This window comes from Haliotis cracherodii, unplaced genomic scaffold (assembly GCF_022045235.1).
Source record: "Haliotis cracherodii isolate W230 unplaced genomic scaffold, xgHalCrac1.p SCAF_10, whole genome shotgun sequence".
Taxonomy (NCBI): Eukaryota; Metazoa; Mollusca; class Gastropoda; order Lepetellida; family Haliotidae; genus Haliotis; species Haliotis cracherodii.
In genome coordinates, this window is record NW_027266265.1 from 15,143,969 (window position 1) to 15,216,057 (window position 72,089).

A 72,089-nucleotide genomic window follows, 5' to 3' on the forward strand; every position below is an offset into this window, starting at 1 on the left:
GTGCAGGCGGTGGGAATCTGTATCATCAATACATTTGTGGTTGATACAAATGACTGTCGTGCTGGTACATGCGTGTTGCTATTGGTGTTTGAATGTTTGAGACATATACGAGGCCTGTCCACACATGAACACAGGTACACCCACGTGACCGTGTGTGACGCCTACCCGGTACAGGGGTGGGTTAACAGGGCATACAAGAGGGAACTGAATTCTGTCTGTCTTCTTACAATAAAACGATACGATATAGGCTGTGATAGCGTTACCGAAGGGAATGAGTGTGTATCAATGTTACATATAGTTCAACTTTTATATTACCGCTGGTGACTCGTTTAGAAATGTGAGCATCCCCATCCAGACCCATTGTTTTTCCGCTACCCATGATTGTTGTCGCAAGAGGAGGCTAACGGGATCGGGCGGTCAGGCCTCGCTAACTAGGTTGATACTTGTAATCGTATCCCAATTGCACATATGGGTTCTCATGATGTCAATCATTGGACTGTCTTGTCCAGAATCGACAGACCGCCGTCATATAGCTGGGGGTATTTCTGAGTGCGGACATAAAGACCAAACAAACAAACAAATATGTACAGACTTTGGATTGTTGGTAATAAGCTGGTTATGAGTTCTGAACTCTCAATTGTAGGGATTGGTTTGTTGTTTTACGCCGCACTGAGCAATATTCCAGTTATATGACGGCGGTCTGTAAATAATCGAGTCGACGAGACAATCCAGTGATTTACATCTTGAACATCGATCCACGCAATTGAGGTCGATGACATACATCAACCAAGTCAGCGAGCCTGACCACCCGATCCCGTTAGGCGCCTTTTACGACAAGCATAATCGCCTTTTACGACAAGCATGGGTTGCTGAAGCCCTATTCTACCCCGGGTCTTATTGTAGGGATGGAGCTGGGACGTAATATGTCGTCCAATGAATAAATATTCGTGAATAATTACGTTATTCATGAGTATTGTTGCCTTGTCTTTGCATGTGTTTGTGACGGGTGCTACTGAATGATTCGCTCACATTTTAGCCTTCATCTGATTAAAGTCACTATTCCAGAGACAAATGGACTTTTTGCTGAGATTTCATACGATTATAGAAAGGGTTAACACAGAGATTGAATTAATAGACAGTTTCGGAAAATGTACGAACGGAAATATTTGTACAACACACTATTCAGCATTAAACATTCAGTGGTGACGTGATAGAGGAACAATGGCAATCCTATAGACTGTTGATCCAAATGTTGTACAAGAGAAAGACGTTTCAAATGATTTTGTGTTATAATGCACGATTTGAAGGAAATAGTTCACCTTGACCTACCTAAACTACCCAGAACACAAATGTTTCTTTTGTGTATATCAATAAGTGGCATGCTAATTGATACTGATTCCGAGGTGTTCTCAAACAATAACTTAATCATGAAACTTAAAACTCTTTAATCAATTAAAGGATATAGGATTTTATAGAAGTTCAAGTCTTCGTGGTTTTTTTCATGTCAATGACGTCGACGTCAACACCATTTGATAAGAGTAGCTAAATTATTTTGATACCCGTCGATGAGGTAACGCCGCAGTTTTGCTACTTCAGTTGTGCGCTATCAACCAAGTGTCAAAGCTTCTCCGCCGCCATCATATATACTCAACGACAAAATGAAACTATACAGAAGAAGAAGAAGAAGAAAAGTATTTTATTATAGTGCCACCTGGTGTTTAAAGACAATAAACAACATTACACGTATACATACGTATGATATATAAAAACATCAGCCGACCCATGAAGGATCTATGAGGCAATTAAAATCATTAAATTATCCATTATATAAATTGGCAAAAATAATACACGAACATAATCGAAAGTACACACACACACACACACGCACGCACGCACGCACGCACGCACGCACGCACGCACACACATAAATGTTACACACATTTCATTTTCAATCACACATGGCAGTTCACCACATTCACTCAATATCACGTGCGCATACATCACATACAAACACTGCCCACATACTCATCCATCAATCAAAAAAACATACACATTACATCCATCACTGCCCGGCACGTTGTCGCCGGAGAAACATTGACGTCACTGTTGCGGCCAGAGGTTTACACAAGCTGACACACTGCATAAGGAAGCGAAGTTGATCAACAGGGTGGAAACTCAGAAACTGTGAATTGGCAATGCAGGCTTTCCTCCATAGGTCGTAGCGGATATCAGAGAAAAGGGTACAGTTGATCAGGAAATGGGTCTCGTCTTCAACTTGATGTTCATCACAGAACTGACATATACGGTCATTAAGTGGGGTTATCGGTCGCCGGAATCTGCCGAGCTCAATTTCTAAAGATAAAGTCGTACATCTCAATTTTGCAAGAACACTACGCTGTTGTCTGTTCAGAATATTCCGGACATAAGACTCGACGTGCGCGGATGCCTTGAATAGCCTGTAGGTCCGCAGTTTGTTCCCATTGGCTAATCCCCTGTCATTCCATAGATCCATCCACCAAGAGTCAGCGTCGGCGGCAATGATACGGTCCTTAAGAACTTTGTAATCATTTTCAGCAATATTATACATGTCCAGATTACTTGAATCAAACCTTTTCAACAAAGACACAGCAGAATTTACCCATGATTTCCGGAGGCGTTTAGACCAGTTCACTATGACAGTAATCTTTCGATCAGATTCAAGAGATATTATTTTCTTCCACAGTCGTAATGTTTCTAAGTTTTGAAGAGTTATCGACGAAAGCCAGCCCATCTCGCCACGAACAGATAGGTTGGGAGTTTTATTTCCGACGCCCTAGAAAAATCTGCAGGCGCGGTGTAAAACATTATTAATGCATCTAAATTCTCTTAAACCCCAGATCGCAGAGCCGTAAGATAAAATTGGTTGCACCAAATTACTGTACAAGTGTTGAAGACATCATACGCCATGCCTCCGACGCTTTGAATTTACAAATGAGAACTCCCAAAGCTCTATTGGCCGACTTCGCAAGTTCCTTAGCACAATACTTTAGATCTAAGAGTTCTTGAAACCACAATCCCAAATATTTATAAGCGTGGGCAAAGCTGATCTTTTCCGTGCCAATAACAAACGACGCGCTCGACTTTTCCACACCTGTTGGTCGGAAGTAAACCACCTTCGTCTTGTCGATGTTTATCAGCAGACGCCACTTAGAGCATCATAGATCATAGATACATCATGGAAAATCGACTCTAATCTGTTCCATTGGAAACGTATATGAAATATACAAATTGTAGGAATACCATGTTTCACCAAAATGGTAAGTTTTCAGTTCGTCTGTGACACTTACAGTCCATACGACATACCATCGTGCACGTGCATTGTCCTCGTGTTTTCCATGACAGTTTCAGCCCATGAAACACCAGATAAAACACACCAATGAAAAAGCCAAAGTTGTATGCTTTTGTTGCTGTTGTTGAGTATCTGAGTGCGGTGTTAAAGGGACACTGATCTAACGCAATTCCCCGGACTGGTTGTTGCCTTTGTTATTGTTTTTTCCCCCGTGAGTACCCGGATGATACGCAACGCAACTGAGCGTGACCAGAGACTGGGCTACCGTCTGCAAGGACAGCTAAATAAACTTGGAGGCTGGAGGCAATATTTGTTTTACGCATTTTTGCATAAACACTGATTGGTTAACTGTGATCTATAAAGATTTCGACAAAGGGCGCATGTTAATTAATTATTTCAGCCTAAACAAACAGACAAAAAGAACGGCGGAGCTCATCGGATGTCGTCATTTGGAAATACCCCAGATGTTTATAGTTTAATACTAAAATAAGTATCTATGCAGTGAAAGCACTTTCGGATTTTGGATTGCGTGGATAATACGATTACTACTCCCTTGTTGTCATCCACGTTTTCTCGTATAACCCTACACTTGTGTATTTGTCGTCATTCACTTGATGCTCAGTTAATGAATTTATTACCGGTACAATTAGTGGTAGCACCACTTAGATTACCTGACAAAGGTTCCCATTTGGCATTTATTGTGTCTGGGGTAATTATTCAATCTAAATCCAGGTTTGAAGTGAGGTGAAATGTGTGTTATGTAATATGCACGTGGCAGCCCAGCAAGAGGTGAATGATCAGTTGATTTACTTTTTTTTTGTAAATCAACGGATCGTTCCTAGTCATCAAAGGATTAACAGAAAATACGTTGATTGATTAATCACTGTTATCTTGCACAGTGGATATGTCAAAAGTGAGTGTTTACATGTCTAGGTTTACTAAAACGAAGGGAATACACTCATATCATGGCGTGAAGTGCCGATGTAAAAACAACATACTGAACCGATATATATCTTTTAAAATATTTGATTGTTACAGAGACACGTGACATCGAATAAGTTTCTTTGTACAGCTGCAGGCGAGTAGGATATTGTTCCTTTGTGTGGATATTCACGGATACATTCCTCGACCAAGGAAGCTGCCTAAAATTTATACACATAAATTTGGTAGGTTGCAATAATGGTATTTGAAATTTGGTTTTCCTTCATTTGAACCGATTCGTTCTTGTTTCTCTACGTCTGGGTTGGAAAATTCTTCAATTCGCGATAGACGTTGTTTTCACAGGTCTTTTCCTTTGTAAGCGTGTATATATTACCGTCAATTTGTAAAATGTGATTCTCTCAGGCAATTTATAAAATGTGTAAATATTTCAGTCATTTTGACTAAAAAATATATCCAGATTGATTAAGATGATCAAAAGGGCCTACAAACATCACAACAGATTATTGTGTAGGATTAGAAGCCAAACATCATAGAAATGTACTTTTCAATGTAACATTTTCAGTCTCTTGGTGATGACATTAAACATCAAAATGTTTGGAATTCGTTATCATAATAATAGAGATGGAAATGTTTTTCAGTCACTTTGTAAAATAACTGAATATTTAGACGTTTAATAAATTTGAAAATGGTACACATTTTGACAATAAAAAAATATACACACTATAAAAAAGCAATGCTCAGGGAAATATTTACTTTGTGTTGCAAGTCAAAATAGTGTAAACGAAAATCGCAAAATTACTAAGAAACTGACTTATCAAAACTTCGTCACCATTACCGATGCTACCCACAAATATACCTACATTTCCTTATTATCTCGAAAACTGTGTTTCATTTTGTTGATCAATGTGACCATACGCCCTTATTACTACCCATAAAAGTGACTAATGCGCTTACGAATTGCGCAGCAGAGGTCGCGAACTAGTCTAGATTTCTGCTATACATCCGGGTACTCACTGGGAAAAAACAATAACAAAGGCAACAAACAGTCCCGGGGAATTGCGTTAGATCAGTGCCCCTTTAAGCAACGCACAAACACACCGAGCTCCTGGCCTCCCGATCCATTCAATAACCTCATACAACAGGCATGGGTTGTTGGGGATCAATCCTAACTTGAAAATCCCAACGGCAATAGGGCCGTGATCACAGGCTGCATTATATGGAATATGTCAATCATATTGCATGGCCCCATATAAACAAACAACAACTGTGTGATCAAAGACACACAAGTACGACAGTCAACATAGTCTGATAACTACAGCTGCTTTGGTGATCAGTAAGTATACACTTATGTTCAGATTTAAGTTTTAGGCACAGTAACAATTTAAGGTATCATGTTTTGTCATATTTGTTAATTCACAATTATGTTATTGAATTATGAATAATTCCAGTACACTTGTAGAGTTTTCAATGTTCCTCTTTGTGCCAGCAGAGCTGGGTCCTCAGGATTGCCAGAATCCTACATTCGTGGTTGGAAACATGCTCCGGTTATACTTGTTGGTTTGTCTGAACCATACTGCTTTGAATTTCGCCTACAGTTAGATGAAGTTATGATATAATGATAAGGTACGGAAGCGTAGTAGGGCCACGAAGAAATTTGTTTTGGCTAAGTATCTTCTACGTAGGACTTACTATCTCCTACGTAGGACTTGCTATCTACGTAGGACTTGCTATCTCCTACGTAGGACTAAATATGGCCTAGAATTACTATTTCCTACGAAGGACTTACGATCTCCTACGTAGGAGATAGGAAGTCGTACGTAGGAGATAATTCCGGCGTTTGTTTGTTCCAATCCTATCTCATGAACCAGTAGTCGGAAGCTCTTGAATATTTGTACCAAACAAAGAATGGCGCATGCATGCTATGCACGTGTCAGCGTGACTGATCATGAGTCCCATGCAAATGGGCCAGTCGAGTGGAACGTGATATTGGAACGTGATCCATGTGCGCGGTAATGGCATAGCGAGACAGCGGTAATGCTATAGCGGGTTAAATAAGCTTCTGGTAGCGGGTTCATTCGAGAGCCGTGTGTGAGGTGCTTCAGTCCAAACAAGACCTACATCCCGCCCGAGAACACCTCCTTCATAAATCCTTCTCAGACTGTGGGATTTACGTATAGGTTTGTGATTGAAAGTTTGATATAGCTGAACTCTTTTATTAATTTACTATCTTTTAAACGTAGTTGTCATAATTTTGTTACGACAACTTCAAGTCATACCAGACCGGTTATATGTTGTTCACTTCATGTTTCGATGGTAGCGATTTCTATAGTCTGATTCTGTATGGATTTCCCTCACGCTGTATGTAGTACTCTCTGCCAGCGGAAAGCACGCAGTTTCGCGTACTTGCACGTATGGTAGATGCATTCAGTTGTGTGTAAAACGCATAACAGAACCAGACACCTTGTACGACAGTATGTATGGAGAGCATTAATGTTTTCAGCTGGATCTATATCAACATCGTATTTTTTGTAAGTTACTGGTGCAGGTGAAAGCTCATATCTGCATTGGCGCAAATTCACAATAGACAACGGATGTTTATTGACCTCGCAGCGTGTAAGCTGGAGGATGGGTCAGTTGATTGAATATTGGAACGAGAGTCACGGTAACGGTATAGCAAGATAGCGGTAGCGCTGTTGCGAGCGCTGTTGCGCTTTAATTTAACTGTATTGTATTACCACAACTAAAGGTAATAACAAACGGGTAATCCGTTCACTTGATGTTTCGACGGTATAAGTGACATTTTAACATGGTGTGAGAGTGCTCTAGATTTCTATAGATTGTTTCTGTATGGATTCGCTTCACGCTGTATGTAGATAACTCTGCCAGTGGAAAGTGCACAGTTTCGCGTATTTGCATCGTAGATCCATCCAGTTGCTCCCTGCCTACAAGGCAAGAGCCCTATTGTTATCGTTGTACTACATGTTTTGTTTATATAAAATGCCTTGTTTTTTCTTGGAACGGTTTTCCGCAGTATCAATTTACCTTTTTATAATGCGAACCTGTTCATTATTGATAATTTCATTTTTCTTTTTTGAAAACATCCCTGATATAATGCCAACGTTAGCACGTGTTTTTTACGAACATCATTATCGTTTAGAAACCAGTCCCTTTCTTAACTTACTAAAGAAACTTTAATCACAAAATCTTGGAAGACTGGGGTTTTCATTGCTGATTGGTTGAATTACTTCAACAAGAGTTGACCGACATGTGTTGTTACTGTTAGATAATGTCCCAAGCCATCTGGTTTGTTCTATGTCGTTTCCATATTTGTAAACGTGGGTCAGTGACGTTCGTTGTTCGTTATTTGCAGTAAATGTTTCAAAACCGATATTGTATAATTTAATTTGATAACAAATGCTATCCGTTTGTGCTATAATCACGCTTACGCTATTTTTAGGGCATTATCATTTGCAGAAGGCCTCGGTCTTTTCAACAGCTCTCCTTCGTCGGACAGTTAATGAAAGGCCTCGGGATTCTGAAGAAAAATAGTGTTACCCTTCTACTATTGCCTCCAAGTTCCTGGAACTATATATACATATACATATCTCTAATATGTATGTGCCTACTTTCTTTCCTTGATGAAATACTCCAAACACGTAGCCCTACTGAACACGCATTATGCATGTGAATCGCACCTTTCGACAATAATAAATCAATCTCTAACTATTAATTTATTGCGGCCTTGCCATCTACGTGCTTGGCAAGTGGGTGATTTGGGCTTATGGACATAAAAGCACGAGAACGCGAGATCGCGAATAGCTGCAATACTGCTGATGCGGCTTTAAGCAATATTACTCATTCACTCACTGACGGTGATAGTTTTGTTTCCAGCTTTCGGACACATTAATGTTTTCACTATCATTGGACATTCATGTACACAATTTCTTTTGTTAAATTATATTGAACACGTTGAGGGTATAACAATAAAGTTCAGAGGAAAGTGTCACAACGGGAGAGGACTCTACTCTATTCCACATAGGACTTTGTGTTTGTCAATTGCATAGCATTTTCAAGCTCAAGTCATAATTTTGCTAATTGCTACTTGGAGAATGAAGAAGCATGACCAAAGGACTACTAACGTGCGCATGCGCCTTGACCTATGATATTACGCATGCGCACGGACAACGTCTGAAACGCGAGATCGCGAGAAAATGAAATGTCGCATTCTCGCGTTCTCGGGATTTCGTGTTTTTGTGGCCTAAATTGACAAGTCGAGATTGCGAGATTTTGAACCATGTCCAAATGTCGCATTCTCGCGTTGTCAACCTTTGACAAAAAGTGCTATGTACCAAAAACACGAAAATGCGAGATCGCGAGAACGCGAGATTTTGGCCAATTCCCGCGATATCGCATTCTCGTGTTTTGGGCATATTTACCTCGTTTCCAAAGGTCGAGATCGCGAAAATGCGTGTTTTTGTGGCCTAATTTGACAAGGCGAGATTGCAAGACTGCGAGATTTTTGCATCATGTCCAAATGTCGCAATACTGCGTTGTCGACTTTTGACAAAAAGTGCTATGTGCCGAAAACACAAGAATGCGAGAATGCGAAATTCTGACCAAATCTCGCATTCTCGTGTTTTGGGCATATTTACCACGTTTCCAAAGGTCGAGACCGCAAGAATGCGAGATCGCGAGAATGTCCCTTACAGTATTCCATAGAAAACCGCCGTAGATGTGTTATAATATCTTTGTGTATTGGACCCGTTAAGGATCCGGGGTAGAATAGGTCTTCAGCAACCCATACTTGCCGTCAAATGTGACTATCGGGATTCGGTGGTCGGGCTCGCTGATTTGGTTGATGCATGTCATCGATCCCAAGTGCGTGGATCGATGCTCATGATATCAATCTCTGGATTTTCTGGTCCAGACTCGATTATTTACAAACCGCCGTCATATAGCTGGAATATTGCTGAGTGCGGCGTTAAACAACAAACCATCACCAACAACAATACAATATTATGTATCCTAGCTTCAGCAAACTTGCTACATTAACCTGTAGATATGCCAAACGCTCAATTCCACTTGCCGAGAGGCATAAGAAACATTGTATTTTATCCAACAATATACATATTAACATGGTAGAAGATGAATGTCATTTCTCAACACAATGTAACTTTAATGATGACGTGCTTTAATCTTATTAAAGTCGCAATGCAAAAAATCCTTTATTTTATCATTTTAATGATGACGATAAGTACATATATTCCTTTGGAATGATATCAATCTTCAAAATCTTTTCGCTTCAACACTTTTTAAGACGTTTAAAGGACGGCAAACGATGGCAAAACATATCCCATATTATAGCTGATATAAGTAACTATTTTTATGCCTCATATATGTGTACATATTTTAGTATAGTGAGTGCGTGAGTTAATATTTAACGTCAGTATTTCAGCCATATCGTGACGAGAAGTTATACAGTTAAATACTGAATATAAAGCTGTCATCGATGGACAGTACAATAACTAGACTATCACAGATTTGATTTAAAACTAGTTGAGAATATTAAAAGGTAGTAAATATTAGAGAACAACACAATATAAAAATGGTCGAGAGATCGTCAGTCACTGAAGGGTGATCACCATCCTAGAAATTCTCCAACACAAATACATATGCACATCGTGACGCCATTGAACGAAAATATAACGTTTACTCATTACTGACACTTCCCAGAGTACATCAAATAAAAAAAACTTGCGATAGATTATTATCTTACCTAAATTCATGGATCCGTCCCTGTAATCTCACACTAGTGTTCTCAGTCATGGCAGTGCAATTATACATAAAACCCATGAAACCTTTAACACCTTGCACTTCATGACATTTATCGAAATGTCCCAATAAATGATAAAATTCCCCACCATGTTCACCCAAATAAATGCAGTGTTTATGTTGTGATAAAAATATTTCAATAACACTGCGCTCGAAGATATCTTAACCCAATAGGTCGGTGTCGTGCACACATCGTGGTGATACCACTGTAGCAGGTGTTATTGTAAGTTCAACATTATATAGACTCTAGCTGCATATAGTTTCAATAATTGGAAGAACAGGTTTCTCTTCAGGTGTAACATAGATGACTGTGGCGTAAAACCCTTCACCCTTCTTTTGAATTAATAGACATGGAGAACTCCACCGACACACCACAGGAGCAAGATGCAAATGCTCTCGTAACCTTTCTACAGGGAAGCAATAACAGCACATCCGAGGCTATTGTCAATGGCTTTTCCAAATATAGCCAGGACTATGAAAAGGTGAGTATAATTCCAAATGATTCGTGATCAAATTACCTAAAACTGACATACTATCTGACATAAGTATGTCGGTGAACTTATTTGAATGCAGATCAAACAAAATGACGTGTACATGTACATGAACATGAATTGTAAACCTATAGAAAGTGTGTTCTGTGTTGTGATTGGCTAATTTGGGTCATATGGGCAAATGTCAAAGGGTGAAAATATGATTTGCATTCCCCGAAGCAAGCGACCGAATAACTCTGTAGGAATTGATAATTGCTCAGCATTTTTTGCATACTAATTACATGGACGCCATGGCTCAGCTGACTCAGGAAATTAATTTCTCGCGGCCTTCAGCAGAAGAAATATTTGCAGAAATGGATGAATCTGTTTTGCAACAACTCTTATCGGATGATTGTGAGTAAAATTCATATTTTGTTTTCACTTTTTAAAGCCTATTTGGATTTTTTTCACAAAACCATGATTGACACCTGTAAAAAGTCATCATCTTGCTGTGCTAGCATTTTCCTAAACAATTTTAACCATAATGGTTCGTTTCCACCCCTTTAAATGATAAACATTCTTTTCAACGATAATGAAAATTTTATTCTATTAAAACATGAATATATTTACAGACTCTGAAGGTCTTGACAACGTCTTGAACGCCGCGTCTGATGATGCTACGTTGCCCGGTTCAGCGTCTCGTCAGCCAGATGTTCCCTTGGTTCTTCCAAAATGTGAAGCCCCCACTGGACGATTTTGCCAAACTGATGAAATCTAACTGCGACAATTAATGACAGAAACAACTGCAAGAAGCACATCAAGAAGTGCTATTTGGGCCGTGAAAGTCTTCCGGCGTAAGATTGTTTACAAGTACAGTGATGACAACAAATTAGAGTTATAAAAATCACCTCAATTCCTTTTTAAAAATTAATTGCAATAAAATTCAAAATTGAGATAAATTACTCTGTCATAACAAGAAAGAAGTGAGCAAAGCTCACATACCCCCGCTGGTCAACAACAAATAGTAAATAGTTTGTTAATTAAATGAAATATTACATATTTCTAACTGATTTTAACTTCAATGTTTTAAAAACTAAGATTGAATTCCAGTGACAATTGACCCCCCCCCCCCCCTAAAAAACAAAACAAACAAACCAAAAACCAACTCCCATGTTACCAGTGTTCACTACGAGGAAGTAGATCACCATGAACACCTTTGAATAAAAATTTGATTGAGGAGTTACATAAGAAGAATTATCAAAAGGAGCCAAAATTGTTGATATAGAAACACATACAAAATGGAACAATATCATATAAGAAAATAACAGATATGGTAAAGAATTCATAAATTCAAACTAACACAAAGCACAGATACTTATGATGATCTACATGTGGAAATTTTGGAAAATATATTAGCTATACAAAATCAGTCATCAAATTTCTAAATTCCATAATGTTTCCATGAAAACAGCAAAAGAGAAAACTTTCAGAATCTTATAAAAGATAAAAAAAACAATCATAGTGGTTAATGTAGCAAGTTTGCTGAAGCTCGGATACATAATATTGTAAACATGGATCGTACAAAAACTCTACCCAAAATTTATGTTTCACCATGATTCCATGGAAACGGCAAAAATAAAAAAAATCAGATTCTTCAAACTAGCAAAAGGCACAAGTACTAATTGTGGTAAATGTGTGTAGCAAGCTTGATGAAGCTAGGATGCATAGTTAAAAAGATATGGGCCTTACAAAACACCCACCCTATAAGTTTCAGTTTCTAATGTTTCCATGGAAACGGCAAAAATAAAAAAATAAAAAATTCAGAATCTTCAAACTAGCTAAAGGCACAATTACTCATTGTGGTAAATGTGTGTAGCAAGTTTTGTGAAGCTGGGGTGCATGGTTAAAAAGTTATGGGCCGTACAAAAGCTCGGACGGACGGAAGGGCGGACGAACGGAACACTATATACCCCCTGATTTACTTCGTAAACGGGGGTATAATAAGGTGGAATAAATATATATATACATGAATAATATGCTAAACAAAATAATTTAAAAAAACATTACCTATAGATGCGTTCGTAAAATATACTGCAGAATGTCCTGTCAATATTGAGGTTTTTTATGTCTAAATATTTACGAACACAAATAAGACTAATAAACGCTAACGCTTTCGGATCTCGAGATGAATTCCCAAGATGCAAATACTCGATAAAATCCCGGAAATAGACACACACATAGTATTTATCTTCTGAATAATCAAATTCTCAAATAAAAATACTTATCTGAATTTTTACTTTGTTTTCAGAATGGCTTGATGTTCGTGGCCTCTGTAGGGACTTTGAACTGCTTCCTGCTGGGGACTTGAATGAGAGACTCCGGATTTTCTATGCAGAAGTGCGAAACACGAACGGTGATTTGTATTCCAAGTCGGCCAATGTTGGATTGAGGGCTTTCTGCCCCATTTGAAAGAACCATAAATATTTTAAGTTGCGAGGAATTTCATTCTGCCAATAACATTTTTCTTTCTATGTTAAGAAAGCTAAAAAAAGAGGGTCTTGACAAGTCCACGCATCATGCGGCCATCCCTTTGTCACAACTTGAATCTATCCGTCAGAGTTTAAATTTGTCCGACCCCACTATGCTCCAAAGAAAAGTTTGGTTTGACATCACTTTGGAATTTGCTAGGCGGGGGAATGAAAATCAGCGGGAGTTAAATGTTTCTTCTTTCAGAGTCGATTCAGATGAAGACGGGTTTGAATTCCTTGAAATGACTAAAAAAATCACAGGGGAGATTTGAAGGACGGGACTGAGCCCCCAAAACGCGTTTATGCCACTGGTACTTCTTCTTGTCCCGTTGCTTCCTTCAAAACGTACATTTCCCACTTGAATCCCGATAATTCCGCGTTTTATCAGCAGCCGAAACGGTCTTTGAGGGCCTTGGTTTCTGTGTGGTACACGACACGTCCTCTGGGCAAAAACAGCATTTCCACACTTATGAAAGACATCAGCAAATCAGCAAATCTGCCAAAAACTTACACAAATCACTGTCTTCGTGCAGCTGCAGTAACTCTATTGTCAAACGCAGGCATTTCATCAAGTCACTGGCCACCGAAATGACCAGTCCCTGAAATCCTACACTGTTGATTCGACCTCTGTTCAAAAGCGCGAATATTCTAACATCTTGCAGGGAAACGAATCTGTATCTTGTAATCAACGCGAGCCTTTCTCAAACGTGACAAACTTCCTCAATTTTCATCGGAAACCGGCACATCACGTGGGTTGTTTCAACTGTCAAACAACAACATCACCATCAACAACTATTTTAAGTGAATTGATGATGATGAGTCTAAATTGCGAAAAGGGGTGTAAGCTTTGAAGGCAACATTAGTGAAATACTTAATTGTTACTTATATGAAAGTGAATGCAGCTTGCAAATTGTAAATAAACATGAATTTAAATGTGAAAACTTTCTTTGTTTTTATTTCTGATTTGATAAGCCAAACAACCCAATGTTATTGAATAAAAACATATGTCAATACACCCTTCCTGCAAATAGAATAGCTCAACCTCGTATCGTTCCAAAATTCTCAAAAGGAATACGATTTTCATTTATTTCTTGATAAACCTAGTTTTCATCGATTTTTGAGAAATAATGAAAATATAATTTGAAAATAGAATTAAAATATGGAAGTAATAATCAAATAAAAGCATTAATGAAAATAAATTTCTTCCCAATGGATGAAGTCACACAAGTCTTCCCCTCTTGTCAAATGGTAGCAGCCACGTGCACCATGGTAACGATAGAACTTTTCGATGTTGACGCATCACAACTGTGCTATCTCGCTGAGTTAATTATAAAGAGTGCAACAGTTCTTTTGCAAATTGAAATACAAAATTAACATTCATAACAAATATTTTGATTTTCTCTCTTCATGGGAATTATTGGGATTTAAATTTTTTAATTAAAAAAAATATATAATGAAATAATTACCAAAATCACAATCACCATAGCAACCACAGAACGTTCGATGTTGACGCCTCACAACCGAGTAAGTACGAGGTGTTAAAGAGTGCGCATGTTTGTAGGTTTACAATATCGATAAATACTATGTGTGTGTCTATTTCGGGGATTTTATCGAGTATTTGCATCTTGGAAATTTTCATTCGAGCCCCTCAAGCTAACGCTTTCGGGTTTCGAGATGAATTTCCAAGATGCAAATACTCGATAAAATCCCGGAAATAGACACACACATAGTACTTATCTTCTAAATAATCTAATTCTCAAATAAATTGCGATTATGCAAAATAACTCTATTAATATTAGGCCTTGAATGCATGACACTTCTTGTTACAAGGGCTACTTCTTGTCCTTTCTTTATTCTCCTGATGAAGGGACAAGAAGAAGCCCTGAAATGTCGTTGCAAAGAATAAAAGAATTTGTTATCCACAAAAAGTTGTCACATATTCATGTTCTTATATCTTCTAATTGTCTATCAAATACCTCTTTTATACCCCATGATAAAATCATACACATACTGACATAGTCGCCTGAAAACAAACATAGATATAGATATTACCATCTTAAATCTGTGATGAATTATACTTTTAGCTATGTGTAATGTTTTGCTTCAGTTTTCATCACTTTTTACCTTTTACGCCGAATGGAATCTGTTTCGTGGGATAATCGAGATGATTATTCTCTGGCGTTGACGTTATATATTTTATAATGTTGACGTTGCTGATTGAAACAGCTGATCTCAATGTCGCATCACCGTGAAGTTGTATTGCATGAGCTATGTTAATTGTGAAGAACATTTATACAGGTTTTTAAAGCAGTGAACTTCAACGGATATGTGGAAACAGCCCGGACTGCCGCCGAGTTGTTTCCCAGCAACAGAGAGGATGTACACATTCTAGACGTAGCTGCAGGAACTGGGCTTTGTGCAGGCGAGGTAAACAGATGGCTTCACAATTATTTAAGGACTTGATCATGACAGCGCGCAATATTTAATACCACTGTGAGGCTGTTCATAATAACTTATATAACAGAACCAATTATACACAAAGTTATCAAGGTGGTTGAAGTATGTTCCTACTGAGGTTGATGAATAGCCGGCATCATCCTTTCCCTTGGATTGGCCTCTTGATGTCAAAGGATAAGTCAACATAATGTATAAACAAACTGGAATACTTGTAATTTGCACAAACATAAGAATAAGATTCCAGTCGCCAGAGAAGAACCCCTTTAAATTAAGACCGATATTTCAGCTGTTTACTTACTGGTCATAGGGCGTAAGAAAGGTAAATTTCGTCTGAGGCAAAATGTAATTTCCGAATGTGAAAAATAAGTTAGTAAGAGGTTTTCTTGGGATTGTCCTTTTCAGGTTGTTGTTGTTGTTGCTTTAGGCGTTTAAGAGGTCGCCTTCTGCCTGGGCAATTTCGGCTGACCTGTCCCTCTTTGGGACTCCTGTGTGTGAGAAGGGTTCACATAATTTCTGTTTTTGCATTGATATGATTTCTATTTTCTTATATTGATATGATTTCATTTTTATCCTTGGCTGCCCTGTTTATATACGTTCGAGCAGCTGTCCATCTCTCAGAAACAGAGTTAGTTTGGCCTTCACTATTGCATCTCTTGGCTTTAGGAGATCTATGACAGATAGCGGATCTAACTGCAATTCTTGTTTTAACCTAGCCCGGGCTGGGGCATGGTCTTGACATTCTAGTAACACGTGGACAATGGTTTCAGCCTGTTTGCAAGATGAACAAACCTTGTCATAGTGCTTTCTGTGACCAAGTCTGAGGCGTGAGATAGCAATTTCAATTTCCCTTTCATTTGAGTATGAGTTTGGCTTTTGTTGGACCTTGGGTTGAATTTTGTATAGCCATCTGCCGATCTTACTTCCGTCCCATTTGGCTTGCCATCTTTCTGATATGGAGGCTTTGATTTTGCTTTTTATCTCTAGTTTACTAAAGGGAATAGGCTGTATATCCGCTTTGTCTAGAGCTAGCTTCACCAGTGAGTCTGCTTTTTCAGTTCCATGAATATCTATGTGAGAGGGGATCCAACACAGCTCCACCTGTTGCCCTTGGTCCGATAGTTTTGTATATTCGTTTAGAATATTGTTGACTGTGTTTGGCCAGGAGTTTGAGTTTCTGCCACTGATGGCCTGAAGTGCACTTAGCGAGTCTGATAGGACGACTGCCTTTGCTTCCGGGAGTTCCGGTATGAGTTTGAGTGCATGATGAATTGCCTCCAATTCAACCGGAATACTGACTGACCATCAGGCAAGCGAACTGAATGTGCTTGGGGTTTGGAGCTGTGAATATGGATCCTGTAACCAACACTGTTGTTGATAGGATTCTTAGATCCATCAGTGTATATATGGGCCCAGCTGTCCCAGGTAGTTTGAATTTTAGTGATAGCTACTGATCGTAGTAGGGTTGGGTTTTCTCTTTTAGTGACTTCTGATGTTAAAGCAGGGTCAACTTTGGGAGTTTTGTAAATTCCAGGGAGGGTGTAACCCTTTGTAGTGACTTTCTGGAGGCTGAATGTCATCGCAATTGTGACTTCGAATGAGTTCACACTTTCAGGACAAATGGACTTATAATTATACCGATACGTTCAGTGGGGTTTCTCCGAGGTCAGACATCAAGAATCGGTTACATCCCATTAGTAAGACATCCCATTAGTGAGACACCCATTGTAAGACAGTGGAGTAGGTGGGATTAATTAAACAAACACAGCCAGTCTACCCACTTAACAATGGACACAGCCCATGATTAGCGGATTAATTAATAAGAGTAGGCCAGTAATTCTGTTTGAATATTCTCAGGAAATAAATGAGTTAGGAGCTAGTAGGAGCTTACTCAAAAAGTTGAGATGCATGTTTTGTTAAAACATACTTCTTACACATATAAATTCCCCCTGGACTGTGAACATTTCATGCACAATCATGGCAGGTTTGCAGTAGGTCGAGTTCATTACCAGTCAAAGAGGTACTCTCCAGGTCCTCTTTCAGGGATATCTCCACTACAAGAACAAAGTAAGACAAACTGGTACTCATTGGCGATGTACCGTTAAGACCTGCATTGGCAAATGTACACTAGTTGGACATTTTGTTTGAAATTTCACTGTACACAACCACCCACCAGAAGACACCAGCAGAATCAAGTTCCTTCCACTCCTATGCCAGCCCTCTACAACGACGAAGTCTTGAGACATCATCCGGAGGCTGCAGCTTTATTTCCCTCCTTCAGCTAGGTCGGCAGCGCCATGTACAGACACCGCAGTCACACCATCCCCAAACTCCCTAAAACCAGAGCTGAAGTCGACATTGCAGCACCCTGGAGAGAGACCCATGATGGTGAGCGGTTTCTGCTTTTTTTGCCGACGGTGAAGAAGAAACCATCACCAGACATTCGGCCCAAGGACCAACAACAACCTGGAGGGTTTTCACAGTCGCCTCAGTGCATCACTGAATCATCGTCATCCTAATCTCTACAGGTTCATTGAGATCATCAAGAAGATTGAGAAATCTGAGAAGACCAAGCTATCTCAGTTAGACCTAGGTGCAGCTCCACCAGCAAGAAAGCGTGTGTACAAGGAGATTGTCAATCGACTTTCCAGACTGAAGGATCAGGTATCCCAGGGTGTCAAGACACCACTCCAGTTCTTGGATGCTGTTGGCAAACTTCTGAAGATGGATTAAGGTTGTGTCAGTGTGACAACCTCGATGTGAACTGTGATGTGATATTAACTTTAACTGAACTCTTAAGTGGCGAATATGTTAAAACAATGGATTTAAGGGATGGATGAATGAGAGGGTATCAAGCATCTTCAGTCATTTCTTTTGTCTATAATAAGACAAGTCCATTTTCATGATAGGGGTTAATTACCTGATTAAAATGTGCAACCAGGTATGATATTGTTGTTTTAAGGTGTCTCACAACTGGGCTGTCTTACTAATGGGAGGAGACCCAAGAATCAAACCAAAAAATATTGTTTTGCTATTTCGGGTCAGTGTTGTTCTCCAGGAACTAATGCTGTTCGTAAGGGGATCTGGTGTCCAACCTCGATGACTTAGCTGATTTGATATCATCGTGCCCCCATGGCAAGGATCATCGCTTCTTTGACTGCTCAGTATTATGATATTTACATGCGAATTCGTTTGTTTGATTCTCATGCATCTTTTGTCAATAAATTGAGATGATTTATTTGTTATATTATTATATAAACGAATATTTCAGTACTTTCTTATTTCTTTACATCTGTAGTTTTGCATTACAGCTTTACACTCATGGTTTTCGGAAACTGGATGCGCTTGACCCATCGATGGGGATGCTGGATGAGGCGAGAAAGAAGGCACTGTATAACCAGTACTTCAATGTAGCAATGGGAGAGAACACTTTAGACATTGAAAGTGGTACGTAAATATTTCATGTATTTCCAATCTTCTATGTACACTGCTTTCTATATATCTGATAAAAATAGATTAAATGTTACAGATACCTACGATGCAGTGACGATATCCGGGATGAGTACAGTGATATTGAAACAGCTACCGATAAAAGCATTTGAGGAGCTCATACGAATTGTAAAACCAGGTAAAAATGAATTCAATTCGCTTATCAAAAACGCTGATTACAATACCGCATGTAAAAAATGTGGATTGCAATACCAGAGAAATAATTGCTTATGGTGTATTCATAAGTTTTATGAAAACAAATAGTCACAATGACGAACATGAATCAACGGAATCCTCTGTGGCGTTAATACTACGATGACATATTCGTGTTGGCATGGCTTAACGCTCTCTGTAATAGCGCGTACATAATCTTGTATTTAGGCTTACATAGACTTTCTCTAATAAAGTAAACTCATACAGAGCCAAGAACATTTTCATGATATTATGTTATTTTCTGTCCAGGAGGCTACATCGTTAATACAGCAAACTGCAAATTGTTTCCGGAAGATGGAGACGAGCATGCCAAGATATTTAGAAGTAACATGAAGACTTTGACTCTTCAGGGAAAATGGGAGCAATTTCAATTTCGGCGTTTCAAGGAATATGTGCAAGGAGAAGATGGTGTTGTTTCAACCCACAGAGTCCTATAGAGTCCTATGATTACTTTATCACAAAAAACGCACCTTTACTTTTGTCCTGTGTTATCCTAACCTATTTTCTGCTATAGGTTTTGCAAGTGTATTGTTACTACCTGCTAGTTCCTGACACCCTCTACATTTCTAGAAGAATTTGTAAATGGTAGCCTATTCTCACTGAAATACATTTCAGCTGGAGTACCCCAAGGTTCTGTCCTTGGTCCTTTTTCATTCCCTGTATGGATAGACGATTTGGCCGATAATCTCGTTTATTTGCTGATGACTGCCCATTGGTGGATCGTCTGTTAGAATTAACTAACTGGAAGAACCTTATGTGATGGTCTGTCTTACCTCTACAACCGGACACGTTTTTGGCTTGTAAAATTTAATCCCGACAAAATAACATCAATACACAAAGAATGTTACCAAACCAAAGTTTGTCCATAACAATATGTGTCTTCATCCTTCGAATACTCATAAACAACTTGGTGTTATTTTATCTCAAGTTATGAAATGATCTGCCCATACTGACAGTATTAGCAAGTCTGCATCGAAAATAATATTTTCTTTGTGAAAACTAAAGTATGTACTCGATAGCTCAACATCACCTGTAGTACATTATTGATACAGCCTGTTCTTGAACTGTACATTTGTAAACTCTCATAGCCTTGAAACGATTCAATTGGATGCGCGAGAATAGTTAGTGATCTTGCTAAATTCGCATCTCGAACCAGCTTATATAATGAAACAGGCTGGGAAACACAATCAAAGAGAAATGACACACTGTACTTGATATATGTTAACATGTTGTGCACACATCTAAGGTTCGAATGTTCTAATTATAATCCCTTTACAATTTCATTATATAACAATATTTGATCTGTTGGAGGGCATTTTATCGATCCTAACAATTCTCTATGGTGATATTTCATGCTCATTGATTAATTTATGTTTAATATTTACAAGATGTCCACTGTATGTTTATGGAAAGGGCGTCGGCAGTTGGAAAACTTTGGCCCAATTTGATCTTTTAATGTCAATAAAATATGTCACATACGTGTCGTTAATCATAAATTGAAAAGATGAGTGATTAATTGACAACTGGTCATCATTTAGAATCCCACCGATTCACATTAAAGTCCATCCCATCTTTGGAGCTGTGATAAGTATCCTTCTCGTTTCTTTAGCCGACATACTCTGTGTCTTCGTTATGGGTGCCCTAATGACATACTGTTATCTTCGAGGGTTGATTTTAACTTCGGAGCCTCATATAAAAAGACTTGACCTAGCTAAATACATTAAAATGATTTATTTTTCAACATAATCCCATTCCACGTTGATATACACATGTGCTATGACGTTAGCGAAGGTCGTTCAGAGTAAATGTACTAGTTTTAGAGATCCACACAGGCATATGTGAGGAAGTGTATACTCTCTGTTAGGCAATATATTCTATGTTCGTGTCGGATGCGAACAGTATTATTTTGTCCAAACACTGCTGTTCGTGGGTTACTGAGGTCACGTGACCTGCCCCCCATTCACGTACACGCTTTTGGCGTATTATTAGAAGATACTGAAGCATGTAGAATCAAAATATTATAAACTACCTCCCTGGTTGTTGTACAAATAGTGTTAGTTAACCCCCTTCTATATAATTAGGTATATACATTCCATAGTCATTGTAATGGAATCTGTCCTAGGGGTATTCACTACCAATTTCTTCTCAAAATAAGCTGTTAACTTTGGTGTCCCAAAACACCAATACTAAGTGTGGTCATTGGGCAACTGTGCAAATAGCAAACACAAATGAAATCCTGTCTACATGGTCACATTCGATGACATTCGACAACATCAGTCAACATGGCAGTCTATATTCTTTTCCAAGATCCTGTTATTCTTAGTGGTATATGTTAGAACAATGCATTCTGCATACATACCCCAGTAAACGTCCTCTTAATAATTCTTACAACAAGAAATGAAGTGGAAACTACAAAATCACACCATTTTCGTCCTGAGACTCACATTTGCTCCTTAACATGATAAAGTTTTCATTTTGGTTACTAATTTATCTACGCTCCTTATGTTTTTGTAAATGTTCTAACTTTAGATTGCTGAAGAATGTTTTTACGCCGCTTTAAGCAATGTCCCAGCAATATCACGGCAGAGGACCCAAGAATGCTTCACACATTGTACCCATGAGGAGTATCAAACCCGGGCCTTAGGCGTGACGTGCGAACGCTTTAACCTCTAGGCTACCCCAGTGCCCCATTCTGACTATAGACATTCATACATTCATTTCCCTGATTGTGATAGTGTATCTCACACAATTCATGACTTATTTGGCAGTGTAAATTTCACCATTACGATGGAAATTAATTACAATGAATTTGATCAATTAAGAAAACAAAATGATTTTCTTAATATTATTTCAAATGACATAGAAATGATATTTTGTAATTTTAAATGTGCATTGGTCTCAGTGAATGGCTCAAATTCTTTCTTTGTATTTCAGGTTTCTTGCACTTTCTTTTTACCAGTGATTGATGTTGGTATGGGGAATTTTTGTTTGTCATATTTCGTTCAGTACCGGAGGTGGGTAGTTGTGCGGGGAGACAACTCTGTCGATTTTTCTTTTGGGGTTTCTTATAGACCCTATGGGAGACAACTCTGATTGTCTTGTTTACATAGTGAGTTGCAGGGCGCTTCAATTGTGCTGCAATGTCTTCTTGATAAAATGTTTTTCACTCAAAATCCATTTATTATAGGTGATGTGAAATGGGGTTTAACGTCGCGTCCAAGATTATTGCACTTATATAGCGACGTGCATGTACGTGTGTGTGTTTGTGTGTCTGCCTCCACTAGTCCGGACTGATACCGATTTATAGTGCTAGCTCACTGAGATACCATGCCGCAGTTTAACATGAATACCCCACTCAGACACAGTATACTGACTCCGAGCCGACCAGTCCTTGTTTTAGCCCCTTAATGCCGAGCGCCAGACAGGGTCACAACAAGTACCATCTTTTAACGTCTTTTTGGTATGACGCGGTCGGGGATTGAATCCCGGACCTTCCGCTCTCCGGGCGGACGCTCTACCACTAGACCTCCGAGGCGGTCCCATTTATTTTAAGTCAGGTGTAACTTCCTGGTATTCATAACTAATAATAGTACATTTTGGTGAATTATCCTGCGGGATATTTCCTTGTCAAACACTTGATATTTCAAGTAGAGTTTCTGTTAAATTCATTTCGAAATACATGTTGCTTGAAGTAACAGTACTAGACTTGTACTGTACAAAAATATTATTTAATGATAGAATTTATATCTATTGAAAGATAATATTGATCGTGTTTATCATTCTGTTGATCAATAATTATTGTAAAAAGTTTTTTTGTCATCTAGACTGATGGTGAAATTAATAACAGAGAGAACTACATAGGTAAATAGATACTTTATTGTAACTGTGCCTGTAATAGTAAATGTGTGATATCCGTTGCGCCATGACAAGTTGTAAACTTGATGACAAGTCAATCTAAGTTTGTGGATGTTCACGGCATCGAATTACATAAACATGATATGTAAGCATCACCACGTTAATTGTTTGACAAATAAAACCTTGGTATCTGAGACATATCAAATAATGTGATTATGACAGTCTGATAACAGATGTACATGATGACCCAGCTTTATCTAACGTAGACATGTGTGATGATCTTAACATGCCTTTAACTAATGAGGAAGTCCTTATGAGTTTGCACAATTTAAAAAAAAAAATCTCCAGGGTCTAACGATATTGAAAGTGAATTTATGAATCAACATGACACTATATTGCACCTATTTTCAAAGAAGAATGTTCAATAGAATTCTTCACACTGCTGTTTTTCCAGAAGATTGGGGGACGACCATAGTCTGCCCCATATTTAAGGGAGGTAATAAGGATGGACCCGTGAAGATTCGGGGTAGAATAGGTCTTCAGCAACCAATGCTTGCCGTAAAAGGCGACTACGCTTGTCGTAAGAGGCGACTAACGGGATTGGGTGGTCAGGCTCGCTGACCTGGTTGATGCATGTCATCGATCCCAATTGCGTGGATCGATACTCATGATATTAATCACTGGATTGTCTGGTCCAGACTCGATTATTTACAGACAGCCGTCATATAGCTGGAATATTGCTGAGTGCGGCGTTAAACAACAAACCAACCAACCAACCAGCCAGATAATTACACTAACACTTTATGTAAAGAATTGACTTCCATTCTAGACAGATGCCTCCAGTCCAGATGTTATAATAGCAATGTCTTTAGTGAAACACAAGCAGGATTTAGACCAGAATCTTCCACCATAGACCAACTATTTACTCGTCAAGCAACTGTACAGAAATACATCGCAAAGACCAAGGATAGATTTTACTACATATTTACTGACTTTGCAAAGGCTTTCTACAAAGTAAACCACAACTATCTCTTAAAAAGTTTAAATCGAGTGGGAATAAATGGTAACTTTCTACGGTTACTAGTATCCATGTACTCTGATTTATCATCTTCTGTTCGATTGAAGGAAGTCTTTCTGATTATGTCAGTACTCGTCAGGGTTGTGTTCTGTGTCCGAAACTTTTAATTATCATTTCGAATGAACTTACAGTGATGTTGGGAACAAAATGGTGGTCAAGGCTTACTTATGAGTAGTGACATACTACATCTATTTGCATTATTATACGCAGACGATATATCATGGACAGTGCTTGACACAACAAAAGGGAATAATTGTTCTTGAAAATTTCTGCGTATCCGCTGGAATGGAAGCAAATTCAAAGAAAACTACATTGATCCATATCTACAGGTACAGCTATCTTCAAAGGTTCATGACCATTTGTCAAACATGAAAGCAAATGTCGTCTGAGAAAACAATTTGTGAAATGCTGGACTTCCTCGTGATAACATCTATGAGAACATCTAACGTAGGTTTCAGGGGTATCAATGACCTGATCTCGTTCAAAATTAGTCATAGCCAAATATGAAATGCTCACTGGTTTATGGCCTGAGCTGGAAATAAGAGATATGTCAAGCAATATTCCATAAGTTCCAGCTTTTGGTGTCTACATTTCACTTCTTTTGAGGTACAATAGTGAGTGAATGAGTTAAAGTTTAACGTCACATCGGAAATATCTGACAAAATTTGACATTTATAATACACATTTAAACTACTTCGAATGACGTGGTCTAACATATCCTCTATGGGGCAATAATTTAACACAACTTCAACCCACATCAAGGGTAAAGCCACAATCTCAGTTAACAATTTTCTATCTACCCAGTCTAAAAGGCCATTTGTTAATTACAAAACATATGTTTCAAAACTTACCTGATAGTTCTATTTCTTTTAAAAAATGTGTATACCGAGAATGGCCAATACGACATCGTCTTCAAATCTGGACTGACAACCCAAGTTGGTGTAACCGATATTTGGTTTTACTGTATTTGAGTGTGTGAGTTGGCTTTAACACCGCTTTTAACAGAATTCCAGTTATATCACGGCGTGTCAGCTTTAAGTGGGAGGAAAGCCCTAAGTGATGCATGTCTCAGACGTTTACCACTTCGGTGAAACGAGCACGAGTATGTTGCTGAAAAAACTGGAAACATAATCGGGGCGAATCGGGATTCGAACCCACAATCATAGGTTTCTGGCGTGCCCAAGGAACGTAACTCTGCATAGCGAATCGCGGCGCCTTAGACGACTGGGCCACCCCTGCCCCTCCCCATTTTTTATTTCATGTAATTTATTTATACCCACTTGGGTTATAATAATCCGGGCCAAACCTCAAGTAATATAGAATTCCGAAATATAATGTGTGCAAATACAATTATTAATGCACAGGGCTCGGCATGACCAGCCGACTGATAGGACCGGGCCCGTCCTACCACCCGTCTAGGCGAAGTAAGGGTCAAAGTGGTGTATTGGGCAAAGGATCGCTACTCCTGGAACCAGTGTCCTCAACCATCCGACATAGGGGCGCAACCCACGGCAAACAGGTTGCCCAATTTACTGCCTCGTACGACAAGCAATGGGTGCTGAGGACACATTCTACCCCGGGTCCACACGGGTGAAGAGCTATTAGCATTACCCAGCACTCACAACGGGGAGGCTGCTCGTCAAGGTACAACAGAGTAAGTTCTTTCTTCGAAGATTTCAATGAGAGTCATACGACTCTTGCTCAGATGTGTTATGGTAGACATGTTGAAGACATTTCCAGTTCCAACTATCAACCTGTGCCATATATTCCCTTGGGTTTTTTTCCCGGATGAACAATTGATTTACCTGTGCATGTGTTGTGATGGATGCAACCGGTAGGGCCGGATATGCTCAGCTGTTCGCAAACACCTAGTATTATCACTATTTGTTAGTGCTTCCTAAATAAATCCTAGGTCAACGTCAGAGGAGAATCATCTCCATTATCTGAGGAAACGATTTCAGTTGTCGTAAAATGAATCACTGAAAATCAGTAACAACACCATACTTATGATACGGTCGGAATCGAACAATGTACTCTGATTTTAACAGAGATTTCTTATGATTTTGTCACTTTATGTCTTATCAATCTGAAAATTGACATCTTAGTTATTACAACATATGCAGAAATAGGAGAAAACATGCTGACATTCGAGACCATGAGATGGTTCATTAGACTGAGATGGTCTTTGTTGTCTTTTCATTGTTTCACAGCTGCATTAACATAATCGATGTTACCTTTCACTTGATGCGATTATAAACACTCACATTGTTGAATTAATATTGGTGTTTGAATCACCAACGTGGAGCGATATAGGCATCCCATTATTATCAATTTGTCTGTTTGTGTATTTGACATTAATTTATCACATAGACTTTTAACATGTAAATATGTTTATATCGTATGAACGAGATAGTTCCATCCTAATTTCATAGACATGTTTACGTATGATTGTTTAATGCTATAAATTATCCCATAATAAATACACTTCTAAGTGTTAATTCAGTTTTAATGTTTTTAACAAAGTATTATAATACTATTCAATACAACCGCCGAACAGAACAGAATGTATGAAAACATATAGAGCCTGCAATTTGTCCACGACCTTAATACTATATATACACTGTGTGAAAAGCGATAAGAGGACAAACCCTGACTTTTGTCCTGAGATAGATGTGTTTGGAACAGCTATGAAATGAAGACATCTTTCAATATGTTAGAATAATTCCGTTTGGTGGTAAAAGAAATCATCATAAGAAATCAATATTTCAATTTCAACCAAACGATTTCTTTGTTTATATCTTATACATATAAATATAGTACATCTGACATTGACGCAATCCTTGTTTCTAGTGTTCTTATTACTGTTTATAACATATACTCTTATGCACTTTTTTATTATATTATTATATTTGCATGCACTTAGGTCTATCACTGTCAATTACTGCCATTTGTTGGGGATATTATGGATGTGACCGTGGTCAAATGGATAGAGCGTCTGCTTCAAGAGCGGGAGGTCAGTGGTTTGATCTCATGGACGTGTACGCGGCTTACCTAAAGACGTTAAAATATGATATCTCAGTGGGCTAATACAATAAAACCACCATCCACAAACAAACAAACAAACAAACAAACAAACAGACGTACCCATACAGGTGCGCGCAAATACATTCACGTCGCTGTGTGTATGCAATGATCCAGAACGAGACGTTAAACCCCATTTCATCTCAACCGTTCTGATGGTTACGAAACCAAGCAAGTGTAATTTCACTGAAGTTCAGGAATCTATATTTCAATAAGGATAGGACCTCGACAGTAATTCACTCTTGTCCAGTTGGACTGTGGTTCATCTTTAAACAGATTTTAGCTATTGTTTAATATTTTAGTTACATTCTTTGTATCCTAGGTGCGGTAAAGCTGATGAAGCTTACTGTAAATACTTCCGATGAACGATGCGTGTATCTTTCTGTGTCTGATCAAAACTCGAAAACAAAATGGTTAATTATATAAAGACAATGATAGCAATGATATTTGAAATGAAGAAAATCATACTATTATGTACATGTCAAAACCTCCTCTGCTAACTTGTGTTGTAGGGCAATTAGCCAAAAGCACGATATTAAGGTGCCGATGGCGAGAGACTGTTGAATCATACTATTATATCTTTATCCTATGTCAAACGTCTAATGCGGTTTGTAAAGCAATGACCCGAACAGCGTTCGACAGGCAGGCATTCCACTTTACGTAATTGCAACATTTTAAATAGCATATAATTTTCTCATGAATGAAAAACGTCTGGTTCCAAAACCAATCCCACTATCCTTATCTAACATATAGGGATGACACACATTTGGCTCTATGACAGGGCTTTAAATGTAACGCGCTGTCTTTCTATCTACTCAGAACCTGACCTGACCTGACCCGAAATGGATGTGTAAAAGGGACATGACGTATCAAGGACATTCCCAGCTGTATTATGACACCTGATCACACTGTCACTTGCGGGCAATGTTAGGTTGGCTCGTGCTTATACAATCATGATTCAGTTATTCACATTCTGTCAGTTTGACGTGGGTGAGGTAAGCTGAAACTGGGTTTAGCGTCGCGTCCAAGGTTATTGCACTTTTAAAGCGACGTGCATATACATGTACAGGTGTGTTTGGCTGCTTGTACTAGTCCAGACTAATGCCAATTGTGTAGCGCTATCCAACTGAGATACCATGCCGTAGCTTTACATAAATAGCCCACTTAGACACAGTATATTAACTCCGAGGCAACCTTGGCCTAGTTTTATCCCCTTAATGCCACGTGCCAGGCAGGGTAACAGCAAGTACCATCTTCTAACGTCTTTTGGTATGACGCGGACGGGGGATCGAACCCCCAACATTCCGCTCGCCGGACGGACGCTTTACCACCAGACCATGGAGGTAGCTAGTTTGATATGGGAAGAAAACCTACGTGAATCAGGTCTTAGAAATTGACCACTTTGGTATAATGTTCACAAACCTTGAAACATAATCAGGACGAATCATCAGATCCTGGCAATCCAAAGGGATGCAACTCTAGACAGCGATTTGTGGCGCTTTAGACAATGGCTTTAATATATGTGTGTTTCTTCTTAGCTTTCATTTTATGAGAATATTCTCTTCCTCAAATCATTTTTTTTATATAATCCCTGATCCAACCAAAGTCCGTTGTACGATTCCGACTACATTATACGCATGTCACAATCAAATACATGATACCAAATACATATAAGGCTTCACTTACGCAAATATGCATAAAAAATATGAACCTTACTCATACAAAATCTCTTTCCCTCAAAACTACTAGAAATAATTTCACTATGTCCGCCTTAGATAGACAAAAGGGGGCAGTAATGAACATGTAGGTACATGCAGCTGGTTTGACAAAACTTATATCAGCCCCTGTCCATCAGACACAGTAACTGATTACCCTTAGCAAGTTACAGTTAGAACAAAGGAATCATCGTGCGACTACAGTATGACATGCTCTGATACGTACATGAGAAATATGATCTTCAAATGAAATATTTCAGACTGGGCACGGATGTCTAGTATCGCGATCAATTACCATTTGTATAATGCAGTCTTTTACTTCCAGGTACGGAATTCCTTGCATTCCGTCCGAGATGTTGTCCACGTGTATTCATTCCTAACATATACAATATATAACAAACCTACTGGTATTCGGGCATGAGGAATATATTATGAAAATGCCTATGGTCTATTTTTATATATTTTCATTCATGCCAAATGTTCATTCATATTTTGTAAAGTTGTGAAAAGTTAATATTAGAATTGTATCAGGCGATGGCTTATTACCAATAATTAATTAAAATACAGCACCAGTATCTCAGCAATAGCACCAGTAAGGCGGTTTGAATAGTAATAGCTTCACATTTGAACGACATTATCAGTTAGAATTATCACTGTCATTCAAGAAGTAGGCATCTTCTTGGGCTCCAACTGTGCTAATATTTAGATTAGGGATTTCTACACATTTCTACACAGATTTGCAATATCAAAACAAAGGAATATGGCCAAGAACTTAAGCTTCGGGTATATCAAATCTGATATCATGCAATACAACTCGAATATCCAGTTCCCTTCAACTGATTTACCCATCTGAACTAGAAATAAAATCGACCTAGTGCAACCGCCTCATCTGTTTCATATTTAAACATCAAATGCCTCCCACAAGACTATGACAAGTGGGATGCCTACACATTTCCAATAGTCCCCTTCCCTGTATGTCCATCAATATTCCAACAGCTCTAGTTTTTGGTGTCAACATTTCACAAAGTTTAAGGGAACTTTAAGGGTACATGCCCGAAGGTTGTTTGACCAGGATGGCAAGCTTTAGCAAAACTTCAAAAATGTTTTATGGTAGACATGTGGAGGTCTATCCAAATTCGACGCAATGTTGGTGAAAAAAATGATGTCAGATGCCATCCCTTTTTTCATTCCACATGTTCTCATGTTTTTTCAGATGAACAAAAAATTGAATTTCCTTCGCATATGTTAGTGACAGGTGCCACCAGAGGGGCAGGGGACGGTCACCTTCTCGCAAACATTTGGTATCATCTTTGGTATGTTAACTCCAAAGGTAACGTTGGCATTGTTAAATGTGAACAATCCATGCAATATCTAAGGTGAGTTGGGCTGGTGAATGGTTGGAAGATCTCCTCAAAGATGTAAAATTGAATGTGTCGGTGTATACATGTACGATCAAATCGACCTACACAACGTCCCCAAGCACATATTGTTCTCTATAATGTAGACTTTACCAGACGTCAATACACAGTTCAAATGTAAATGAAAAGTCAAGCGACTCTAGAAGAAGTTTTGCATATTTATTCAACAGTTTGTAAATTACATTCACAAATAAAGAACAGAAATGTTGGCAGACATACTTGGTTTGTTTGAACTCATGTGCGTGAAACAAAAATATGCATAAATATCACATACAATAGTAAGGTTCCGATTGGCTGATTTGCTGACAGAGCATACCGCTGACCATTGCAGTGCTCAGGCAACAAAGAAAGCAGAGCACTGCACCGCGTTTGCATTTTGTGATATGCTGATTTTACACTTCCGTCGAAACTTCAAATGAAACATTGTGTTGCTTAATCTCGTGTCAATCAGTCCTATCGGATTTCCCCTTTTTCCAAATGAATATACATGTAATTGTACAAAAGTCCGAAATTCCATCCTGTAATATTGAAACACTGATAATATCTCCATGTCAGATCTGACTGATTCACGTGATCTTCATAGAATACTATGTATCCCGCCTTGGAGTGAAATATATTTATCAGTGGGAAAATAAGTCCCTTATACCCTGCCACGAACAGAACACGGTGCACGTGGATTTTTGAGGGTGAATAAATCCGTAAAATCCCGCTTCTTAGCAAACAGACCCGAGTCAATGAAAGTCACTTGACATAGCACACGTTACCCTCAGCTCAATCGAAAAGCTGTTTCTACCATTTTGAAATGTTTTGATTCTTCGCGGAGACTCCGATCAAAAAGTAATCAATTCGTTGATACCTTACAAACAAAATTGATCAATTCAGCATTTAACCAATTCCATAAATCCGTTTGAGGACAGAACACCTTGTTGTGTCAGAAACAAATTCATGCAACATTGGTATTCGTTTAACATATCTTATGAACAGAAACAGACCCATCGTTTAACATATCTTATGAACAGAAACAGCCCCATCGCGGCCTTGGAGATACTGATGAAACCGTCTGACTTCCACTTGCTTCCACTTGCCCTGAGATTCCAGTGTTCGCATGCGTCCTCTGAAATCCTCAGTTTCAATGTGACCGTCAGTAAACGTTGTGTAAAAGCCTGTATTGACAACGTATCCGCCTGTTCGAAACAATAATCATATTATTTTTAACTGAACCTATCGATACAATAAATTATATGATGAAAAAATGTATGACAATTACCAAATTGATATTCAGTCATGAATCAAAATCAATTTTACACCTGCATGTTCATTTAGCTGTGATGAAAATCGATACATATTAAAGTTAAGATTACATGATGGGGATGGGTTGAACATTTAAAGTATTCAGGTGCATTGGGGCATGTGGGCGTTATAATTTATCAATGTGGGAAGAAAGGTCGTATAAGACCTCCTTTCGTATATGTTTACCAATTTGGTGAGCACGGCGTAGCGACGCAACTCTGCTTAGCGAATTGCCGCACCTTAGATGACTGGCCACCTATGCCACCCATCAACTGTTTCAGATGATTATAACGAAAGTTATAGTCATAGCATTCTATATATTGTATTCCTAATTGTTCCTACGATCATAATCGGGGCGATTTACGACAAGCCAGCTATTGTATTAAATACCCTGTTTCAGGTTACAACAAAGCACAGAACATTATAATACATCAATTGGTCATTATGTTGTTTTCCTAAAAGCAGTACTCAAACAAATACTCATGAATTTTGATCAAGTATGGCTTGTGAAAAGACAATCAGGCCAATAGCGAACTTATATGATCAATATGAAGTACATCAGCTAACGCTGCTTCGACATTGATTTCAAGATGATAATTCAAACTAAGTTAGAATACTGATAAGAGTAGAGAGACTTACTTTATGAATGTCAAGTGACATAAATTTTGTATTCAAGGATTGAAGCGATCTTTTTCGAAATGGTATTTTATAAAATATTTTCAGCTTACAGTGTTGCATTTCGTTTGAAACGTTAATAATCGTTGTCAAGAATGCCGAGGCCATGCACACACCTTTTTTAACAATCCTAATGAGTGTCTCAAAGGCTTGGATGGGTAGTCTTCTCATAATGTCAGTACTAAGTCCACATATGATAACTGCATCATATGTATCTACAACACACAAACACATGAATGAAAGGGCAAGTCATAAAATTAGTTAATGATCCACTCTGTAATTGTATTACATTTTCAGTTTGGGTGAGAATTACATGCACTAGGAAAGTATAAAACTATTGTATAGGTAAGTGATTATATAACATTTAATATCATATCTTAAAAATGCCAATCCTTTGCACCATATCAGTATGTTTTGAACATCGCATCCCACTGACAATTAATGCAAACTCAAAGCATACGGGATGTCGCATCATTCGTTGAATACAGTCTGTTCTTGTATCGTAAACAGAACACATTATTTCTGTTTCTTTAACATTATAATATCTAAAACGGAACTATTTTATATATTACCGTCATTGATATCAAGCGCGTTTTCCCCCAAAACGTCAATGATGTAGCGGCCATAAAGTTTCTTCTTTTTGGCTTCGAATAACATTCCCTCTGATGCATCAAGCGCATCTAGTTCCAGGAAATTATATTTGTTGAGCTGGTAAAATGAATACGTGTTATCAATTTCAAAACATTATAACTATATATCATATAATGAATGTTTAATAATAATAATAATCCCATCACACACTCGCTCTTCCCCCATTTGCTTATATTTACTAGTGATAATGGGAGAGCGTGGTTTTGTGAAGCATGTCAAGGCTCGTGATGAAAACAAGGCATTCCATAGTTTCTTTCTTAAACGAGCCAAGGATGTGGGACATAATCTGAATGTCAGTGTTGATTTTGTTGATCATTCTGTATTGCTGGACGGTACAGAAATGAGTGTCACCCCAAGCAGAAGTGCCATGTCAAATCGCCCTAGACCTGTGAAGGAGAGGCTATCTGAACGACCACTGCATCGAGTTGATTTGCAGTGTTTTGAAAAGAGAAGCAACCCTGCAATCCTTCGTTTGGATGAAGTCGGCTAGCCTGAAAGGTGAAACAGAAGCCTTTCTGGTTGCCGCTCAGAACCATTCACTTCCCACTCAAAACTGCAGTGTTGGGGAGTCTCCACATTCTCCGAAACGTTCTCGTTGGGTTTGACTTGGCAGCGCTTCCTGGGAGAAGTCCATTCGCTGTCTGGGCTGCATGTAGAGCAGGCAAGGGCCCTGAGTATATGATGAGCCTAACCAGCCTGACCAAGCCAGGATCACCCAAACCCTCATTGCTTTATTTTAAGTTTCTTAAGTTTCATTGATGATACGGTGGTTTCAGGTGTAAACATTCTGATTCAATTATCTAAATATCAAATACAATTACCTCAATCGCACAAAGGCCTGTGCCAGCAGCGACATCTAACATACAGACATTGTTTCTGTTGCTTGGAAACAGCTGTGCCACTGTTGCAGCTGTTTCCCTGGGACCGTTGTAGTTTATAACGACCATAGCCTGTCAAATAGTCAATCATCACAATTAGAAAACTATTAAATTCATGTAAATACAGAGTAAATGAAATATACGTTAACGCCAAAAAATGATTTAGTCTAGATTGTCTGCTGAAACAGACTCCATTCGTCTTAGGCGGTATAATAGCTGTGACAAGTACATGAATCATCCCAAAATATGCGGCTAGAATTTCATTGCAATCACGATTCTGTCTGCAATGGAAATTAAATATTAATGACTATTAAAGTAAAAGACAAAGGGTACGTAAACGTTGGGCACGTTGTGAATGAAAATATATCGTGTCTAACGCAAGTTCTAGCTAAAAAAGAGCGAAGCTTTTCTGAAATGCATATTTTCATGTCAACTCTGTAATTTAAAGTGTTCGTTTTGTTTGTTGTTTAATGCCGCACTCAGCAATATTCCAGCTATATGACGGCGATCTGTAAATAATAGAGTCTGGACCAGACAATCCTGTGATTGACATCATGAACATCGATCCACACAACTGGGATCGATGACATGCATCAACCAAGTCAGCGAGCCTGACCACCCGATCCCGTTAGTCGCCTCTTACGACAAGCATAGTCGCTTTTTACGGCAAGCATGGGTTGCTGAAGATATATTCTACCCCGGATCTTCACGGGTCGTATTTAAAGTGGATAGTAAAATATAAAATTGAACAGTTACAAAATCCATACTTTTTCGTACTGATGACTAATCTGCGTGTAGCGATCAAAGACCACTTTGCGATCCACTTTCTTGTCAGTAATCTGCTCCAGAATGTCCAGGGCTTCAGCTTTGTCGTCTTCATTGTATTTCGAGGAATATACTGTAGTCATTTTGTCCTGAAAATATGGAATACACACTGTAAAATATGCCTCGAATTCAATAGATTAAATCTGATGACATTTGTAGGAAGGCGATTCTAAGTAAGCTTTCGTGTAAGTAAAGTGCTTATAATGACAGTGAACAATTGCTTGAGTCCTATGGTCATAACAGCCACAAAGCCATTCGATTGCTTTCATTAATAGCCAAATCTCTGTTACACATTTAATTCTAATGTACGTCTCTCCGCTGTTGTTTCGTTGTATAATTGAAGATCTGCGCATAGACAGATTTGTACAACCAAAACAACCATTTATTCATGATCATACCGATACATCGTAGATTATCAGGCAACACCTGCCCGAACGTCGCGCAGTTTAATTTGCACAGATGGTACAGCTTACAATTTAAACCATCGCTGCGCCTGACTATCTAGTTTTGTGGCTATGATATGCGTATGACGACACTGAAAGCACACATACTTGCATCTTTCAAAGAGAAAGGTTATATTTTAAAGATTATAATAATAACTGCCTTTGAAAGAATTCAACGCATTTGATACAGACACATTCGATGTGGTCTTTGAGCAGGGTTAATCATGCAGCTGTGGCAACATTTGGTACATCCACAAGGTAGCTTCCAGTAGGACTAAATGTAGACTCCAATAAATACATTGGCAGTCCCAGTCCGTTTTTATGACACAATAATCCATGGATGAAAGTCCCTATTTTAGTAGCATGTTCGTCAAATGTGTATTTTCAAAAGCAAAGCGATATTTAAAATGATATTACAGGCGTGTTGGAAAGTCCGGCCCGTCAATTCCAGATTATCGGACTAATTGTGGACCTCACAATTGAGGTCCTGCCGGACGCACTGAAAGGTCTGTTTTACCCTGGATCTACATGTACATACGCATCATGACAGTAGAGTGTACGATGACCGTGTCGGGTCGCGGTATTGCCCTTTTACGTCCATAGCAGGAGCCGGTATCCCAGCTATCTGGATAAAACATTCTTGTCATGGAATGCATTTTTTGCAGTCATACATTAGTCACAGTGAATTCCTTTCGCTCTGACTCACACTACACAAAATCCACAAACAAGAAAAGGATACACACAATCTACGTTACTACCTGCTATTGTACTGATTGAAAAACCAACTTTGGGAGAGGGGGATTACATCGATCTGGTGATAGAAGCGCCTGCTACCACCACGAGCATGTAAATGTATCTTACCTTTGAAATGGAAAAGCTTTTATTGAAGAAAAAAACCGCGTCTTTATTTATTCGTGTGAGGGAATTAAAATCCAAAAAAAAGCGACTAAATCTTTTCCCATATTCATAAGAAGTCTCTACGATCCACCCGCGGTGTGTCTTAAGTTGTTCCCCCAAAGATATAGCTAGGCTACGCAGATAAACGCAGTGGTCGAACGATCGCATGTAAAATTAGGAGAGATATGACAATCGATATAAGGAGAAAAGGTACAGATGACCGGCGTGAGGATTGTGAAAATATGCTGGCCCACCTGTTAATAAAAGGGAATTGTCCAACATTTCTGAGGACAGATTCTATTCAGGGAGTCATCATTGTAGTACATGATGTTGATATCTCATATAAGAAACGACTGGTCGTTGTTTATCTTACAATAACACGCTGCAGGGAGAAAAAAACACACGGGGCTGCGCCAATCACAGTTTATTATCCCTGCAGTTTTTGTTTTTTTTGTATGATAAACAACTCCCACTCATCGTTTATTTCTTAAATATGGTTTGGGGATTCCAGGTAAGAATACATGTCCCCATACATGTCGTAAGAAGCGTCTAAATAAAACGATGCTCAGGATGTCAATCACTGGATTGTCTGCACGTCACCATATAGCTAAATACCGCGTTTAACAAGAAACAAAGAAACCCTTTGACAAGAGCACTCTGTCGGGGGATGCAAAGTAACAACTTGTGATAAATTATGGCGTGTTTCTAGTTGCGCACCGTTACGTAAAGCCTACTGTAAGTTGCCTTCATGAAAACATCACTGTTTCTAACATACCAGACACGGACAAAAACATAATACAACATACCATATTTCTGGAAGAATGTCAGATGCGACCAAGTAGTCAGTTGAGTAAGTCTGAGGACTCAGTAAACACGTCACCTACTCTCTGGTTGTACAACGACAGACTGAAGTCCTCTGGAGAGGGTGACATCGACAAAAGTGACGGATAAGCTGATGATTCGGTAACATGGGAAAGAGATAAAGACCACCTGCTGTTGATAACATTTGGATAGTGACACAAAGGATAATTCCTTATGATTATTTCTGGAGATAATTATTATACCATAAAATGATTTCAACCGCCAACTGTTAGCTGCTGATAACGGTTTTTTATATATACTCACACGCAAAAGAAACGCAAGTCGAGTATGCAGTATACACGTTATTTATTTTCAACAGTAAAGACAAGACTAACAGGGCAAGATTGACAACAATTTGTCTGAAGACAGTTTAATGGTTTAAAAGGCAGATGACATAATTGTTTTTTTCAAATGTTAAGGGCTTACACAGTTTCGTGTGAATACCCAAAATGTCAGTCAATACCTGGTGTGACCACCATTAGCATTGATCACTGCCACACATCTCCTGTACATTGAGCGGATCAGGCGATTTGTGAAGGCCCTAGGGATCCTCCTGCACACACCCAGAGCAGCTGTGCGTAGTTCATCGGCATCGCAGTTGTAGGGACTGGGCGCACATTATGCAGACGCCTTTGAACCTCATCCCACAAGTGTTCTATGGGGTTCAGATCAGGGCTGAGGGCTGGCCACGGTAGAACACGGATGTTGTGTTGTTGCAAAAAGGCCATGGTAGCTCTTGCAACATGGGGACGAGCGATGTCCTGGTGGTAAATGTGTTGTTGATGTTGTGCAGAAAATAGAACAACGTGGGATCTGATCACTTGGTCGATATACCGCTGAGCAGTGACGCCGTGTCCTCGACATTGTCCAACATTCAGAAAGCACATGGGTCCAAGTCTCGCATTAAGTCCAATCCCTAGGACGCTAGGTCCACCCCATGGATCCCTTTCCACAACGTTTCTGTCACCGAAACGATCACCTCGACTCCGCCAAATTCTGACTCTTCCGTCTGCATGAGAGACACAAAAGCGACTGTCATCAGAGAAGATGACACGCCTCCACTCATGATGAGGCAAATTGTGCCCACTGAAGTGCTTGTCGATGCCGTGGTTGGAGAACAGGACGACGTGCTAGTCGGCGACATCTGAGGTTGTTGGAACGGAGACGTCGGATCACAGTGTCCCGGCTAATGTGTCGATTATGTATTCCTATGGTCTGTCGAGCACTTTCACTTGCAGGAACGAATGTCGCTGGTGTTGACGGGTAATCTGCCGATCTCGTCGAGGTGTGGTGACCCTCCGATGACCGCTCCGAGGAATGTCATCTGTGGTCTGTGTAGCACTGTATCGATGCAGGAGACGGTAAATTGTCGTTATGTTAACGCTGAAATGACGGACAACATCTTGGACAGACTCTCCAGCTTCCAAACGTCCGCCTAGATTCTCTGAATTTGAGATAGGCGTGGCATTGTTGACCAAGGAGTGGTAGGTCCAAGAATCGGCCACAGTTTTATACCTACTACAGATCGTGACAGTTCGTGCATTTTCGATTTCGCGAGAAATGGGTGCATGATACCCACATAATTCATTGAAATGGTGCGTTTTGGCGATTCGTTTTTTATGTTGCGTTTTTACTCGGGGCTTCCAAGTGCAACCAAAAATATTGATAACACCATCAGGCTTCACTACATGCTAAAACTCAATTTATGGTTCCGTGTTACCTATTTGCCTAAAACCACTTGTTTTTCTTTTGCGTGTAAGTATACATACAATGGTAAATGATAATGAAATCTGCAAGTTGGTGTGAGCGTGTGTTCATGCATGCATGGGTTCACACATACATACGTGTATGCACGCACGCACGCAATTCAATTTATATAGATGAATTGAGACTCATTATTCAACCAACGCTAGACGTCCAAAGCCACATATCATGAAACTATCATATTTCAATTAAACATATGTCATATCTACACTTATGAACCAGCAATAAATACAAACAATCACGAACACATGTTCACTGTGTAATGCCAAGTCCTGCTCATGTAAGTTACATAGTGCACGTCAAACCACCAAGAGACATAAAGCCACACTATGTATTAATTTCTAGGTGATCATGAATATTTTCTATCTGATCACTGAACAGATTGTATACAGTGAGTGGGTGAGTTGGGTTTTAACGCCGTTTTTAACAGTATTCCAGTTATATCACGGCGTGTCAGCTTAATGTGGGAGGAAAGCCCGAAGTGATGAAGGTCTCAGACGTTTACCACTTCGGTGAAACCCACGAGCACGGGTATGGTGCTGACAAACCTAAAAACATAATCGGGATGAATCGGGAATCGAATCAACAGGTTTCTGGCGCGACCAAGGGACGCAACTATGCACAGCGAATCGTGGCGCCTTAGACGAATGGGCCACCAGTGCCCCCTTGTATACAGAGATTATGACACTGACATCATGGTTATCACGTCCTGCTTGAAACTATTACCAAGTCGATCATCAGGTGAGATGATACAGACATAGGCCCATCACCTCACCTCAGTGGAAGAAGGTTGAGATCCATGACGATGCCTGGTTAAGAAAGCTGGTGATACAGGCAATAATAGCCACTGAAATGGATATATAATCAGTGCTAAAAGTTGCTATTTGTGTAGATTCATAGTATAGACAAAATTCCATATAAACAGTGGCAGGTTGGTAGAATGCACATCTGATATTTGTCTGGAATAGAAAGAGATGCTTTATGTAGTGACTGATTATTGAGCGAGGGACTACGCTTGCCTTATATTGCAACGTCGTCATTGTTCATGAAGAGGCCATGTAATATTGCCACATAACAGTCACGTAGCGGGAGTTGTGTGTAGAATATATACACATGTACATGACAATGCAATTTCGCATCTAAAGGTTCATCAGTAGTCATTTTCGGTCAGCGCTGAATACTATCTAGTATAGAGAGTTGCATGCGACCTTGACATAATGTGGAGGAAACTTTCCGAGTAACTCTCCTTTCCTAAACAATAATGGACTCGAGGAATGAAGATATTTCCCTACTTAAACATACCTACTTTACATTTTGACAAAACATTAAATATAAACCAGATCTCTTTGTTGACTGTATTTATAATGTGTGAATCGCCCTTGCATGATACACGAGGATCACATTCTCTGCCCGGAGAGCGGAAGGTCCGGGGTTCGATACCCGGCCGCGTCATACCAAAAGTAGGGTGGTACCTGTTGTTACCCTGTCTGGCGCTCGGCATAATTAGGGGCAAAAACAAGGACTGGTCGGCTCGATGTCAGTATACTATGTCTGAGTGGGGTATTCATGTTAAACTGCGGCATGGTATCTCATTGGGCTAGCACTATAAATCGGCATCCACACACATACACACGTGCATGCACGATGCTAAAGTGCAATAATCTTGGACGCGACGTTCAGCCAAATTTCACCTCACCTCACCTCACCTAACTTCGTGGGCTCCTGAACTGGTACGTTGTAAATACATGCTGACGTGGATTATAGGACAGATAGAGACCTGAAAAAGGATATATACGTGATTTTTTTCTCGTACAGTGTTTATCTAATTGCTTTAAATATGGACATTGTCATAGTTGCGTGTATTTCAAGTGTAAATTACTTGTCATTGAAATGTTGGTTCAAGATAATATACTGAACCGCAAAAGAAACGTCTCCATGAATAGATATATGAGAAACCTTTAAGTTAGTTGTCCAAACACTGCAAATACTTTGAGATATATTAAAAAGATGAAACTTGGCAAAACTGATCATCAAGGTTGAAATTAAAGTGTCAAATGTTCTTAAAGTGAAACACAACACAAGTCTATGAGAAAATGGCATCACAAGTCAGAATCCCGTGTGTCCGCCATGTGCATTGATGACTGCCGTACGTGTGCAACATGGAATGGATGAGGCGGTTGATGAAGGCCATAGGCACTTGAGCCAACACGCTGAGGAACGCTTGACGCAGTTCAGCTGTAGTTGTCGGCCTTGGTCGGACGTCATTCAGCCGTCTTTGAATCTCGTCCCACAGGTGCTCAATGGAATATAAATCTGGACTGAGGGCAGGCCACTGCATGGTTCTGATGCCATTCTGCTGGAGGAAGTCTGTTGATGCTCTCGCAGTGTGGGCACGGGCGCCATCATGCTGAAACTCGTGGTTGCGTGCAAAATGAGGTATGGCGTGTGGTCTCAAGACTTGATCAATGTACCGAACTGCTGTGACACAATTGCCTCTCCCTGGACCGATGTTATGGAAGACCACACGGCCGAACGTCTGTGCCAATTCCACCCGACACCATGATCCTCGGACCACCCCCACGAGTCTCTCTCAACAACACAAGCATCCGAATAACGTTCCCCACGGCGTCGCCAGACTCTCTCTGCCATCTGCTGTTGAGAAACAGTAACGGCATTCGTCTGAGAAGAGGACTCTTCTCCACTGCTGGTGGCGCCAATGCTGGTGCTGTGTTGCCCACTGAAGACGGTCCCGGCGATGACGCGGTGTCAGGGTGGGTCCTCGGTGTGGCCTGTGACAGTGGATGTGTCCGATCGTCTATCGTCGACGCACGGTGTGTAGCTGGTGTGTCTCCATGGTCTGTCGACCAGTTTCCGCAGCAGTAACAAAGCGATCTTGAAGATGCTGTCGCACAATCTGACGATCCTGACGTCGGGTGGTGACCCTTGGTCATGGGGGAAATGGGGGAACGCATGTGCATTTCAATTTGCACGGAACTCACGTGCATCGGTTTACCATGGCCGTTGCCGTTATGCGTTTGGGCGATCGGTTTTATTGTCATCTGCTTTGTTTTTTGTCATCAAATTTCATTTTTCCGGTCAAGGTAGTGTTAAATTTTAGAAACTTTGACCAAAATTACCCAGATATTTAAATGACAGCGAGCCTGACCACCCGATCCCGTTAGTCGGCTCTTACGACAAGCATGTGTTTTTCATGGCCATTTCTAACTCGGGTCTTTACGGGTCCAAAGAAACAGAGAAACCAGTTGAAGGATTAAGAAAATATACATTTCCGTACAGTAGTAACATCATTTGATAATTAATTTCGGTGTCTATGTTTCTACAACGAGTATGTTACTTTGTCATCTAATAAAGTAGGTGAAATTCCTTGTGAACAGTTATATAAAAGAATTCCCAAAATAATCACACGTCACGAGTTATACTGTAATCACTTGAAGATAAAACTGAAACATGTGGGAGAGCAATTCATGTCGTGCGATTAGTTTGTGAGTTTCATTTACTCAGATTTGACCCTTCACTTTATTTGTGCTGTATGCTGTCTGTGAAGCAATAACACTCTTTGTTTCGTTCTAAGGGATATCACTCCTCACGCAAGTTCAGCGGTAAATAAACGCACTTGGACGTTTTGATGTTCAGTTCCTTTTAATGAAATGGAAATTATGATAATGTTATATTAAGAGAATGTCCATTTTCCTGTCTGGCGAAAGTCACGTGGAGAAAACACCTATATATAAACGCTTGGGTGAAGCACACATGCTCCGAAGTCAAGTGATCATGGATCATGTAAAAGTCATTGAGCTGATATAGTCCATGAGCCAGAAAAAAATTGACTACCAAACAGAGGGACAAATTACCAATATGATTTTCAGCTAGCTTGATGTCTCAACTGTATAATTTCATGTGATGGACATTTCAGATGCCCAGCTAAATACGATTTTGGCGGCCATTTTTTCACTTTTTCTACAGATTTCAGAAAAAAGCTTATAACACAGAATTTATTAATTTCAGACAACATTTGGAACCAACCAATGATAAATCTGAAATTCCATTTTCAGAATATTTGACGTTGACAGCAATATTGTTATGTGATTGGCCTTTTAAATCGAGTAATGTTAACAATAGTCTTTACCGTTGCTTCGAGTGCTATGCGTAAAATATTACAGATCACTGAATTTGGGTTGGAGACATAAAATGTGGCTGTTTCGATGTAAGATGGTAAGACGAGATTCCTACAGGGCGGTTAGGGTCACTTTGAAATGAAATATCTCGGTGATTTGATGCATTACAAGTCATCGTATCCCAACTGTGTGGATCGGTGCTCGTGATGTCAACCACTAGATTGTTTGGTCCCGGCTCAATTATTCAGAGACCGCCGTCATATAGCTGGAAAACTGCTGAATGTGGCGGTAAACAACAAACAACAATGGCTTTCACTTGGTGATGCATTGTTTGTGACGATCAAATAAATGAATATTAAGTAGAATTATGTATCAGTGTATTGCCAGTCTTTTTTACTCCAGGGTAGTGTTGAACATGCAGATGTTACAAAAAACAAAGCCATTTTTCACAAGGTTATCTTTCATCCGTGTGTGACAAATAACATTCACAGCTAAGTTCGCAATAAATCAACGTCGACATTTCCACGTCAGATAATTTTTCAAATGAAACTATATGGTTTTCTCAGTGTTGTTTGTTTGTTTGTTTGTTTGTTGTTTAACGCCGCACTCGGCAATATTCCAGCTATATGACGGCGATCTGCAAATAATCGAGTCGGGACCAGACAATCCAGTGATTGACATCATGAGCATCGATCCACACAACTGGGATCGATGACATGCATCAACCAAGTTAGCGAGCCTGACCACCCGATCCCGTTAGTCGCCTTTTACGACAAGCATAGTCGCCTTTTACGGCAAGCATGGGTTGCTGAAGACCTATTCTACCCCGGAATCTTCACGGGTTTTTTCTCAGTGTTGAAGAGGAAAATCATTTAAACTTGCTTGAACCGGAATATTTCCCAAACAGGAAGTACTTTCATTGCGCTGGAAGTGACGTCAGTAGATTGGAAATTCCTTTTGGTTCGTCATGATATTAGCTCGAGCTTCGTACTTAAACCTGCCATACGGATGTAATAGGCATGAATTTCACCAAATGAACCAAATGGGTACCTCAGCGGGGATAAAACACTTGCTGGTCACGCCGAAGACCCGGGGTGCATTGGGTACAATGTGTGAAGCCTGGTTCCGGTGTCACCGCTGTGATATTGCTGGAGTATTCTAAACATACTCACTCACACATTTCACGAAACCAAGGTAAAGGCATCACACTGGAAATACATGGTTGTATGCATTGATTCGGGGCCTGCTGGCCATAACGGTGAAGGGGTTGCTCCTGTACCCACAAACATTTTTTTCTACTTAAATTAATCTTTTTTCTAAATGCAGATACTTCACAACTATTTACAGTGCGATGTCCAGCGATAACATCCATACAGGTATTCCACCGTATACCACTGACGTTCAGAAAAGTATGCAAGTAAGAAAACTGACTTCAGTAGTAAATCAATTAATAACTAGAATCATGCACCTGTGGAAGAACGGCATCAAACCTGTATGTATTACATAAGAACGTCGAAGCCAGAGAGTTAACAGTCTCGATTACCCGCCGAAACAGATTCCACTATGCGTACAAGGCAAAATAGCGTTGAAAAACTATATGAATGGATCTCTGAAAATCAGTGATAACACCAGGTTTTCGCGAAAAGGGTAGGCACTGGGGAAATGGTTATTTCTGGCAACTATGATGCCAACTATGGTGTTCTTCCTGACACAGTGATATACTTGCCCATCGTACACCACTTGACAGTAAGTATGGTTACTGTGTCCCGTCATCCGTTAATCACCATACATGTATCATCAGATACTCTATAATGCATTACTTGGTGTGTGTGCGAGTGAGTTGGGTTTAACGCCGCTTTTAACATTATTCCAGTTATATCACGGCGCGTCAGCTTAATGTGGGAGGAAAGCCCGAAGTGATGTAGGTCTCAGACGTTTACCACTTTGGTGAAACCCACGAGCACGGGTATGGTGCTGACAAACCTAGAAACATAATAAGGGCGAACCGGGTTTCGAACCCACAATCATAGGTTTCTGGCGTGCCCAAGGGACGCAACTATGCACAGCGAATCGCGACGCCTTAGACGACTGGGCCCCCTCACTAGAAAAGTCGGTCAATCGGCCTTGTTGGATTTACAGCGCACTTATACATGCCCGCCCGGGTTAAAATTTACAATTTTTTGTTGAAAAAAATGAATCTTAATCTCTTTTTTAATCATTTACCAAAAAAAAGATCCATTTACATTTCCATTTTCAAAATATTAATTTGTGTAATGTTTCAAATCGGAAACGGGCATGCAGGTTTTTGAATTCAAGATGGCGGCTACCTGTTTCGGGTTATTTCAAACAGAATCCAGACTCAATGTTCACTTGTTAATGTGGAGTTAATATACATTATATTGCAAGATATATGTTCATTGTAACATATTGCAACATATGTGATAAAGCATTAGGCATTTCTAAACCATGACTCGTGTTGAAAGTATATCACAATAGTTTTACAAAATGATGTCACATATGGTGAACCACAAATTAATAACCCGAGTTTGTACTGTCATAAGCGAAATATACACTGATCAATTACACACGAATGTTTAAACATGTACCAACTTTGTACCTGAATAAGGAGATAAATATGCATATGTAAGCACGTGTAGTTTCAAAACGGAGTTAATTACTCACAAATGTAGGGCAATATATTCATCATTATCAGAAAGAACACATCAAATAATGCCAAATATAAGACCAATATGTCAACTGAGGAATAAACGTGACAGATCCACGTATAAGTACTATGAACTTTTGACCTAAATAAATGTCCATTCCTCTTTAGTTCTTGATTCCAAAGCTTCATGAATATCCGTGCAAAGTCAGAGATATTTTGCTGGGTTGTGACCATAGATATAGATACATCTCAGATGTTCAGAATAGATTGTCAAAAATGAAAAGAAACGTCATCTGAAGTTTACTGAGAATAATAAAAAATATGTGAAATCCTGGACTTCCTCATTGATAACATTTACATTTTTTGGAATTGGGGGAGAAGACATTTATGAAATAAGCAGGCATCCCCATGAGTACAACTTGTGCTCCCCTTCTTGCTGATCTGTTTCTTTATGCATATGAATCGACATTTCTTCTTGGATTAGCAAAATCAAAACAGGTAAATGTGGTCAAGAAGTTTAACTTAATATTCAGGTATATCCATGATCTGATATGTTCAATAACAGTCAAATAAACAATTCCCTTCTACTGACTTACCCACATAAACTAGAATTAATGAAATCATATGTTTCATATTTAGATGTATGCATACAGATTCAGAGAGACAAACACTCTCCACAAGAGTATTTGACAAGAGGGATGACTTCAACTTTCTCATATTCTACTTTCCATTTATGTCGAGCAATATCCCTGCAGCTCGAGCCTTTGCTGTCTGCATTTCATAACCTTAAAAGTACAATCGAGCATGATCTTTCTACGATTTCAAAGACCCCCATACGACTCAAAAGTTGTTTCATCAAGGTTAGAACATTCAAGCCTCAGTAAAGCTTTCCAAATGTTTCTTTGGAAGACATGTTGAGGACATTTCCAAATTTGACGCATCAGTGACAAAAAAGTTATATCCAATGCAAATATCATTTTTTTGGCTCCCCGTGTTTTTTTCAGGTGAACGATTGACATGCTTTTGCATGTGTTTGTTACATGTACCACCGGTGGGCCAGGATACGCTCACGTTTTTTGAAACTGGTATCATCGCTATTTGATGGTGATTCATAATGTAAGGCGAAATGGGGTTTAACGTCACGTCCAAGATTATTGCACTTACGTAGCTACGTGCATGCACGTGTGAGTGTGTTTGTGTGGCTGCTTATACCAGTCCGGACTAATGCTGATTTTATGGTGCTATCCCACTGAGATACTATGCCGCAGTTTAACGTGAATACCCGCTCAGACACAAGAAATTGGAAGTGTGAGAAAAAGCCTTCACTCTTTGAAAATTACAATACTCAACATAATGATTCGCTCACTCTTTATCGAAATCCTGGTATCATAACTATTTGATGTTCGTGATTTAGTCTGACTCGTACAGTGGACATAACTTTTAGCTGACATTTCTTTGGCTTGTGAAATTTCTTTTGTCGCTTTTATTTCAATTATATCAGTTAGGCGTTTGCCTAGAGTTTCACTTCAAATAACCACTTCAAGATAACAACCATTATGTTAATGTTTTGTCAGAAAAAAGTTGTCATGCATTTATCGCTGCGATAATATCATGAGAATCATAATATGACGTGTATGATTGTACGCAACTGTAGTAACCCAGGCTTTACCCTTTTACGCACAATTAAATCTGTTACCGTGGATAATCAAGACAAATTATTTTCTGACGTTGACGTATATTTTTATGTAAAAAGGAAACTTGTAAATTGTATACCTGTGTATTTTACCACCAACATTGCTTCTGCACCATACTTCCAAAACACCCCTCAAAATACCGAATGGATCACTCCACTTTGCAATATATAATGCCGTACATGCTTTTCATCTGAGTCAGTATTCTTCAACAGGTCGGTGAGTACTTCATGATGTTTTCAATGTTGAAGCTGCGAGTTGATATATTGTAGTCGAAATTTAGTTTAAGGAAAAGAAAGATGCATATATTTCGAAACACATTGCAAATGTTTTATTCAGTGAAAGTGAGTGAGTGAAATTTAACGTCACATCGGCAATATTTCAGCCATATCGTGTCGAAACAGTTATAATAATTATATTTTGATTTAATAAAAAGCTGTCAACGATGGACAGTAAGATAACTAGAGTATCTCAGTTTTGATTTTAAAACTAGTTGAGAACAGTTAAAAAATTAACAATACAATATAAAAATGGGCTATAGATCACCAGCAACCAAAGTTAGGCCACCTTACTAGGGACTGTTCAGTGAAAGACCGCTGACCCAAAATACATACAAAGTATGATCGTGCATGTGCATTTTATTCAGATTTGGAAATGCGTGAGGTGCACTGATATAGCGACGTGCATGCATGTGTGTGTGGCTGCTTATACTTATCTCCATTTCATAGCCCGCTGAGATACCATGCAGCAGTTTAACATGAATACCCCACTCAGACACAGTATGCTGACTTCGAGCCGACCAATCCTTGTTTTAGATCCTTAATGTTGAGCGCCAGGCAGGGTAACATCAAGCATCATATTTTAACGTCTGTTGTTATGACGCGTCCGGGTATTAAAGCCGGGATGTGTTTGCTGAGTGTGGTTTTAAAGCAAGTCATCGAACTGTACGCACGACAGTGTGAGCGTCGATTTCAGTGTAAACTCAATGGCCACTTTTAAACATGGCCGTCAGTCGGCTTGTATACCTCTCAGTTGCGCGTTGTGCGGACGTCGCTTATTTCTTCACACAGTGTTACTTAACTTAATTTTCGTTTTCATTTTTTATATTCATCCAATTCAAAAAGGATATGCACCAGACATCAGTGAAAAATGTTATTGTTTCTTAATTAACAGTGATGTACATTTTTGCGCACCTCTTTCCGGAATGAAAAGGGGTATTAGCCTACACAAATAAATATGCATATCGTTACGTCGGTGAATGCAAATAAGGCGTTCACTTATTGCTGACACAGCAGATGGCATATAAAATAAAGGACTGCATAAAACATGAATTATTCTGATATTAATAATTGTCCATTATAGAATGTTTAAAAATAATATTAGTTTGCTTAAATAACATTTTCCGCATGTTAAATGTAACTGTATGACTATTCTATGACTTTTATATATCACATTATATATTATATTCAACAGTTCGAAATCGAAAATGTACATATCAATGTTACAGCACAAGCTGAATGTGTTTGGTTTCACACAGTTTTAGGCAACAATCCAGCAATATCACGACCGAGGACACCATAAATAGGCTTCACATTGTACACATATAGGGAATCGAACCCGTGTCTTCAGCTAGACGAGCGAACGCTTTAGGCTAGGTATCTTAGCGCTTAACTTAAAGGGTTAAAGCGTTCGCTCGTCACGCCGAAGACCCGGGTTCGATTCCCGACATGGGTACAATGTGTGAAGCCCATTTCTGGTGTCCCCTGTCGTGATATTGCTGGAATATTGCTAAATGCAGCGTAAAACCATACTCACTCACTCACTCACTTAACTTAAATGCAAGTAGGGAACGCGTTTGTCATCGACAGAATCCAGGGGCGAGATAACACATGTGCACCCGACCTTGACACAATATATCTACAATATGACGTTTACGTCAGTTGGATTAATATTAAATTTGCTGTCATGGAATGTTTTGGTAGGATGACCAGAAGATTTACATGTAAGAGGCCCAAGTTCACTGTAATGTGTTGCTTACCTTGATGATTGTGGCCATTTTTTCAAATCAAATGGTTTTAATTTGATTAGTATGGTACTGGAGTTTTCAGCACCGTGACGTATGTTTCACTAACGTTGCAGTCATTGTCTGACACACAATGAAACAGTGTGTTCACGGTAGTTCTTGTGTAAACCATGCAGACTGGTAACGCATTATTTCCGTGTCAATTATGCATACATTTTAAAAAGAGGCTCGCAGACGCTGAGAAGGTTGATTCTGTGACGCTTCGAATCTAAGACAATCACATTAGTGGTGTCATTCATTATACATAATACTATTTAAAATAGAACGTATAAAAGCTTTAAAACTTTCCAATGACATTTATCCACTTTTTCAAATGATTGATAAATTCCTCACCATTTTCACCAAATATATGCAGTTTTCATGTTCAGGTGCTATTGTAGGTTCAACATTATACAAACTTGAGCTGCATATAGGTTCACTAATTGGAAGAACAGGTTTCTTTTCAGATGTAACATAGATGACTATGGCGTAAAACAACTCACTCTACTTTTGAATTAATGGCCATGGAGAACTCCACCGACCTGTCACGTGAACAAGATGCAAATGATATAGTTACTTTTCTATATGGACGCAATGACAGCACATCCGAGACTATTGTCAGTGGCTTTTCCAAGTTTAGCCAGGTCTATGAAAAGGTGACTCAAATTTCAGTTGATTCATGATCAATTATCCTAAAGCTGCCAAACTATCTGAAATGTGTCGGTAAATATTTTTAAATGGGGATCAAACAAAATACCGCGTACATGTACATAACCTTGAAATACACGACACCGTTTTATTGATAACAACTTCTTTTATACATTTTAACGACGATTCAGAGCTACGTCTTGTCCTATATTAAGTGTGAAGTACATTTATACAGGTTTTTAAAGCAGTGAACTTCAACGGATATGTGGAAACAGCCCGGACTGCCGCCGAGTTGTTTCCCAGCAAGAGAGAGGATGTAAACATTCTAGACGTAGCTGCAGGAACTGGGCTTTGTGCAGGCGAGGTAAACAGATGGCTTCACAATTATTCAAAGACTTGATCATGACAGCGCACAATATTTAATACCACTGTGAGGCTGTTCTTATAACGTATGTAACAGAACCAATTATGCGCAGAGTTAACAAGTTGTTGAAGTATGTTCCATCTGAGGTTGAATGCCCAGGAGAATAGCCGGCATCATCCTTTCCCTTGGATTGGCCTCTTGATGTCAAAGGATAAGTCAACATAATGTATAAACAAACTGGAATACTTGTAATTTGAGCAAAACAACATCAGCATAAGAGTCCCGTCGCCAGAGCAGAGCCCCTTTAAACTAAGACCGATATCACAGCTGTTTTCTTCCTGGTCATGGTACGTAAGGAGGTAACTTTCGTCTGAGGCAAAATGAAATTTCTGATTGTGACAAATAAGTAAGTAAGAAGTTTTCTTTGATTGTCCCTTCATAACATAGGGCAAACTTATAATCATACTGTTACGTTCAGCGGGTTTCCCAAAGTTCACCAAGCATCAAACACAATGAGTACAGTATTGTATATCTATTTCGGGCCAGAGTCGTTCCCCTGGACCCAATGCTGTTGAAAAGGGTATCGGGTGTCCTGGTTTGATGATTTAGCTCAGTGGGTACCATCGTGTCCCCATGGCAAGGGTCGTCGCTTTCTTGATAGCTCAATCTTATAATATTTACATGCAAATCTTTAGTTTGATTATCTGGTAGCTTTTGTTAATTGAGATGATTGTTTTGTGATATTATTAATAAATCATTTAAGTATTTCATTACTTGATATCATCGTGCCCCCATGGCAAGGATCGTCGCTTCTTTGATTGCTCAGTATTATATTTACATGCGAATTCGTTTGTTTGATTCTCATGCATCTTTTGTTAATAAATTGAGATGATTTATTTATTATATTATTATATAAACGAATATTTCAGTACTTTCTTATTTCTTTACATCTGTAGTTTTGCATTGCAGCTTTACACTCATGGTTTTCGGAAACTGGATGCGCTTGACCCATCGATGGGGATGCTGGATGAGGCGAGAAAGAAGGCACTGTATAACCAATACTTCAATGTAGCAATGGGAGAAAACACTTTAGACATTGAAAGTGGTACGTGAATATTTCTTGTATTTCCTATTTTCGGTGTACACTATTTTCTATGTATTCTCTGTTTGTTCTGTGTATGTGATAAAAACATGTTACAGATACCTACGACGCAGTAACGATATCAGGGATGAGCACAGTGATAATGAAACAGCTGCCGTTAAAAGCATTTGAGGAGCTCATCCGTATTGTAAAACCAGGTAAAAATGAATTCAATTCGCTTGTCAAAAACGTTGATTGCAATACTAGAGGAATAATTGCTAATGGTGTTTGTGCAAGTTTTATGAAACCAAAGAGTCACAATGACTAACATGAATCAGGGGATTACTCGCTCGCGTTAATATTACGATGACGACGCTGGCATGGTGTAAGTCTCTCTGTATTAGCGCGTACATTGTATTGTATCTAGACTTACCATACGAATGAACTCATACAGAACCATGAACATTTCATATGTTATTTTCTGTCCAGGAGGCTACATCATCAATGCAACATTTTACAAAGTGTTCCCAGAAGATGGAGACGAGCATGCCCAAATGTTTAGAAGTAACATGAAGACCTTGACGACTCAGGGAAAATGGGAGCAATTTCAATTTCGGCGTTTCAAGGAATATGTGCAAGGAGAAGATGGTGCAGTTTCAACCCACAGAGTCCTATAGAACACATGGTCACTTTATCACAAAAAACGAATCTTTACTTTTGTCCTGCGTTATCACAACCTATTGTCTGCTATAGGTTTTGCATGTGTATGGTTACTACCTGCTAGTTCCTGACACTCTCTATATAGCTACATTTCTAGACGGAATCAAGAAGAATTTGTAAATGGTAGCCTATAGAAGTGGATGTTTGTGTTGTACTTCAAAGTTACAAGTGTTGTTTGCTATATGTTTTGTGTATGGTTATTACATGCTGGTTCTTGTAAATGGTAGTCTCTCCTGAAATACATCTCAGCTGCAGTACCCCAAGGTTCTGTCCTAGGTCCCTTTTTATTCTTTGGATTTATGGACTATTTGGCTGATAATCTCCGATGACTCATCTGTTGGTGGATCGTCTGTTAGAATTAACTACTAATTAACTTGTATGATATTTATCTTACCTCTACAACAGGGCATCAACAAAGTTTAATCCCGACAAAATAACATCAATATTCAGTCACACAAACAAGGTTCCTAATATGGTCTATAATAATATATGTTTTCATCCTTTTAATACCCATAAACACCTTGGTGTTATTTTATCTCAAGTTCTGAAATGGTCTGCCCATATTGATAGTATATTAAGCAAATCTGCATCTAAAATGATATTTTCTTTGCGAAAACTTATGTACTAGATAGATCAACATCACCTGTAGTACATAGTTTAAACAGCCTATTCTTGGCCCTGATAACATTGAAACGATTCAATTGGAAGCGATAGAATAGTTGCTGATCTTGCTAAATTCGAATCTCGAACTAGCTTATATTATGAAACAGGCTGGGAAACACAATCAAAGAGACGTGACACTATGTATTTTATACATGTTAACAACTTGTGAAAAAGTCTTTAGTTTTTTCTCGAATGTCCTAATAATGATAATGCCATTACAATTTCATGATGTAACGTATATAATTTCTCAATCCAAACATGTTTTGACGGTCTTATTTCATGCTCTTGAATACAATTTGTTAAAGTTTTAATTAAGTTATGTTTGATATTTACGCCGGTGTCCACTGCCTGTTATGGAAAGGACGTCGGAAGTTGGCAAACTTTTGCCCAATTTGAACTTCAATGCCAATAAAATATATCATATACACGTCGTTCATTTTTGATTGAAAACTCGGCCATCTATTAGACATTCCCGAATGTTCTCTTGTTCAATTTTCCAATTTTGCATCGAGGACTTTTTCAGAGCGTAGTCTGAAATGAAAAACACGCCAGTTTGTAACTAATGTTATATTTGGGATAACACTTTCTTAGTAAAGTACAGATTCTAGTACTTTTTTGGGTTGAGTCCCGTCCGGGATTCGAACCCACACCTGTCAGGGTGAGGCACCTAATCGCCAGCACACAAAGTCAGCGATCTAACCCACTCAGCCACCGAGCCTTCCACAAAAATGAGAGTCCGACAACTGGTAGTCTAGATCACGTACTTTGAGTACCCTCCCATGGCCGAAAGCTATGAATACACAATGCCATTTAGAAAGTGGTCAAATGTAACTAATGTTATATTTGGGATAACACTTTCTTAGTAACGTACAGATTTTAGTACTTTTTTGGGTTGAGTCCCTAGTACTAGAATCTGTACTTTACTAAGAAAGTGTTACTGAAATTAGTTTGAAAACTAATGGAAGTCTTTATGAGCCAGATCAGGAGAAAAAGGTGGGTGCTGAAGGAGTTCAAAGCCACAGTCGTGTATTTTTACCATGACAATGACTGATTTGTGCATTAGCGCATTGTCCTGATAGAAGAGCACGCCTTTTCACAACTTCCCACGTCTCAATTCCATCCCCTAATTGCCACAGAAGTGTAGGATAATATGCTCCGCTTATTGTCTGGCATTTTGGAAGATAGTATATTCCACAAATTTGTTGATGCCGCATAACATCATGTAATGTCCTCAACAAAATTTGTCACTGTTACACAATTCATTCTGCGTAGGGCTCAGAACGTACCAATCAACCTACATGTATGTATATATGATGAGTGTATGTTTCGGTTGATGGAATGTCAACGTATCCGAATATTGTATATCGATGGTCATGATGTCAAACCCTTATTTTGTTGTTGTTGTTGTTGTTGTTTAACGCCACGCCCAGCAATATTCCATCTATATGACGGCGGTCTGTAAATAATCGAGTCTGGACAAGACAATCCAGTGATTGACATCATGCGTATCGATCCACGCAGTTTGGATACGATGGCATGCATCAACCAAGTCAGCGAGTCTGATCACCCGATCCCGTAAGTCGCCTCCTGCGACAAGCATAGTCATCATTTACGGAAACATGCCAAACACTGGATTGTCTGGTCCGGACTCGGATTATTCACAGACCGCCATAATAAAACTGGAATATTGCTGAGTGCGGTCTTAAACAACAAACGAATATTTTGTATAGATATAAAATCTAGCTAATTCAACTATTCGATAACTATTAGATAAACACGGAATCGTACAATGGAATCTGTTGTTATGAGAGCTTTCTTATGGTTATGGAAAAATGGTTTCCGCTTCTAATTTAGGGGACCGATACTGAGTATAACAGCGAATATAATGGGGGCAGAGGGCTGGAATTATTGTTTGGAGATCTATTTTCGTTCTGTCATTACTTCAAAGACGTACAATTTACTTAGCTTGGCAAATGGCATATTTACCCAAAATACAACTCTCTGTTGGTCCATCAAGTGAACAAATTATGTTTTGATAAAACTTGATTGGTCTTCTTTTTTCCCTTTGTTTCAGAAAACACACGTCTTTTTTTGTTACTTCGAGTTTTAGTTCTTAACCTGAAAAAAATCCCACCAGACACTATGTCAATGCTTTGGGATTTTTTCGTGCGTAAGAACAGATTCTCAGTAAAGTGATCATTGTCATGCCCGGCCTTAGTATTTGGCATTCAGTTCCATGCTGACCCCGTATGTCTGGTCTTGGTTCTTATCTGAAGGTTCAGGACATTCATAATGCCTATAGATAAATAGATGGCCTTGCAAAAATTTCCTTCATGCTATGGACAGCAGTGCTATTGAATGATTTATAAATAACTAAGGGACCGTCGATTAGAATTTAGAAGGATCCTGATTTTTAATATATAATAACTTCTCACAGAAATACTGGAACAGAATAATGTGGCTTCACGTTTTATAGTCGAAATCATAAAATTTACTTATCAGATTACATATTAATTATGATTCTGGAAAGAGTTTTGTCACTTTAAGTAAGAAAGAAACACGTATAGTGGATGAACCTGATGAGTGAGTGAGTGAGTAAAATATTTAACATCGCATCGTTATTATTTCACTCATAAAGCCACGATGAAATCTGGGTAGTCCCTTCGAGGTGAAATGAGGTGAAATGGGATTTAACGTCGCATTCAAATTATTGCACTCATAGCGACGTGCATGATCTTGTGTTGCTGCTTGTAGTCCGGACAAATGCCTTTTTGTAGTGCTTGCCCACATTCCGCAGTTTATGATGGATGCCTCACTGAGACAGAGTCTACGAGTCCTTGCTTTGTCCCATTGATGTCGAGCGCCGGGAACTGTGACAACAAATACATCTTGTAAATAAATGTATGTCGGTCGGTTGTCCATTTTCAGCATATACCTAGACGTTGTAAGTAGTGCTTTCTGTACAACTGACGAATGGTCACTGTGCAATAAATTATGATACTGTCAGTGATTATATGTTTGATAGTGATTTATAAACACATGCTTATGATATACATGTTATCGAATTCGTACAATCGACTCTGCTTTTGGCAGAGATTTCCAATGAATATGGAAAGTATTTTGTGTTTTTTTATTTATTTCACAGATAATGCCAAGTACATGAGGATCTTTCTGCATCATGTTGACATATTCTAGGCTAAATGTTTAGCGGAAAATTAACATCTGTTCCTGGTCCTAAAAAACACCAAGAAATACAATACGCTTAACATTTTGAGTTGTTTCACTCCCACCTTGCTCGAGAAAAGACATTATTCAATTAATCTATACATGTTGGCACTCTGACACATGACCTTCAGTGTCAAACCAAGGTAACAAACTAGGTCTTAAGGCAAAATGCTCTGATATGACTGATTCAGCCCCTGTTTCTCGCGGAAGGTCAGGCCTATACGTACTTCGCCTGACAAACTCCAGAATGCCAACATCAAGGAACGACTTCGGGCAGAATACAAATGTAGACTTAAGAAAATCTGGAGTTCTGAGCGCGAACGCTCACAATAAAGTCAAAGGCACAAATACTTAAACTGTACCCGACCCGATTCTGTTGGTGTTGTTGATTGGACGAAACGACATTTTGGGCATTGCCAACCACCCTCGCTCTTCACTTAATCGCTTATATTTACCAATTATAATGGGAGGGCGTGGTTTGATTAACGTGCAGGCTCTTCACGATATAATTGTATTGTGCACCCTTTCTACAAAGTTATTTGCCTGATGATCCTCTTATGAAGCTGTTCAAAATGATGAAAGCACTCATGATGAAAACGAGGCATTTCACAGTTTTCTTAAACGGGCCAAGGATGTAGGTTTTCATTTCAATGTCAGTGTTGATTTTGTTGATGGTTCTGTACTGTTGGAGGGTACGGAAATGAGTGTCGACTAAGCTAAGTGCCACATCAAATCGGCACAGGTTTGGTTTCTCAAGGAGAGGCTCTCTTAACAACCACTGCATTGAGGATATGTGCAGTGTGTTGAGATGATCAGCAACCCCGCTTGGCGTAAAACGTGAAACAGAAGGTTTTCTGATTGCTGCTCAGGACTTGTCACTACCCACTCGATTTTGCATCAAAATGTAAATATGAAATGTAGAAAATATGAAATGTAGATTTTGCAAATGAATTTACTGAGACTGTCCAACACATTGTCTGTGGATGCTCAGCTTCAGCACAAACACAGTATCTTAAGCTACATGCTTCAAAGTCATGTGCGGGCGCATTAATGATGGGCGAGTGTCAAATTAGGAGATAAACAATTAAGTGAGAGTGTGTTTTATAATGTCTTTGGTGTCCGCTTCCGACCTTTTGATTAACGAAAATTCTGTATCCCGATTACAAGGTTTTTTGTTACAAGTTTTCTTCGACCTCGTGAAGGAAAAGACTTCAATATGTTTTTGTGTATGTTTTCGACCCCATAAAGGCCGAAAAGTATCCCCGTTCCAATGTGTTTTTGGTGTGGTTGGTTGGTTTGTTGTTCAACGCCGCACTCAGCAATATTCCAGCTATATGACGGCGGTCTGTAAATAATCGAATCTGGACCAGACAATGCAGTGATTAATATCATGAGCATCGATCCACGCAATTGGGATCGATGATATGCATCAACCAAGCCAGCGAGCCTGACCACCCGATCCCGTTAGTCGCCTTTTACGACAAGCATAGTCACCTTTTACGGCAAGCATGGGTTGCTGAAGACCTTATTGAGGCTTCGTTATTACAGCAAAGTTTGTGTCCCTAGTTACGCTAAGTAACATGGAGTAGGAAGAGGGATGAGAACAGTAACAATAACAGTAACAATAACCGTAACAGTATTTCCACACACGGGACTGAGAAAATTGTCCTCACCTTCTGGTACAGCCATCTGAGCATGATCAAATGTTACGCTACCTATGGATTAGTGAACTTGTGTTGTTTTCATGGCAGTGCTGATCTTGATCAACTCGACAAAGCCGCTTCGAGTGTTCACTATCCGTCTTACATTTCAGGCCTGGATTCTGATGACGTTTGTTTCCGGCTCTTCAAATGAGTTTCGTTGAATGAAGTGCTCTGTTGGAAAGAACATTTATTTAATATTGTCGAGTTGCTGTACACTATACCTCGAAGATATGCATGAATTTTCCCTTGAATATGTTTCTATGGTATACATCTGAACCACTGGAAAGTTCTGTTTGCTGAACACAGTGCTTCTGCCAGTCAGTGATCATGGAAAAATACTCCCTTTTGCAAGTCCAATGCGTTGTTCATTCATTACGCTAGAGAAACATATAGTCTTTGGGTTAACATTATGACCTCAATCAGTGACCTTATTGAACCCCCTTAAGAAACGTGCATGACAAGAGAGGTGAAATGTTCCTTCAGTAATCCCTTTGTCTTTTAATTTTGATTAAAGGAGTGTTTATTAGTATTGGCACGTTGGCAGTAGCAGTAGAAGCAGAAGCAGTCTGTAAAGTTGTAATCAAAGTAGTAGCGCTAGTGTTTTTGTTGTTTCTAAATGCTTTACACAATATTTACCATCTGTGCCCCGTTCCAATAAGCGATGATAGCGCTTAGGCTACAGTAACGGCCACACGTTAACATTGACTTACGACAGTCGTAGCGCTAAGATAGCTTTGTTGAACAGTGCCTAGGAGTGAGTGAGTAGGGTTTAACGCCGCTTTGAACAATATTCCAGTTATATCACAGCGTGTCAGCTTCATTTGGTGGGAAGCCGATGCAGGTGTCAGACGTTCACACACGCGTATGGTACAGACAAACAGAGAAACATGACCGGGGCGAACCGGGATTTGAACCCCCAATCAAGGGTTGTTGGCGTACTAAAGGGACGAGACTCTGAACAACGACGTCTGGACCACCCGTTCCCTCAGTTGGCGGAATAAGCCGAATGGATCGGTATGGGAACGTTTCGGACTAAGGGACGAAACTCCTGAGATACAGTGGTTTCCACTGGGACATTTTACCATTTTACTCGTGTTTCATAATCCTCTTGTTATCGATTTTCCTCAACATATAGAAGTGATTTGTAAAGTGAACATTTGGGTAAATTATATATGATGAATATCAATGTTAATGTGTTGAAGATTGTCTGACAATGCCGGTTAACAAAGAGTAATACAAAACATATTCAGACACCACATGGTAAAACCCTATCTTCAGCATCATGGACTATAGAATTGAAGAACAACCTGCTTTCTAGAAGAGAGTTACTTCCCTTTTATTGTCTGAATCTATTAAGCCACGTATATTATGAGGTGAAATTGGGTTTAACGTCGCGTCCAAGATTATTGCACTTATGAAGCTTATGTAGTCTTATTGTTTTGTCTGCTTCTGATGTATCCAATAAATGAGTGAGTGAGTGAGTATGGTTTTACGCCGCTTTTAGCAATATTCCAGCAATATCACGGCGGGGGACACCAGAAATGGGCTTCACACAGTGTACCCATGTCGGGATTCGAACCCGGGTCTTCGGCGTGACGAGCGAACGCTTTAACCACTAGGCTACCGGACCGCCCTCCAATAAATGAAGCGACAAAACCCTCTCCTTAATAATATCTCGATTCTCCACATGGGTACAATATGTGAAGCCCATTTCTGTTCTCCTCCACCGTGATATTGCTGAAGGCAAAAAAACATACTCACTCACTCACTCACTCTTCTGAAAGCTGACTATATCTCGGGTGGGTAAGTCAAGGAAAAGGAATTGGGTATTTCCCCGATGTACCCGACGATCAAATATACATTTCTTGGTGATACTGATTTTCCTAATCCAAGCAGAATTCCAATTGGTTCCTATGGGCATGCCGACGTGTACCTCTTTCCTAAATGTACTGTCCTCAATCTGACGTAATGTATGAGAAAGTCCACTGCAGCTTTCACATATCAGATGACATTTGCTTTCATTTTTCACAAGTTGTCCTGAACGTTTCACGTTTAGTGGCAAAGGCCCGATGGATCAGGGATGATGTTTTTCCTTACGTTTGGTTTGTGATATAGTAGAGTACAAAATTTGCACAGGTCACAAAAGTAATTATTTAAGCAAATTATTATTTGACATTATCCACCTTATCAACCTTTGGGAGATTTCTTCTTCCGTTCACACACTGGCCTCATGTGTGGCATTATGTCTCTTATACCAAGTTCATTAATCAAACACTTAACGTAGCGATGCTTCCACATAATGTTTATGTGATTTGAGGCATTGTCAATTATATACAAACTACAAACATTTAAAGCATATCGGCTCGACTTCGGAGGTCGGCTGGTTGGGAAGAATTGGTTTGTTCCAATTGTTTTTCCTCTTTTTCAGTTTGTGTTAATGAATCCATGTTACCCAACAAAATAAATTTGGAGAATGAACATGCTACATGCAAACAGAACGTCATTTTTTATTCGGACATACAGTATCCCAGCTATGTATATACCAGGACGGAAACATATCGTTCAATAGGTTATGGAGACAGACGAGTCAATAACGAAACTTCTGCCTTAATCCTTGAAGAGGAAACTGCATATGTGACATGGATACCCTTCATAATATACAAAGCAATTAGGCTTAATTTTGTTATGCCTCAAACAGATCACATTAACTGGTGGGTAAAGTGAGTGAGTATGGTTTTACGCCGTTTTTAGCAATATCCAAGGCGGGGGGGGGGGGGGGGGGGGGTGGGTCACCGGGAAATGGCATCCCACATTGTATCCATGTGCGGAATCAAACGCGGGTCACGTGACGAGCCAACGCACGAGAGGCAAAAGAAACTATACCTCTCAGTTGGTTTTATCAAATGTTTGATTTTGAATTGAAAATATTTACGCAAGCGATATTATAACCAAACTTAGTCAGCACTCAAATAATACTTCTACATGGTTTTACTTTTTAAATGTGATTTGATTTAATACTTTTAGAAATTAGAATTAAATAAAGAGCATAACACCAAAATGCTGATGAGTATCTAAGAAAGTCAATACATTTTCTTTTTTCGGGACAAATATACATTTCAAACATCGTAGGGGTCATATGGCAGCAAATTCATTTATTACCCCAGCCTTTATTGAAACCAATTTATTTTTTACAAAAGTACCCAGCCACATATTAGCTTTCAGAAACTGTTGCAGGAATGAGGGATGGTTAAATAGGCATAATCAAGTTTACGAACAGTTCTTTCAATTTCCCATTACATAAAAACAAACTGTGTATACTTACTTTCTATATAAACGTTAGAATTATTGTCTCCTGTTCTATGGGGAAACCAGGAGCCAACCAACTAATACCAGTTAAGGATTAGTACCATACCACTTAACACCTCGCTGGTTCTATGAAATCAGTGAAAGGTGTTAGGTCTTAATAACGACAACCTGCTCTGCCGTTCTAAGCTATAGTCACATACACATGTACCGGTTGGTACTGAGAAAGAAGACACAGACACGTGCTTAATATAGAAAGTCCTCGGCAATGAAACATTCGCTTATTACGAAACTCGTATACAGAACACCTACACAACTCTACCACTTCGCTCTACATACAAACACGAGACCATAAGTCTCGTTGGTACGCGTTTGTTTGTATCACATGTCCCTGTTTGACGCAGTAATTGGAAGAATCCACATTAAACTTCATCAACATCACCAGAAGCTTGATCTGACATTTATGCGCCGTGTCCATTTTCTTGTTGATGGAGATTCGTGCAACATCTCTCGTGAAACTCATCTTCTATGTTTCTCAGTTTCCTTATTTGCTGCATGTACAGCTGTTCTGAAATAGAAACCTAATTGGATCATACGCGTACGATAGCCTCAAGGGAAACTTATGTCGTGCGTGAGATATGTACAATAATATGTTATGACAGCTATATTAGGCTGGCTGCTCCCGTGTTAGATATGTAGTATATATAGAAATATTATATGTATTAAATATAGAAATATGGTAGCTATATATATATATAATATGCAGCAATAAATATATTCATTGGGCGTCACACAATGCATAGAATATATGAACATATTTTCACACTGTATAACAAATGTGTGACAAAGTTGTTCTTTGTTGTTTTTTGTTAAAAAAATGTTTAAAACACTCAGCAATGTTCCAGTTATATGACGGCGGTCTGTATAAACAGTCGAGTCTGGGCCAGACAATCCAGTGATTGATATCATGAACATCGCAATTGAGATGCTATGTCATGCATCAACCAAGTCAGCGAGCCTGACCACCAAGTCCCGTTAGTCGCCTCTTACGACAAGCATAGACGCCTTTTACGGCATGCATTGGTTGCTGAAGACCTATTCTATCCCGGATCGTCACGGGTCGTGTGACAAAGTACTGCCGTTTACGTTTACAACATATTGCAAATTACAGCACATCCGTGTATCGTATGCAACCATATTATATTAAGTACAAGCATATCTTATCGCAACACTCCAGCGACTTAACACGCATCTAACGACAAGAGCTTGTAAGGTTACGTCGTGAAAGTAAGATAACAAGTTTTTGTGTTTTTACAAAGGAGGGAAACTTGTGGATGACGTGAAGAGAGACAGCGAGATGAGAGATAGACAACAGAGACTCCAGCGAGAATTACAGCACACAGTAAAGATGGGAGGGATAGCCAGAAAAGCAGAACGTCACCACCACGATGTGGATGAAAGTAAATATGAGAACAGAACGTTTGTTTTTCTAATTTAATTGAACAGAGCTTTACAAATTTCTTAAACTCACTTGACATGACAAAAACGTATTGGATGTAAGTAAGATTTAATCTAATCGTGTGTTTATGTTCAACCTTAGTCCTGCGCACTGGCACCAGTATATATATATATATATATATATATATATATATATATATACATACATCATAATGCCAACACATTTTGTAAATGAACGACTTGTGGCTGAAGCGATACTATGAGACAGGTATCTATGTCCATTTATCATTTTATAATACTAAGAAAGAAGATGAATTTGTAAACACCCATGGTTTGTACTGTAGGCCTTTTGGCTCATGGGTATCAGGAATAAAGATTGATTGACCTCTAATCGTATGTGAATAGGGGTATCAACATTTCTTGATTCCACACTGATCAATGTATCATATTTCATGCAAATGATACCCTATTAACTCGGACGGTTCGTTTCCCAAGTAAATCGTCCTTATTAATGATTATCCTAAATAAAATCACGGGTGTAGGGAGTACATTCCTCGGAGTATATGTAGAAGTCCAACGAGGAGTGGTCGCTTAAGCCCAGCCTACATGTTGGTTGCTGAGGATCTATTCTAACTCGGATTCCCTACGTGGCTTATACGAAAGGTGAGGTGAGGTGAAACTGGGTTTAACGTCGCGTCCAAGATTATTGCACTTATATAGCGACATGCATGCACATGTGTGTGTGTGTGTGGCTGCTTCTACTAGTCCGGACTGATGCCGATTTATAGTGCTAGCTCACTGAGATACCACGTCGCAGTTTAACATGAATACCCCACTCAGACACGGTATACTGACTCCTTGTTTTAGCCCCTTCATGCCGAGCGACAAACAGGGTAACAACAAGTACCATCTTTTAACGTCTTTTGGTATGACGCGGCCGGGGATCGAACCCCGGACCCCGCTCTACCACTAGACCACGGAGGCGGTTCATGACGAAATGTTCATTGAAATGTTATAACAAAGATTCACAGAAGTAATACGTTCATCCTGATTGCAGATTCTACACAAGATGTAACAACATTGTTTGCCGATCCCTTTAGCTCATCTTGTATGTCTCATTGGGCTATCATTTCTTTTCAAAAATAATTCTTCTGAGTGTCTGGTTTCAATTCAATAATACCATACAATAAATGTGTCGGGTTTAGTTGGTTAAAAGGGTGCTATGTATTTACGTATGAAAATTGTGGGGTCGTGTATGGTCTCCCAGCGATCATCACCAAAAATTCGTTTATGTATTTATAGATCCTTTGAGTAGGTTAGTTGCGCAAGCAAATCACACTGCGACAAAAACACATTTGCATATAAAATGTATTCTGATTGATAGGAAAAGTTCACTGCAAAGTTTATCTATTTTAGTCATTGTCTGCGTCGTTCATACATCGATGACGTACGCTGATACAGAACACCTGTACTCACGCACGCCATAGAGAGGGTGTAATAAGTGTCGATGTCTTCAGGTATTCGTTATTCCTTGCCTCCTACAACACTCAGTTAAAGTTAAGAGATTATAACCAATATTTTGAACAGAGCAACCACTCTGTACGGAAGTAACCGCTATAGTGTGTTTCTACACATTCTATGGCTATATATAATTAATATCCATGAAAGTTTCATTCTACATGTAACGGTTCCAAATGCTGGATTTGGTTGGTTGGTTTGTTGTTTAACGCCGCACTCAGCAATATTCAAGCTATATGACGGCGGTCTGTAAATAATCGAATCTGGACCAGACAATCCAGTGATTGATATCATGAGCATCGATCCACGCAATTGGAATCGATGACCTGCATCAACCAAGTCAGCGAGCCTGACCACCCGGTCCCGTTAGTCGCCTTTTACAACAAGCATAGTCGCCTTTTACGGCAAGCATGGGTTGCTAAAGACCTATTCTACCCAGGATCTTCACGGGTGCAATAGTGTAGGAGTGAGGCTATGAGATGATACAGCTGTAGGACCTATACCACTCTGGTGAAACCCAATAACATGGTGCTGAGAAACCAAGGAGCATTATCAGTTCGAATTCAGGAATCATACCAATGATCACAGGATCCTGGCACGCCTAAGGTACACAATTGTGCACAGTGAATCGCGATACCTTAGAAGACCATGCGGTAACCATGCTGATGAGTCTCTTTTTCAATTCATATCAAAATATTTCACATTTTTGGTCAATATAACAGGCATAGATTAAATCTGATGATCGTGAATTGCGTGGATAGTAACTTTCTTTTTGATGTCTAACGCTTCACCTAGCTGTACTCAACGTATTGTGACGGCGGCCTTTCAAATCCAGTCTGCATTCGAACCATCATTGATACGCTGCACGCTATCTGCCCGGACACTGCGCCTGACCACCGGTTCCATGTTTCGCTCTTACGATGGCGACAAGCTTAGGCTGCTGGTGATCTATTCAAACCAGGGTACATTGTGAGTGGCGAAGATAGGGATGAACATTCACTGCATGTATTATATTGTTGAGCTATTCTTGTTTAATTCTGAACTGTGTGAACTTATAATGAGTATACTATTATAGGAGACAACAGACGCAAGATACAAGTTATATATACATATATTTTACGTCTCATTCAATCTTCATAGCGCCGTATGTCCATCTGGTCGATATATAGATTAATGAATTCGCCTTCAGTGCATATTGGTCAATCTTGAGTGACGCATATCGATTTCCAATTTTTGTGAAAAACACATATTGGTCCCATTGACTTCTTCGTTTCATCATTGATTCGAGTCCTGGTTGGTGCTGCTTCGTCTAATAAGACTTCGTTTTAAAGACAAATGGATAATACTTCAGGAGATAAAATGATGAGTTTTTTTCAGATTTGCGGGTATTGAATATTCGATGATCGGAAGTTTCACTTGGATCCGAGGGCGTTGGATCGAAGTTTCAAATGTTATGATTTCATACTTAAACAGATAGAGAATCTCACCCGAGTGTCTTTTGATATCAAATATATCAACGAGGGTGAGAATTTATTTATCATCCAACATCATTCTTCCAATTTTTTTAGTTTGTAGACAGAAATAAGCAGTGTCTTAAGTGGACAAAATACTGCTAACAGCTAACACTCGATTATAGCCCACGCTCCAGTACATTTTACAAAGATGATTTTGCACCCTTTTTATCGAGGCAAAATCTGCCTTTAGGTCTTTCAGTCTATCGCATCAGCTTACAATGCAAGTAGGGACATGAAAGGCGAGTGTGCATTAATAAACACGTCCAGAATCAAATGGACAAAAGTGAGCGGGCTCGACTGTAAAACGTCGTATTCTTGAATATGATACATTTGATCATTTTCAGCAAAAACGAAGTTAAGAAACGGTGGCGGCGGAAAGTAGTTGAATGTGCGATTGCATTCTGCGTCGACAAGAATGAATTCATAGTTTCTAGTTACACACACTGAAATAAATGCTAAAGGAAAACACTGTTGTCACCTAAGGCAATTTACGTTGTTCGAAACGTGCCTTTACACATCCTGCAGGAAATGGGTACCCGGTAGGATGATAGTGAGTGAGTATGGTTTTACGCCGCTTTTAGCAATATTCCAGCAATATCACGGCGGGGGACACCAGAAATGGGCTTCACACATTGTACCCATGTAGGGAATCGAACCCGGGCCTTCGGCGTGACGAGCGAACGCTTTAACCACTTGGCTACCCGACCGCCCCCGGTAGGATGATATGTTGAGGTGAATGCTAAACCTAACATCTATAACATGCCCCTGTATACTCCTCAGGGAGATGCTTCAGAAAGAAATTCGAAAAGCAAACAAATGCACAGATATATATCATTGTAACGAAAGCAGTTTGATTAGTGTCTTGAGAGTCACCCAACATCATGTAACAGAAATTATACTTAAGGGGGCTTGGCTCCAACGAATAGACTGTCGTAGCAAACTACATTAAAGTCATAAAAGCTATGCTACGTGACTGTAAACACAAGTTCATGATGTTTGCCCACATTACAAAGCGACAATGTCACATGTACAACGTCTAGGCCTTCATATAGACGCTGGACAGTGGAGCTCAGTCCCCCTTTAACGCTTCATAACTGAATGAAATCGATCTCTTTCAGATCATATATCTGTCTGTCTCCCTCAGACAAATTACCTGTATCGTTTATGGATGCATGGTGAAATGTCACACAACCAACTTAAGGATCAATGGTAAATGTTATTCGTGTTATTCACCAATCAATAGCAAACGATTGTCACAAGCCGGCGTAATAACACAACCCAAGTATGTTTGTTTGTTTATTTGTTGGTAAACGCCGCACTCAGCAATTTTCCAGCTAAATGACGACGGTCTGTAAATAATCGAGTCTCGAGCAGACAATCCAGTAATTGACATTAAGAGCATCGATTCAGGCAATTGAGAATCGATGATATGCTTTATTTTTTTGTTTTTGTTTGTTGCTTGACGCCGCACTCAGCAATATTCAAGCAATATGAGGTGAGGTGAAATTGGGTTTAACGTCGCGTCCAAGATTATTGCACTTATATAGCGACGTGCATGCACATGTGTGTGTGTGTTTGTTGCTGCTTGTACTAGTCCGGACTGATGCCGATTTAAAGTGCTAGCTCACTGAGATACCATGCCGCAGTTTAACATGAATACCCCACTCAGACACATACTGACTCCGAGCCGACCAGTCCTTGTTTTAGCCCCTTAATGCCGAGCGCCAGACAGGGTAACAACAAGTACCATCGTTTAACGTCTTTTGGTATGAGTGAGTGAGTGAGTGAGTGAATATGGTTTTACGCCGCTTTTAGCAATATTCCAGCAATATCACGGCGGGGGACACAACAAATGGGCTTCACACGTTGTACCCATGTCGGGAATCGAACCCGGGTCTTCGGCGTGACGAGCAAACGCTTTGACCACTAGGCTACCCGACCGCCCCTCTTTTGGTATGACGCGGGCCGGGGATCGAACCCCGGACCTTCCGCTCTCCAGACGGACGCTCTACCAATAGACCGCGGAGGCGGCTTCAAGCAATATGACGGCGGTCGGGAAAATAATCGAGTCTTGGCCAGACAATCCAGTGATTGACATCATGAACATCGATCCACACAATTGGTTGGTTGTTTGGTTGGTTTGTTGTTTAACGCCGCACTCAGCAATATTCCAACTATATGACGGCAGTCTGTAAATAATCGAGTCTGGACCAGACAATCCAGTGATTAATATCATGAGCATCGATCCACGCAGTTGGGATCGATGACATTCATCAACCAAGTCAGCGAGCCTGACCACCCGATCCCGTTAGTGGCCTGTTACGACAAGCATTGTCGCTTTCTACGGCTAGCATGGGTTGCTGAAGACCTATTCTTCCCCGGATCTTCACTGGTCTGTAACAAACGTATACACGTCGCTACATGCTGGTAACCATTCAGCCCGTGAAGATCCGGGGTAGAATAGATCTTCAAGAACCCATGCTTGCCGTAAAAGGCCACTATGCCTGTCGTAAGAAGTGACTTGGTTGGTCATCGTATCCCAATTGCGTGGATCGATGCTCATGATGTCAATCACTGGATTGTCTGGCCCAGACTCGATTATTTACAGACCGTCGTCATACAGCTGGAATATTGCTGAGTGCGATAACTACACACGGCTATTCAACAAACAACACGCATGTACTAAACTCGGAAGAACTTAAATATACACACAGTTATTCAACGTCCATTGAGCAAGTACTACTCGAATAACCAACGTCAATATCAAAAGTACGTGTACATAAGGTATGATGGTGGTTGTATTGGAAACAACGACGACTGACAAAACACGGCCAACTCAAGACTTTGTGTGAAACATGTAAGATTGTAATAGCTTCATTCACGATTAATATGCACTTAAACACAGATATTCCTATATCCATATACCATTCAATTACCACGCATATATGCATGTAAATACACAGATAATATACACATGGTCTAATGTTCAATCTACAAGATTTGGTTGGTTGGTTGGTTGGTTGACCCTCGTCATAAAGTTGGAATATTGCTGAGTGCGGCGTTAAACAAACACACTTCTGGTCGTCAGCTATATGCAATAATTAACCAGAAGGTGTTATCCATAAAGTTGTACGTTTTCTTACTTACTCACCAACTCCTCGAATGCCAAACAGTTAAAGAGAAAAACGTTATACTTGCTCTGTTGAATTCAGGACTTTCTTCAATCACAATGCCTCTCAATTCAGAGTTCTTGTGTTTTATCATACCGAACGCATTGCTACATGTTATATAAATATGTTTCTAAAAAATCACTTTGACAGAAACCGAAAAACGGTCTAAAAACTCAAAGTTCATTAAGTAAATATAAAATGTCAATGCAAGAGAATAGCCAGTCTAGATTATCCGCCGAAACAGATTCCATTTTGCGTAAAGGACCTAATAGCTGTGAAAATGATATGAATAATAACGAATCGACGTGAACATTCAAAAGCACTGGGCCACTCTCCAAATAGAGCTTTGTACTTTCTTTGACGAAACCCTTGATCATGTGACAGACATGAGCCTTTGGCATAACTGAATATTGTTATCAGACGGTATTTTAGTTTTTTATGCTGTGTGTTCTGCAGGTCATATTGAAATCAGCTACAGCAGTCATAAACCATGGCTCCTATAGCACTTAACTCTGAAACACTTCCCGTTATCGGAACGGTTTATGGTAGTGTTTACCCCGTTTCCCATATTCCTCAGCTAGAGACCAACACTAAAGTATCAATTATTCCCCTCTGCGGTGGGTTTACACAGATTTACCGAAAACAAATAATTTAAAACAAATAATTCAAAGGGTAAGCCTGCAGTCCGACAGTCGGTATTGTTTACGTTTCCCATTTCTTCAGTTTGGCAGCTTCGAGCCAGCAGCGGCTGGAGTAAACCAATTTCATCCGCAAAATCGAAATCGATTGCCGAAAGAAGCGTCTCCTCTAAACGGCCTTTGACCTTAGCGATGGGCTACAATCACTTTCCGTATCTTAACCCTTCGTGTGGCTGAAGAAATCTATGATTTTATAGGTTACAGATATAGCGGTGAAAGAGTTCATGTTACAGTTGGTTACAAGTCGTAATTTCTGTCTATTGGTTACTCGAAGGCACATCGTTGCTTCATTTGAGCGCTTTGATGACGGTCTTCTCGATGGTAAAATGCGCCGCATTCAAAGCTATGTTTTCAAGAAGAAGTCTAAATATAGAAAGGACAGGGCGAGAAAACTTCTAATAGAGACTGGTTTATTATGATCGATATTTCGGTCGTTGTGCCCTGAAATGACTTGATTTAGACGATGTCGTTTAGGATGTTTACCACTGCTCTTCGTATTTTTACGACCACGTGCCTTCAGCTATTCATTTTCCTTTCGACCAAATCACTTTAAGCTCATTCGGGGAGAACTTCAGAGGATAATGAACTTCGTCATCTGCAAATGTACTGCACTAATAACAAGAAGCTATTTATGTGTATCATTATTGCAGGAATTGTCATTCCTTATTCCGCATATGGTTTAGTTTGCTATCTATTCTCATATATTTGATATTTTTTTACTTTTGTTTGTTTGTTTGTTGTTTAACACCGCACACAGCAATATTCCAGCTATATGACGGCGGTCTTTAAATAGTCGAGTCTGGAACAGACAATCCGGTGATCGATATCATGAGTATCGATTCACGCAATTGAGAATCGATGACATGCTTTGTTTATTTATTTGGTGTTTAACGCCGAACTCAGCAACATTCTTGCTTATATGACGGCGGTGTGTAAATAATCGAGTCTGGACAAGACAATCCAGTGATTGATATCATGAGCATCGATCCACGCAATTGAGATCGATGACATGCATCAACCAAGCGAGCCTGACCACCCGATCCCGTTAGTCGCCTCTTACGACAAGCTTATTCTACCCAGGATCGTCACAGGTCTTTGAGTTGTGGAGTTGGGTTGTGGATGTGCTTAGTAATAATCGATTGCAATGATGTCTGTCACCACTATGCCATTGTCCGTGAGTTAAATAAGGGTATGGCCTGCGTCACTCACGTGTTCTCAGTCGTGAGTAGGTCTGATTTAATCTGTATTTTGAACATGATTTGTTGACGTATCAGTGGCAAAAACATTGTGTCCGATGCAATTTCCTATTTTGACTTGTATCATATGTTTCTTTAGGTGAACATTTGGCTTGCCTGTGCATGTTCTTGTGGAGCGTACCACTGGTGGGGCAGGATCACTATACAAGAACTGTCTATTTAATCATCACTCATTCCTGAAACAGTTAGTAAAAAAGTAATCTGGAGCCGGGTAATCTTGTGTCGAAATGGATTGGTTCAATGAAGACTGGGGAAAGAAATTATTTTGCAACCACATGACCCAAACCATGAAATGTTGTAAATTGGTGCCGAAGAAAAATAGAAACTGATTGATTTTCAAACATAAGATGTCTAAGATACCTATCGGCAGTGGTGTATTATGCGAATTTTTTTTTGAATTTTTAAAAGTTTAAAAATAAAGTTGTATTCTAATGAATACATCCATGCAGACTTGTTCAATTTTGGGATGTAATATTGCTGCTTTTGAGGGTAAGACATTTTAGGGCAAGAAGTTGGCATCCCCATGTGCACCAATTGTGCCCCCCTTCTTGTGGATCTGTTTCTTTTTGCATATAGTGAGTGAATTGGGTTTAACGCCGCTTTTAACAGTATTCCAGTTATATCACGGCATGTCAGCTTAATGTGGGAGGAAAGCCTGAAGTGATGCAGGTCTCCGACGTTTACCAGTTCGGTGAAACCCACGAGCAAGGGTATGGTGCTGACAAACCTAGAAACATAATCGGGGCGAACCGGGATTCCAACCCACAATCACTTTTTGCATATAAATAGGTAATCTGGCCAAAAAGTTTAACTTAAGCTTGACGGATATCGATGATGTGATATCGTTCAATAACAATCAAATAGCCAATTCCCTTCCACCTATTTACCCACCTGAACAAGAAATAAAGGAGACCTGTGAGACCGCCTCATGTGTTTCATATTTAGATCTATGCATAACGATTCAGAGTGAAAAAAACACTCTCCACAAGACTGTATGAAAAGAGGAATGACTTCAACTTTCCAATTGTCAACTTTCCCATCATGTCGAGCAATATTCCAACAGCTCCAGCCTTTGGTGTTTACATTTCACAACTTTTGAGATACAATTGAGCATGCTTTTCTACCAAGATTTCAAGGAGCGTCATACGACCCTTGCTCAGAAGTTGTTTGATCAAGGTTACAACATTCAAGGCCTCAGTACAGCTTTTAAAAAGTTTAATGGTAGACATGTGGAGGACATTTCCAAATGTGACGCATCAGTGACAAAAATGATGTCCGATGCAATTTCCTAATTGACTTGTACCATATGGTCCCATGTTTTTTTAGGTGAACAATTGCCTTGCCTTTGCGCGTATTTGTGACGGGTGCCACCGGTGGAGCAGGATAGGCTCTTCTTATCGCGAAAACCTGGTATCATAATTTACTATTTGATAGTTATTTATAAACACATGCTCATGATATAGTCGAAATTGTACAATCGAAATTTCTATTGGATATGGTTTTGTCGCTTTAATTAATTTTATTATT

General features: G+C 39.4%; 3 protein-coding genes across 3 annotated transcripts; 2 read left to right on the plus strand and 1 right to left on the minus strand.

Moving 5' to 3' along the window:
- Positions 1-10,452: 10,452 nt before the first annotated feature.
- Positions 10,453-19,693, plus strand: LOC139447269 (methyltransferase-like protein 27). The gene is made up of 5 exons (XM_071228558.1): positions 10,453-10,584; positions 15,399-15,527; positions 18,866-19,001; positions 19,084-19,182; positions 19,506-19,693. Exons 1-5 carry the CDS (start codon positions 10,453-10,455, stop codon positions 19,691-19,693), a joined length of 684 nt encoding a protein of 227 aa, XP_071084659.1.
- Positions 19,694-30,946: 11,253 nt separating this feature from the next.
- On the minus strand, positions 30,947-36,956 carry LOC139447273 (methyltransferase-like protein 27). Its single transcript, XM_071228570.1, has 6 exons — positions 36,869-36,956; positions 34,665-34,811; positions 33,841-33,969; positions 32,941-33,076; positions 32,485-32,583; positions 30,947-31,587 (listed from the first exon to the last, which is right to left on the minus strand). The coding sequence occupies exons 1-6, from the start codon at positions 36,869-36,871 to the stop codon at positions 31,403-31,405; spliced, it is 699 nt and encodes a 232-aa protein (XP_071084671.1). The 5' UTR covers positions 36,872-36,956; the 3' UTR covers positions 30,947-31,402.
- A 12,809-nt stretch (positions 36,957-49,765) lies between these two features.
- LOC139447294 (methyltransferase-like protein 27) lies at positions 49,766-52,011 on the plus strand. Its single transcript, XM_071228589.1, has 5 exons — positions 49,766-49,897; positions 50,125-50,253; positions 51,223-51,358; positions 51,454-51,552; positions 51,824-52,011. Exons 1-5 carry the CDS (start codon positions 49,766-49,768, stop codon positions 52,009-52,011), a joined length of 684 nt encoding a protein of 227 aa, XP_071084690.1.
- Positions 52,012-72,089: the final 20,078 nt, after the last annotated feature.

What these genes read in the sequence shown, in the direction of transcription:
- LOC139447269 (XM_071228558.1), top strand. Translation starts at nt 10,453, where the DNA reads ATGGAGAACTCCACCGACACACCACAGGAGCAAGATGCAAATGCTCTC. An exon ending in ATAGCCAGGACTATGAAAAG is followed by an intron (nt 10,585 to 15,398) that starts GTGAGTATAATT and finishes ACATTTATACAG; the next exon opens with GTTTTTAAAGCAGTGAACTT. An exon ending in CTGGGCTTTGTGCAGGCGAG is followed by an intron (nt 15,528 to 18,865) that starts GTAAACAGATGG and finishes TTTGCATTACAG; the next exon opens with CTTTACACTCATGGTTTTCG.
- LOC139447273 (XM_071228570.1), bottom strand. An exon ending in TTAGTCATCAGTACGAAAAA is followed by an intron (nt 33,970 to 34,664) that starts GTATGGATTTTG and finishes ACTATTTGACAG; the next exon opens with GCTATGGTCGTTATAAACTA. An exon ending in CATTAGGATTGTTAAAAAAG is followed by an intron (nt 31,588 to 32,484) that starts GTGTGTGCATGG and finishes TGTTTCGAACAG; the next exon opens with GCGGATACGTTGTCAATACA.
- LOC139447294 (XM_071228589.1), top strand. Translation starts at nt 49,766, where the DNA reads ATGGAGAACTCCACCGACCTGTCACGTGAACAAGATGCAAATGATATA. An exon ending in CTGGGCTTTGTGCAGGCGAG is followed by an intron (nt 50,254 to 51,222) that starts GTAAACAGATGG and finishes TTTGCATTGCAG; the next exon opens with CTTTACACTCATGGTTTTCG. An exon ending in CACTTTAGACATTGAAAGTG is followed by an intron (nt 51,359 to 51,453) that starts GTACGTGAATAT and finishes AACATGTTACAG; the next exon opens with ATACCTACGACGCAGTAACG.